The 72089-nt window shown below is 42.8% G+C and overlaps 1 protein-coding gene and 1 long non-coding RNA gene across 2 annotated transcripts in view; both read right to left on the minus strand.

Moving 5' to 3' along the window:
- Positions 1 to 50, minus strand: part of LOC135530627 (uncharacterized) — a 12372-nt gene extending 12322 nt beyond the window's left edge. The window contains exon 1 of the long non-coding RNA XR_010453878.1: positions 1 to 50. This exon is cut by the window's left edge and continues 42 nt beyond it. This is a non-coding gene — a long non-coding RNA (uncharacterized LOC135530627).
- Positions 51 to 9794: 9744 nt separating this feature from the next.
- Positions 9795 to 35004, minus strand: LOC135530625 (CD5 antigen-like). The gene is made up of 8 exons (XM_064958914.1): positions 34682 to 35004; positions 13131 to 13160; positions 12588 to 12899; positions 11854 to 12159; positions 11461 to 11730; positions 10323 to 10421; positions 10131 to 10219; positions 9795 to 10014 (listed from the first exon to the last, which is right to left on the minus strand). Exons 1-8 carry the CDS (start codon positions 34815 to 34817, stop codon positions 9880 to 9882), a joined length of 1377 nt encoding a protein of 458 aa, XP_064814986.1. The 5' UTR covers positions 34818 to 35004; the 3' UTR covers positions 9795 to 9879.
- Positions 35005 to 72089: the final 37085 nt, after the last annotated feature.

Here is a 72089-nt window from a genome sequence, read left to right on the forward strand (position 1 = left end):
TATCTGTCTCTAACTGGGGCTCCACTGAGTGAAACAAGTCTACTGTCATGAAGAGAGGACTGAAGAGTGAGAAATACTGCTAGACTATATGACTTCTATCTCATCTCTTCCTTACTTCTATGACGTGACAAACCTTTAAGCAGATAAGATCAGTGGTTAAACCCACCAACCTACAGGAAACACTGACATTAGAAAAACTCCACAGGAAACTGCTGGCAGAACAGCAAAGTTACACATAGTTGTGCTATAACATCACAAGTTCACAGCTGATTATATACATGTTTTCACTCTCTCGTGGTATGATCACCTATGTCAATGTGTGTGTGTATCAATAAGCTGAGGTTACCTTATAAAGTAACTTGGTACAGTAGCTTCTCTGAATTCATTAGCATTGTCCACTGTCACACAATACCAACATGTCAAAACCAGACAGTGGTTACTTCTCTTTATCTAGTTTCAGTCTAAACCAGACCCAGCCTGCAAGCCCACTCTCACATCCGCCAGGGCCTAACCACAAAGACTAATATAGACTCAGACCCAGCCTGCAAGAACACTCTTACATCAGCCAGGGCCGAACCACAAAGACTAATATAGATGCTTGTACAACGTATAGTGGCAGAGTTTTAGACACATAGAAACAGTATCTATTATAAGGCCTGCAGCAAAACAGATGAATCTTCAAGTCCCCTTAATCACTAATGGGGAGGGTCTTTGGGCCCCACCCTCTACAATGACATTAACACTTGGTAGACTATATAACTTAAACATCCATGGTGGTGATATTAACACTTTGTAGACTATATAACTTAAACATATTGGTTGTTCCTGTTGGGTAGCAACTTCACCAGCTTGTTGTTGTTGTTTTTCTGAAGCATCTTGTGTGATGTTGGTCTTGAGGGGAGAAGGTGAGAGAAGATGGATTCTACTCTAGATACAGTACAGTTACAGTACATTACTATATACAGCACATTACTATATACAGTACAGTTACAGTACATTACTATATACAGTACATTACTATATACAGTACAGTTACAGTACATTACTATATACAGTACAGTTACAGTACATTACTATATACAGTACAGTTACAGTACATTACTATATACAGTACAGGTACAGTACATTACTATATACAGTATAGTACAGCTACAGTACATTACTATATACAGTACAGTTACAGTACATTACTATATACAGTACATTACTATATACAGTACAGTTACAGTACATTACTATATACAGTACAGTTACAGTACATTACTATATACAGTACAGTTACAGTACATTACTATATTCAGTACATTACTATATACAGTAGAGTTACAGTACATTACTATATACAGTATAGTACAGCTACAGTACATTACTATATACAGTATAGTACAGCTACAGTACATTACTATATACAGTATAGTACAGCTACAGTACATTACTATATACAGTATAGTACAGCTACAGTACATTACTATATACAGTATAGTACAGGTACAGTACATTACTATATACAGTATAGTACAGCTACAGTACATTACTATATACAGTACATTACTATATACAGTACAGTTACAGTACATTACTATATACAGTACAGTTACAGTACATTACTATATACAGTACAGTTACAGTACATTACTATATACAGTACAGGTACAGTACATTACTATATACAGTATAGTACAGCTACAGTACATTACTATATACAGTACAGTTACAGTACATTACTATATACAGTACATTACTATATACAGTACAGTTACAGTACATTACTATATACAGTACAGTTACAGTACATTACTATATACAGTACAGTTACAGTACATTACTATATTCAGTACATTACTATATACAGTACAGTTACAGTACATCACTATATACAGTACAGTTACAGTACATTACTATATACAGTACATTACTATATATAGTACAGTTACAGTTCCCAAACAAAGACAAACACTTCCCGTGTTTGAAAGAAAAAAACTTCCTACAAAGACTATTTTCCTGACTGTCTCTACTGATGGCCTCTAACAGCAGAATAAAATAAGTGGGATATTTAAACAGCACTGAAACAAAGTAGGTTGCTAGTTGACGATGTGTTGTAAATTGTTTCAATGCTGCCGTCTACAGATCTTCTAATGTATTGTAATACCACATGTACCAATACAGTAGAATAGACAGGGACACTGTGTCATGGTACAATGACCCTCCATCCAATGTTCTGCTGCTGTTGTGCAACATTGTGACGCCACTGACATGTTTACAGGTTGCCATGCCGACGAAAGAGAAGGTGTTTTCATTCTGTAACAAGGCCTTCACTTCAGTCTGGATGGCTGGTTGACTGCAGACAGGTTACACAGTATCAGTGGAGGTGTTAGGCTGTTTCTGCTCTCCTCCCAACTACTAATGGAATTGTCCTGCCAATGCAACGTATGAAAATGTATCCAGTCACTACTGTAAGTCTCTCTGGATAAGAGCGTCTGCTAAATGAATCACATGTTCAATGTAATGTTCAGTTTGACAATATCAATGGAATAGACCAAAGCAGAGGCATGTATTTAGATATGAACAGATTTCTCGATTGAGGATAATGTCAGTATTTAGCTACGTTATTAGCTGTTTTGCTCACCAAAGGTGAAACAAAGTGAAACTGTTGGCGTCAAAGCCTCAGTTCCGGGAGAGTAGTGGGTGAAACCATTCACATCATGAAAAGGGGTGATATAATTAAAGTTTCCTTTCATTATGTGTTACTGAATTCATGAAAATATTTGCTGCCATTGTAGGAATGTTGGTAATACGAGAGGTCTTCGGACGTACCATTTTTGTATTATTTTCTTTGAAAGAACAACTAGTGTGGTTTGAGTGCTTCTCCCCTATTTGGGAAGTTGGTCTGCCCGCTCCTCAGTCTGACAGATATTCTGAGAGCAGGTTCGAGTCCTCTTCCTCTGTACATAAAAACTGCTTCAAACTGTATAACACAATAGTGGTTTTGGAAAACTGGTTCATATATCCTAAAGTCAATAGCGAATGTGGCTCTGTATATATTTATTTGGCCGTTCATGAATTGAAGACCTATTTCAGCCAGTTAACCAAGTTGTTGCTGTCTTAGCTCGCCGTGTTAATGACGAGCTAACGAGCACCGTTGGTCTCTGCACTACAATGTCACGCCAGTTATTACCAGCAGGTGATTTACTAGCAGGTGACTTATTGAAATATTAAGTGAATGTTTATTTTCTTACTACCGTACATTTTTTATATAAAAGGGTTGTACTTGTGTTCTGTATTTATGGATTAATATCACTTCACATTGAGGGTTTGTATCAATAACGTTACTGTTGTTCCTATCTAACAGATATCTTGTGTCCTACCTAACCATGTGTCACTACTGTTGTTCCTATCTAACAGATATCTTGTGTCCTACCTAACCATGTATCACTACTGTTGTTCCTATCTAACAGATATCTTGTGTCCTACCTAACCATGTGTCACTACTGTTGTTCCTATCTAACAGATATCTTGTGTCCTACCTAACCATGTGTCACTACTGTTGTTCCTATCTAACAGATATCTTGTGTCCTACCTAACCATGTGTCACTACTGTTGTTCCTATCTAACAGATATATTGTGTCCTACCTAACCATGTATCACTACTGTTGTTCCTATCTAACATATATCTTGTGTCCTACCTAACCATGTGTCACTACTGTTGTTCCTATCTAACAGATATCTTGTGTCCTACCTAACCATGTGTCACTACTGTTGTTCCTATCTAACAGATATCTTGTGTCCTACCTAACCATGTGTCACTACTGTTGTTCCTGTCTAACAGATATCTTGTGTCCTACCTAACCATGTGTCACTACTGTTGTTCCTATCTAACAGATATCTTGTGTCCTACCTAACCATGTGTCACTACTGTTGTTCCTGTCTAACAGATATCTTGTGTTACAATAGTGCTGGAAACACTGCTAATCCAACAATAGTGCTCCGTGTCTGTACTATAGAAACACTGCTAATCCAACAATAGTGCTCGGTGTCTGTACTATAGAAACACTGCTAATCCAACAATAGTGCTCCGTGTCTGTACTATAGAAACACTGCTAAAACAACAATAGTGCTCGGTGTCTGTACTATAGAAACACTGCTAATCCAACAATAGTGCTCAGTGTCTGTACTATAGAAACACTGCTAATCCAACAATAGTGTAGGTGTCTGTACTATAGAAACACTGCTAATCCAACAATAGTGCTCAGTGTCTGTACTATAGAAACACTGCTAATCCAACAATAGTGCTTGGTGCCTGTTTCAAAAGTGGTTGCAATACTACAGGTTCACACTTGAATTAAAGGGAAACTACATTTCTAATCTACATTTCTTAGATTTTCCCGAAAACTCAAATGTGGTCTTCTAATGTCCTTAATCATTGTTATATACTTAGTACATTCAATTGTATTGTTTTTCTGTTCAAAGTCTGACTTTGAGAACAAAAACCTGAAATAAAAAGGAGATCAATTCCGAAACCTGTTTCTCTGTTTCAATAATAGTAATACTATTATCCTACTGAACAGTACAGCTTGGGTTGGTCTACTATTATCCTACTGAACAGCACAGCTTGGGTTGGTCTACTATTATCCTACTGAACAGTACAGCTTGGGTTGGTCTACTATTATCCTACTGAACAGTACAGCTTGGGTTGGTCTACTATTATCCTACTGAACAGTACTGCTTGGGTTGGTCAACTATTATCCTACTGACCAGTACAGCTTGGGTTGGTCTACTATTATCCTACTGACCAGTACAGCTTGGGTTGGTCTACTATTATCCTACTGACCAGTACAGCTTGGGTTGGTCTACTATTATCCTACTGACCAGTACAGCTTGGGTTGGTCTACTATTATCCTACTGAACAGTACAGCTTGGGTTGGTCTACTATTATCCTACTGAACAGTACAGCTTGGGTTGGTCTACTATTATCCTACTGACCAGTACAGCTTGGGTTGGTCTACTATTATCCTACTGAACAGTACAGCTTGGGTTGGTCTACTATTATCCTACTGAACAGTACAGCTTGGGTTGGTCTACTATTATCATACTGAACAGTACAGCTTGGGTTGGTCTACTATTATCCTACTGAACAGTACAGCTTGGGTTGGTCTACTATTATCCTACTGAACAGTACAGCTTGGGTTGGTCTACTATTATCCTACTGACCAGTACAGCTTGGGTTGGTCTACTATTATCCTACTGAACAGTACAGCTTGGGTTGGTCTACTATTATCCTACTGAACAGTACAGCTTGGGTTGGTCTACTATTATCCTACTGAATAGTACATCATAGCTTGGGTTGGTCTACTATTATCCTACTGAACAGTACGGCTTGGGTTGGTCTACTATTATCCTACTGAACAGTACGGCTTGGGTTGGTCTACTATTATCCTACTGACCAGTACAGCTTGGGTTGGTCTACTATTATCCTACTGACCAGTACAGCTTGGGTTGGTCTACTATTATCCTACTGACCAGTACAGCTTGTGTTGGTCTGACTGTGAAAGACCAATATGGGGATTTATAGTTTTAGGTCATTCAGTGTATGCCACCGTTTCTCATATAATCTTTCACACAGTGTGCCTTTCCTTCTCTGGGCCGTTTGGAAAATGTTTTACTAAATTAGAGTACTGTATACCCACTTCTCCAGGCACCACTACACCACTGACCTACACAACAGCTTTCAACATACCAGTTCAAAAGAAATGCTGGTATAAATTATACAATATTAAAATATGTCAAATTATCAATTTATTTGTTTCAAAAGTTGTTGCAATGCTGTGAAAAACAGTTGTATTGAACTACAGTGCTAAAATAATCGATATTGTCAAATTTGAGCTTGTCCTTGCAAGGGGACTCTTATTTAGAGTAAAATATATATATATCTATATATATTTTTATTTATTTATTTTTTCTATTTTTATTATTAATATTTTTATTTCGAAAAAAATAATATGCTTTTGTGCTGCCAACATATTATCCTGCTGCTCGCAGAACGGTCATATCGGCGTTGAACTTTGAATATTTGTACGGTGTGCTGCGAGGTACAAAATGCACAGAAATATAGAGAGAAGGATTATATTACGTTCTTTCCACCAGGGGGCGACAAACGACAGTTAATATTCCAGAATAGAGCACCACAGAATGTGTTGGCTCCCTTTGACAAGTGGTCAATTTGGAGATCCTCCGGCCTGGGCCAGGGGTGCGTCCCAAAAGTATTTACTGATTCCTGAAGTGTACACTCATTCACTACTCCCCATAAAGTGTAAAAGCATTGGATTGGTGAAGGCGAAGGTTATGGCATGAGTTTCCATACTAATCTATTCTTGTCAAATCCTGTCCATGAAGGGAGGTGAGCAAGCACACACTTTGGGAGGAAGGAGAGATTATTGGGGCACAGACCAGGTATGCAGACGTTTCGTAGATGTTTCCCCAGCCAGGTACCACTACAACACATACCAGTCAATCAATATATCATCAAATCCTTTATGATGAGCCAATTTTACTTCAGGCGTTTCAGTGGTGGTCTGGAACAAAATCCTGCAAAACCTGTATCTCTCTAGGGTTGGTGGGTGACTGTATCTCTCCAGGGTTGGTGGGTGACTGTATCTCTCCAGGGTTGGTGGGTGACTGTGTCTCTCCAGGGTTGGTGGGTGACTGTATCTCTCCAGGGTTGGTGGTGACTGTGTCTCTCCAGGGTTGGTGGGTGACTGTATCTCTCCAGGGTTGGTGGGTGACTGTATCTCTCCAGGGTTGGTGGGTGACTGTATCTCTCTAGGGTTGGTGGGTGACTGTATCTCTCCAGGGTTGGTGGGTGACTGTATCTCTCCAGGGTTGGTGGTGACTGTGTCTCTCCAGGGTTGGTGGGTGACTGTATCTCTCCAGGGTTGGTGGGTGACTGTATCTCTCCAGGGTTGGTGGGTGACTGTATCTCTCCAGGGTTGGTGGGTGACTGTATCTCTCCAGGGTTGGTGGGTGACTGTATCTCTCCAGGGTTGGTGGGTGACTGTATCTCTCCAGGGTTGGTGGGTGACTGTATCTCTCCAGGGTTGGTGGGTGACTGTATCTCTCCAGGGTTGGTGGGTGACTGTATCTCTCCAGGGTTGGTGGGTGACTGTATCTCTCCAGGGTTGGTGGGTGACTTCTGGACCCTGACCAGACATGTAGTAGTTGGCTCTGCATTTACACTCACCATAGTATGGAGGATAAATAACTACACACCAGGACTACAATACATCATAGTCTATGGAGGATAAATAACTACACACCAGGACAGCAATACATCATAGTCTATGGAGGATAAATAACTACACACCAGGACAACAATACATCATAGTCTATGAGGAGGATAAATAACTACACACCAGGACAACAATACATCATAGTCTATGGAGGATAAATAACTACACACCAGGACAACAATACATCATAGTCTATGAGGAGGATAAATTACTACACACCAGGACAACAATACATCATAGTCTATAGAGGATAAATAACTACACACCAGGCCAACAATACATCATAGTCTATGGAGGATAAATAACTACACACCAGGACAACAATACATCATAGTCTATGTGGAGGATAAATAACTACACACCAGGACAACAATACATCATAGTCTATGAGGAGGATAAATTACTACACACCAGGACAACAATACATCATAGTCTATGAGGAGGATAAATAACTACACACCAGGACAACAATACATCATAGTTTATAGAGGATAAATTACTACACACCAGGACAACAATACATCATAGTCTATGGAGGATAAATAACTACACACCAGGACAACAATACATCATAGTCTATAGAGGATAAATAACTACACACCAGGACAACAATACATCATAGTCTATGGAGGATAAATAACTACACACCAGGACAACAATACATCATAGTCTATAGAGGATACATAAATACACACCAGGACAACAATACATCATAGCCTATAGAGGATACATAACTACATTGATGTCTTCTCTTCTCTCTCTCTGTTTGTTTGTAGTTTCTCACTGTTTGAATTAGCAGGTGTTATTATTATCCCCTCATCTGTATGTGAGAGAGACAGAAAGAGCGAGAGACACAGACAGAGACAGACAGATGAGACCCCTAAGCAAGCTGGACCTGGGGCTCTGTTCACATACACAAACAGACCCCACAGAGCCCCAGGACAGCAAACACATTAGACCCAACCAAATCATGAGAAAACAAAAAGATAATTACTTGACACATTGGAATGAATTAACAAAAAACAGAGCAAACTATGCTATTTGGCCCTAAACAGAGAGAACACAGTGGCAGAATACCTGACCACTGTGACTGACCCCAACTTAAAGAAAGCTTTGACTATGTACAGACTGAGTGAGCATAGCCTTGCTATTGAGAAAGGCCACCGTAGGCAGACCTCAAATCAAATAGTTACGAGTTAAACGATGCAGTTTATAGAAATATGGATAAGAATAAGAAATGAAAGTAACAAGTAATTAAAGAGTAAAAAGTAATTAAAGAGCAACAGTAAAATAACAATAGCAGGACTATATACAGGTCAGTACCTGGCTCTCCAGAGAAGACAGGCTATGTGCCCACAACCCACAAAATGAGGTGGAAACTGACATGCACTTCCTAACCTCCTGCCAAATGTATGACCAGTTAAATCATACTGTCTGTTGTAGTCTGTCCAAGAGGGGAATCACACAGACTGAACTCAGTTAATTCATACTGTATGTTGTCGTCTGTCTAATAATTAAATCACACAAGACTGACAGCCTGTAATTTTATTAAAAGCATTCAGTTGATTTTATTAAAAATCATTCAGTTGATTACATGGCAGTTTAAAGAGCAACATCAAAACAATAATCTACATCATAATCAATATCATAACATTTATAATCAATAACATCATGAGTGGTAAACAACAACAAACCCCTTTATTAAAAAATGTTTCAAAATACAAAGAATGAACAGATGATTATTATAATACCTGGACTAATAATGGAAACACTTCAAGATAAAGAATCTAAGAGACACTAAATAAGATAAAGAATCTAAGAGACACTAAATAAGATAAAGAATCTAAGAGACACTAAATAAGATAAAGAATCTAAGAGACACTAAATAAGATGAAGACAAAAGCAGGAAAGCATTTTAGAACACAAAACAGACGTCATTGAGAAACTCTTAAAAAAATTAAAATCCCATGTTACCCAGAACCCCATGTTACCAAAACCCCATGTTACCAAAACCCCATGTTACCCCAAACCCCATGTTACCCCAAACCCCATGTTACCCCAAACCCATGTTACCCAAACCCCATGTTACCCAAAACCCCATGTTACCCAAAACCCCATGTTACCCAAAACCCCATGTTACCCCAAACCCCATGTTACCCCAAACCCCATGTTACCCAAAACCCCATGTTACCCCAAACCCCATGTTACCCAGAACCCCATGTTACCCCAAACCCCATGTTACCCAGAACCCCATGTTACCCAAAAACCCATGTTACCCAAAAACCCATGTTACCAAACCCCATGTTACCCAAAACCCCATGTTACCCAAAACCCCATGTTACCATAACCCCATGTTACCAAAACCCCATGTTTCTCTGGTGGTAAAAATCAAACTAAATGAATAATGGTGGTTGCAGTCACTCCTTTTAGATTTCTTACAAGGTTCTAGAAAAATAAACTTATTCTCAAATTGTTATTAAAATTAGAAATACTTAAGTTTTGTCACCACATTTTAAACACGAGTCCACTGCTGACCATCGATTTAAAACACAAAACTGACCTAAGATCAGCATGTAGGGTCAGCTTCATTCTACTCCTACTCCGTCCCCTGGGCTGCTCTCTCCTCTCCCGGTCCAGCTTCAGCTCTGGAGCTCAGAGAGACCATCTCCATGGCATTGACATAAAGATCCATGCTGCTCACCCTGTTCACTCTCTTCTGCCTCCTGGTGGGCTAGGGAGACACAGCACCAACAGTCAGACATTTACTCTCTAGTATCTCCATTCTCTCTCCCCTCACCCTCTCCCTCTAGTTTAAATGACTTGTAACGTCTGAGTAAATGTCTTTACCTTGTAGTACAGGTAGGAGGTGGTGATTGTTGTCAGTAGGATCAGCAGCACTACAACGTGTCTGATGATGAAGGCTGGCAGAGGAGAGGCTGCAAACAGAAAGACCTTTGATGAGGGGACTGATCATCATCACATAGATCTGTGGGAAATCTGTCAATGACAAAGTTATAAGTCTGGTTCATGTTCAGTTACCTGTGATGGTGAGGGAGAGGAGCTCACTCTCAGAGGAGAAGTTATGAGAGAAAACATAATTCTCATAAACACATCTGTAGTTCCCTTGGTGGGAGTCATCTGCAGCAGGGAAGAGGAAGGCAGCAGAGTGATTGACAGCTGGCTGGGTCTGGGTTCTGTTGGAGCCGGTGAACGTGAGGAGGAAGGAGCCTCCTGGGTACTGTGGCTGAGTGGAGCAGGTGATGGTGAAGTTGTAGCCCCTGAACATCTCGGGCCCCTGGTGGCCCCTGAGACCCCTCCCATTGGGTCAGTCAGGAAGATATCAGGCTGGACCAGAAGATCTGTAACAATAAAAGAGAACAAGAAAAACCTCTTCAACTAGTTTCCTATAAATATGACAATAACATCAGCATGTAACAGTGCCAGCCACCCTCCCTCACAGGGCAACATGAGTAGTGGGCCTACAGTCACTGAGACAACATATGTTGATATCAGGCTTAAGCAGGACATCTGGAACAAGAGGAGAGAAAAAGAAAACGTAGCTCCTCAACTACTTTCCTCATTTAGATGTGACAATAACATGACATGTGACAGTGGTAGTGGGTAGAGACGTTCACTGAGATGACACTCAAATACAAAAGCATTCTGGGATATTTAAGTTGTATTTGATTCCAACTTGACTGAGTGATCTATTTAGTAAAGCAGACTGACAAGTTAAACAGTCATCATGAGAGGTGCAGAGGAAGTTGTATGAATGAAGGAAATCAGTTGAATGTAATTATAATATGTTGATATTTCCTGAGCAGATCACTGTGAGTCCAGGAAGGAGATATAATACATGGACTAAAGTATGTGGAACTCAGCAGTGAGTTTAACAACAGAGGATTATTTTTACGCTCTACGTGGTTCAGCCCTTGACTGTCTGTTCTGTGAGCTTGTGTTGTCTACCACTTCACTGTTGAGCCATTGTTGCTCCTAGATGTGCCACGTTGAAATTCACCGAGACCTTCAGAAAGGACATTTTACTGGCGATGTTTGTCTATGGAGATTGCATGGCTGTGTGCTCAATTTTATACACCTGTCAGCAACAGGTGGGCTGAAATAGCCGAATCCACGAATGTCCACATTCTTTTGGCCACATAGTGTATCTTGTTATTACCTGAGCAGATCACTGTGAGTCCAGGAGAGAGATTATAACTTCTGGAACACTCCCTCAGTGAAGACTCAGACCCATAACAGGAAAGTCTAAACGCTCTAGTGGTGTCTACAAGTAGTACTGAAACAGTGGAGCCACAACCCAGCTGTCTACACACTACTGCAGCTACATCCCAGTCCTCAGCTCCCACAGTCCTCCACTCTCCCTGGTCGTACCACTCCACTCCACCAGCACAGCGACTGCCTCCTCCTACCAGCCTCACATCATCAGGCTCTGAGAAAAGAAAAGAGAGAGACAGTAATCTTACTATTTTCTCACTAAAACACCTATATTGTCTCTCATATTCTTCACTCCAGATGAGAAACAATGTTGATTGAATGACAAACTGTTTCTTACCTGAGCAGGTGAGTCCAACAGCATTACCAGGTAGGCAGTTGTTGTGTTTTCTGTCTGAGGTGTCACAGTCCAGGAGAAGGGACTCTTTGCCTTTACACTGGAACTCTTTATCCCAGGTCTGACCCTCACCTTCTCCATAGAGCCCCCCCTGTAGAGCTGCAGGAGCCCCACAGCCAAGATCCCTACAGACTACCTCTGCATCCTGCTGGTCAAAGTCAGCTTCACACACTGAGGCCCAGGACTGATTGGACTTCACCTCCACTCTCCCAGAGCAGAGACCAGCTCCATCCACAAGCCGCACAGACTCTGGAGAAAAAGAGTTGGTTGAACATTCAATCAGTTTTGTTGATGACACTGTCAAGGACTAAACACAAATATGTTGGATAAAAGATTGTAGTTTGCTATGTTTGATACTGTAAGAGGTAGAAATGGGTTCTTAGTCACTCAGGATCGGGTTGGGAATAATGCAGGCAGGAGACAGGAATAAGTTCACTTCACTTTATAGAAAATAAACAGCTGGACATCCATCAGGCAGCTTCACTTCAGTACCATCTGAACTACAATGATCTGCCCATGAACATCTCCCATAAACCAATATGACAAACACAAATATAATGTTTAAATACATCTGATATCTCTCCCTCTATTTAAATGAATTAAAAACACATAAAGATGATACATGGTAATATTGTATAATGTACAAAATTAATCTCTCAATATGACCAGTCTCTTACCTGAACAGGTCACATGATGATAAGTTCTACCATTACAGCCACCAGGTCCTCCTCTTACAATGTCACACTGTCTAACAGAAGACTCATTTCCATAGCAACCACCTAGTATGACTCTTCGTTTTCCATCTTCAAGCAGAGGCATTCCAGATTCAGCTACAGGATTCCCACAGTCCAGCTCTCTACACACAACCTTGACCTCTATCATCATTCTCCACCACCCAGAACATAGACCCAACCACTCTCCTTCATTGAAGACTTCCACTGTCCCAGAACAGGAAGTGGTCCCATTCACCAGTCTGACTGAGAGTTCAGCTGTAAACAGCAGAGAGGAAAACACAGTGGTGAGGACAGATGATGACAGTGATTCTGTTATTCTAACAGCAGTAATGCTTTGTGGTTGACAAGTATTAGTAGTTCCATAAAACACTACTTGTTATTGGGGTTTAGAATGGTTTGTATGGACACATGAATTTCTCCATGTGGGATAATAAAGTTGACTAATATTGAACTGCTATAATCACTGTAGATTTATACTCTACCTACCTGGTGGACTGACGCTTTGAGCCTGGAGATCTGAGGAGAAAGAGAGAGACAGAGGAGAAAGAGAGAGAGAGACAGAGAGGAGTCAGAGGAAGAGAGAGACAGAGGTTAAATGAACATCAACATGACCTTTCATGATGTGATGGGGAAGACAGGCTTATCGTTGGTATGGTGCAACAACACCCATGTGTACATACACTATATATACAAAAGTATGTGGACACCCCTTCAAATGAGTGGATTCTATTTCAGCCACACCCCTTCCCCATCCCTTCCACACAGTAATACAGGCAAACATTGGCTGTAGAATGGCCTTACTGAAAAGCTCAGTGACTTTCAACATGGCACCATCATAGGATGCCACCTTTCCAACAAGTCAGTTTGGCCCCGGTCAACTGTAAGTGCTGTTATTGTGAAGTGGAAACGTCTAGGAGCAACAGCTGCTCAACTGTGAATTGGTAGAGCGTACAAATCATCTGTCCTCGGTTGCAACACTAACTGCAGAGTTCCAAACTACCTCGAGAAGCAACGTCAGCAGAATAACTGTTCGTTGGGAGCTTCAGGATGAATTTTCCATGACGGAGCAGCAACACACAAGCCTAAGATCACCATGGTCAATGCCAAGCGTTGGCTGGAGTGGTGTAAAACTCAGATAACATGAGAACACTACCTGCCCTAATGCATAGTGCCAACTGTAACGTTTGGTTGAGGAGGAATAATGGTCTGGGGATGTTTTCATTGTTCGGGTTCGGCCCCTTAGTTCCAGTGAAGGGAAATCTAATCGCATTCTAGACAATTCTGTGCTTCCAACTTTGTGGCAACAGTTTGGGGAAGCCCCTTTCCTGTTTCAGCATGACAATGCCCCTGTACACAAAGCAAGGTCCATACAGAAATAGTTTGTTGAGATCGATGTGGAAGAACTTTACTGGCCTGCACAGAGCCCTGACCTAAACCCCATCCAATACTTTTCTTATGATTTGAAATGCAGACTGCAATCCAGGCCAAATCGCCCAACATCTGTACCTAAGCTCATTAATGCTCTTATGGCTGAATGGAAGCAAGTCCTTGCAGCAAAGTTCCAACATCAATGCCTATCGAATATACAGTGTCTATGGGGTCATATTGCACTTCCTAAGGCTTCCACTAGATGTCAACAGTCTTTAGAACCTTGTTTGAGGTTTCTACTGTGAAGGAGGGGGTGAGAGCTGTTTGAGTAAGGGCTCTGCCAGAGTGGCATGAGCTGATCACACTCGCTCACGTGATAGCGACCTGCGTTCCATTGCAATTCTAAAGACAAAGGAATTCCCCGGTTGGAACATTATTGAAGATTTATGTTAAAAACATCCTAAAGATTGATTCTATACATCGTTTGACATGTTTCTACGAACTGTAATATAACTGTTTGTCTGAACATTCGCCTGGACTTATGAGTTTGGATTTGTTTACCAAACACGCTACCAAAAGGAGGTATTTGGACATAAATGATGGACTTTATCGAACGAAACAAACATTTATTGTGGAACTGGGATTCCTGGGAGTGCATTCTGATGACGATCATCAAAGGTAAGTGAATATAATACTATTTCTGACTTCTGTTGACTCCACAACTCCGCGAGTTCATTAGAACGTGCGTTGAAGATGTCGTTCCCATAGCAACGATTAAAACATTCCCTAACCAGAAACCGTGGATTGATGGCAGCATTCGCGTGAAACTGAAAGCGCAAACCACTGCTTTTAATCAGGGCAAGGTGACTGGTAACATGACCGAATACAAACAGTGCAGCAACTCCCTCCGCAAGGCTATCAAACAAGCTAAGCGTCAGTATAGAGACAAAGTAGAATCTCAATTCAACGGCACAGTCACAAGAGGTATGTGGCAGGGTCTACAGTCAATCACAGACTACAAGAAGAAAACCAGCCCAGTCACGGACCAGGATGTCTTGCTCCCAGGCAGACTAAATCACTTTTTTGCCCGCTTTGAGGACAATACAGTGCCACTGACACGGCCTGCAACGAAAACATGCGGACTCTCCTTCACTGCAGCCGAGGTGAGTAAAACATTTAAACGTGTTAACCCTCGCAAGGCTGCAGGCCCAGACGGCATCCCCAGCCGCGCCCTCAGAGCATGCGCAGACCAGCTGGCTGGTGTGTTTACGGACATATTCAATCAATCCCTATACCAGTGTGCTGTTCCCACATGCTTCAAGTGGGCCACCATTGTTCCTGTTCCCAAGACAGCTAAGGTAACTGAGCTAAACGACTACCGCCCCGTAGCACTCACTTCCGTCATCATGAAGTGCTTTGAGAGACTAGTCAAGGACCATAACACCTCCACCCTACCTGACACCCTAGACCCACTCCAATTTGCTTACCGCCCAAATAGGTCCACAGACGATGCAATCTCAACCACACTGCACACTGCCCTAACCCATCTGGACAAGAGGAATACCTATGTGAGAATGCTGTTCATCGACTACAGCTCGGCATTTAACACCATAGTACCCTCCAAGCTCGTCATCAAGCTCGAGACCCTGGGTCTCGACCCCGCCTTGTGCAACTGGGTACTGGACTTCCTGACGGGCCGCCCCCAGGTGGTGAGGGTAGGCAACAACATCACCACCCCGCTGATCCTCAACACTGGGGCCCCACAAGGGTGCGTTCTGAGCCCTCTCCTGTACTCCCTGTTCACCCACGACTGCGTGGCCACGCACGCCTCCAACTGAATCATCAACTGGCCCATCTACTGTTGCTAGCCCCAATTCTGACTTGTGCTCTTATATCTGCTTCACTGATTTCTGCTCTCGTAAAAGCCTGGGATTTCTGCACGTTAACACTAATAAGAAGCTTATTACCTAAAATGGATCAATTGAAAGTGTGGGTTCATAGCTCCAATCCAGATGTGTTGGTAACCAATAGAGAATCAGAGTCCCAAGTGTGGGAACAAAAGTAGTTATGTACTAGACTGGTGGGGATCAGGGAGAGAGTTGAGTTATGTACTAGAATGGTGGGGATCAGGGAGAGAGTTGAGTTATGTACTAGACTGGTGGGGGTCGGGGAGAGAGTTGAGTTATGTACTAGACTGGTGGGGTCGGGTAGAGAGTTGAGTTATGTACTAGACTGGTGGGGGTCGGGGGTCAGGTAGAGAGTTGAGTTATGTACTAGACTAGTGGGGGTCGGGGGTCGGGTAGAGAGTTGAGTTATGTACTAGACTAGTGGGGGTCGGGGGTCAGGTAGAGAGTTGAGTTATGTACTAGACTGGTGGGGGTCGGGGGTCAGGTAGAGAGTTGAGTTATGTACTAGACTAGTGGGGGTCGGGGGTCAGGTAGAGAGTTGAGTTATGTACTAGACTGGTGGGGGTCAGGGGTCAGGGAGAGAGGACTGAAGAGTGGAAAATGCTTCTAGGCTACATGACTTTAATCTCATTAGTTCTTGACTTCAATGATGTGAGATAAACTTCTCAGCAACTTATCTTTGATCAGTGGTTGAACCAAGCTACCAACAGCATGAGATTAACTCTAATTTAAAAAAAAAAAAAAAAAAATGTCGTCATTTTTTAAATCATTAATTTCAGAGGTCAGGGGTCAAGCTGAGCCGGACCAAGAGTGGAAAAGGTTGCTGGTTATGATGACATCACTGGTGAGAAGTCAGTAAAGACAAGATATTCAGTTGGCTGCATGTTAGTCTGTCAGCCCGATCTCTGTTGACATCTCACTTTCTCTCCACGCCTTCTCTCTCTCTCTCTCTCTCTCTCTCTCTCTTCCTGACAGATAGCATCAGTCCTGTTGCCTTGGTAACAGACTTCTATCATCTACACCCCCCTTCTCCTACTCTAACATCAGACCAATATAATATATAATATGTCAAGTATAAGTAGTTCCATAAAACACTACTTGTTATTGGGTTTTAGAATGGTTTGTATGGACACATGACTTTCTTCATGTGGTATAATAAAGTTGACTGATATTGAACTGCTATAATCACTGTAGATTTATACTCTACCTACCTGGTGGACTGATGCTTTGAACCTGGAGATCTGAGGAGAAAGAGAGAGACAGAGGAGAAAGAGAGAAACAAAGGAGAAAGGGAGGTATCAGAGGAAGAGAGAGACAGAGGTTAAATGAACGTCAACAGGACATTTCATGATGTGATGGGGAAGACAGGCTTATCATTGGTATGGTGCAACACCTATGTGTAAACACATTCCCCCTCTCTCTTCTACCCTTCCCTCCCTCCTACCCTCCTCTCCCCTACCCACCTTTCTCCTTCTCAAATCTCTCTCCACTACCCTCCTCTCTTCACTCTCCCCTTCCCTCCTCTCTCCTCTACCTTCCTCTCTGTCCCCAACCCTCTATCCCCAACCCTCCAATCTCCTCTCTCCTCTACAATTCTCTCTCCTGACCTCCTCGCCCCTACCCTCCTTTCTCCTTCACAAATCGCTCTCTTCCCTACCCTTCACTATCCTCTTCCATCCTCTCTCCTCCTCTACCCTCCTCTCTCCTCCACCCTCCTCTCTCCTCCACCCTTCTCTCTCCTCTACCCTCCTCTCTCCTCCACCCTCCTCTCTCCTCCACCCTTCTCTCTCCTCTACCCTCCACCCTCCCCTACCCTCCTCTCTCCTCCACCCTTCTCTCTCCTCTACCCTCCACCCTCCTCTACCCTCCTCTCTCCTCCACCCTTCTCTCTCATCTACCCTCCACCCTCCCCTACCCTCCTCTCTCCTCCAACCTTCTCTCTCCTCCACCCTTGTCTCTCCTCTACCCTCCACCATCCCCTACCCTCCTCTCTCCTCTACCCTCCACTCTCCCCTACTCTCCTCACTCTCCTCCCCTTCTCTCACCCCTACTGTCTGTGCCCTATATTCCTCTCTCCTCTACCTCTTTTTCTAAAACTCTTCTACTCTCTCCCCGACCCTCCTCTCTCCTCCACATATATCTCACGCTTACCCTCATCTCTCATCTACCCTCCTATTTCCAATACTCTTCTCTCTCCCCTACCAACTTCTCTCCTATAGCCTTCTCTCTCCCTACCCTCCTCTCTCCTCTACCCTCCTCTCTCCTCAAACATTTTCTCTCTCTCCTATCTTGCTCTATGCACTCCACTCCCAACTCCCCTCCCATTCTCTCTCCCCTCCCCTCCCCCCCTCACCTCCCATTCTCTCTCCCCTACCCTCCTCTCTCCCTACCCTCCTCTCTCTCTCCTCCTCCTCAAATCTCTCTCCCCACCCCTCCTCTCTATTCCATCTCTCTCTCATTCTCTCTCACTTCCTGACATATAGTGTTGGACCTGTTGATCTTGACTCAGCTCATAGACCTCTATCATCTACACCCCTCCCTTCTCCTACTCTAACATAACACCAATATAATATATAATTCATATAATATATACTCTCATTCATTTACATAGAGACAGATACAATCAATAATTAACACACTGAATATACAACAGTCAGATGCAGGACACCATCACAACTTAACTGACATTAGTGCCTGTCCCCAGATGGACAGTTAGCCTACAGTAAAGTACATTTACAGGTGATCACATCATTGTCCTGCTTTGAGACACATGTTTACTGTCTGCTTCCAGTTGCATGTTATTTTACTAACCCTGCAAACGGTAAGATATCTTACAATATTAAATCACATCTCAATAACTGTCACAAGTGTATAGCAGTATAACAGCATCCTACCTCTACTCCACAACAGGGTCATCAGTACCACTGCAGGTATCATATCTGTCTCTGACTGGGGCTCCACTGACATACACAAGTCACTGTCATGTAGAGAAGACTGAAGACTGGAACGTGCTGCTCGGCTATATGACTTCTATGTCATTCGTTCGTTGGGTCTTTGATGTGAGATAAACTTCTTAGCAACTTATCTTGGATCAGTGGTTGAACACACTACAGCAAACTGATATGTTAAAAAAACTCCACAGGAAACTGCTGACAGAGCAGCAACATTTCACATAGTGTGTCCTATAATATCACCTCTAACCTTCTTCTGATTGAGTTCACCTCTTATAGAATATTGACTTAACATTCCAGCACCTAAATAGAAACAGTACCAGCACCCAAAATGAGTACTGATGAGGTCTCATGTTAGTGCAGGAGAAGAGGGGATGTGGTGTAGAAGCTAGAGGTCTGTTAACCAAGTCAACTCAACAGGCCTGATGCTATATGTCAGGGTCAGGCTGGGCTGGGCCAAGAGAGGAACAGGTTACTGGTTATGATGGCATCACTGGTGAGAAGACAGTGATAAACATATATTCTCTCTCTCCCCCTCCTCTCTCTCTCTCCCCCTCCTCCCTCTACCCTACTTCCCTTCCCCTCCTCTCTCTCTCTCCCCCTCCTCCCTCTCTACCCTACTTCCCTTCCCCGTTTGGATCTCGTTAGTGAGTGTTGCAACCAAGTACAGACAATTTTTACACGTTACACTCTTCAGCACTCGACGGTCCTGTTCTGTGAACTTGTGTGGCCCACTACTTCTTGGCTGAGCCGTTGTTGGTCCCAGATGTTTCCACTTCACAATAACAGCACTTACAGTCGACAAGGCAGCTCCAGCAGGGCAGGAATTTGACAAACTGACTTGTTGGAAAGGTGCCATCTTATGACGGTGCCACATTGAAAGTTACTGAAAGGTCTTCAGTAAGGCCATTCTACTGTCAATGTTTGTCTATGGAGATTGCATGGCTGTGTGCTTAATTTTAAACACCTGTCAGCAACTGGTGTGGCTGAAATGGCCCAATCTACTAATTTGAAGGGGTGTCCACATACTATTGAATATATAGTGTATTCCCCCAGCTGTCTGGTCCAGGAGAATATCACCTGTGATGCTGTCTGGTCCAGGAGAATATCACCTGTGATGCTGTCTGGTCCAGGAGAATATCACCTCTCACAATATTGGGGCAGCAGGGTAGCCTAGTGGTTAGAATGTTATGTAAGGATCAGACTGTATAGGCTATATTACATGTATTTAGTGTATTATTGGGGCAGCAGGGTAGTGGTTAGAATGTTATGTAAGGATCAGACTGTATAGGCTATATTACATGTATTTAGTGTATTATTGGGGCAGCAGGGTAGTGGTTAGAATGTTATGTAAGGATCAGACTGTATAGGCTATATTACATGTATTTAGTGTATTATTGGGGCAGCAGGGTAGTGGTTAGAATGTTATGTAAGGATCAGACTGTATAGGCTATATTACATGTATTTAGTGTATTATTGGGGCAGCAGGGTAGTGGTTAGAATGTTATGTAAGGATCAGACTGTATAGGCTATATTACATGTATTTAGTGTATTATTGGGGCAGCAGGGTAGTGGTTAGACTGTTATGTAAGGATCAGACTGTATAGGCTATATTACATGTATTTAGTGTATTATTGGGGCAGCAGGGTAGTGGTTAGAATGTTATGTAAGGATCAGACTGTATAGGCTATATTACATGTATTTAGTGTATTATTGGGGCAGCAGGGTAGTGGTTAGAATGTTATGTAAGGATCAGACTGTATAGGCTATATTACATGTATTTAGTGTATTATTGGGGCAGCAGGGTAGCCTAGTGGTTAGAATGTTATGTAAGGATCAGACTGTATAAAAGCCAAGTACTAAGAATGAAGAGTCAGTTCTTCCATGGAATTGTTCGGCTTGTTACTGTTTGTAATAAAGTCTAATTGAATTCACAGGTTCTGGTTTTGGTGAAATAGTTGATTCAATATTTTCCACAACAAAAAATTAAGTTGTTTTCAAGTCATTATTAACAACAACCTGAAAATAAATATTTAAAACCTTCAACTAAAACCAAACGTATATTGGACATTGGGTATAGTCTTCTTTTCAACGTCATTTCAATGACATTTTGCTAGGAGGTACAGCCCAATGTCAAAACACAGCTTTAATGGGTCCAAATGAATAACCAATATGCAGAAACCATTTGTGATATTGAAAACCTAAACATAAAATGTAGTATCTGCACAAACATCTGCAACAACAATCAGATTACTTGTATTTTTTTAAACAAGCACCTTTTAAAATGCACGAGCACCAGAAACACTGTTGTTTTGACAAGAAGCAATAAATCACTGATATCAATTAGGGGGGAAATCAGGTTGTTGGTGCTGTTGAAACTAACACAACTAAAAAAACACATGGAAATAGGAGATATATTTTACCTCCCTGGTTAGAGGACAAAATCCTGCAGAAGACAGTCAGCTACATTTTGGAGAGATGCATTTAAATTTAGAGGTCGTTAAACAAAGGAACGCAACACTTATTTTTCATCACTCATCGATATCATGTTGAAATCATTTGTGTGAAAGGGGAGATGAGTTTGTCCTGTTAAAACTAACAGCTCAAAAACCACATGGAATCTGGGAATAATGTGTACATCAATGGTTGGAGGACAACTTGTAGAAAACATCTAGCTACATTTTGATTCAAGTGGGTCACCAATGCTGTAAGTGTAACACAGCTCTTTTTGTGTTAGTCACTTTCTGTTATATCATATAAATAGCACTCTTTCAATTCAGAGCCTGGATTTTCCCCCTGAGGCTAATATCCATATCATGCAGAAATCAATTGAACAGGGGGCAAACGTTTAGTGTTCTACATTGTGACATCATTAAAATACTGCTACTACAATGTTTAAACATTCTACATTGTGACATCATTAAAATACTGCTACTACAATGTTAAAACATTCTACATTGTGACATCATTAAAATACTGCTACTACAATGTTAAAACATTCTACATTGTGACATCATTAAAATACTCCTACTACAATGTTTAAACATTCTACATTGTGACATTAATTCATTGATATCATGAAACAACTCCTTCATTAATGTATTTTCTGATGTTTGATCAGAGATCTTTTATCAGAGTATCTCTTCCCACATTGTTCACAGTTTTAAGAATTCTCTCTCCTGTGTGTGTTCTCTGGTGTACAATCAGATGGCTGGATGTAGTAAAATTCTTCCCACATTGTTCACATCTATAAGGTTTCTCTCCTGTGTGTGTTCTCTGGTGTACAATCAGATGGCTGGATGTAGTAAAATTCTTCCCACATTGTTCACAACTATAAGGTTTCTCTCCTGTGTGTGTTCTCTGGTGTGATACCAGGTTGCTTGACTGAATAAAACTCTTCCCACATTGATAACAGCTGTAAGGTTTCTCTCCTGTGTGTTTTCTCTGGTGAGATAACAGGCTGCTTGACTGAGTAAAACTCTTCCCACATTAATCACAGCTATAAGATTTGTCTCCTGTGTGTGTTCTCTGGTGTACAATCAGATGGCGAGATGTAGTAAAACTCTTCCCACATTGATCACAGCTATAAGGTTTCTCTCCAGTGTGAATTGTCATGTGTACTTTTAGTGAATTTGATCTTAAGTAACTCTTCCCACAGTTAGAGCAGCAGTGAGATTTCTTCCCTGTTGGTCTCCACGGGTGTTTCTTGAGGTGTTCTGATCGGGAGGGACTCTTCTCTGCCTCGTCAGCTTCATGATGTTGTTGAGGCTCCCCAGAGGATCCACGATAGTCACGTCTCTCTCCTGTGTGAACAACAAAGTCTGACAGATGGTTAAAGGCCCACAACAGCAGAAATCCACTGTAAAAGGTGATGCCAACAGCGTTGCCATGATATTGTACAACAATTGACGTCTGTAATGAATGTTAAAATTATTTGACAATTGTCTTGAGACAGTCAAGTGAGCAACAATAGTCATATTTTGTCTTATTTTCACATTAGTAGTAACATCGATGATTGGAGGCTAGAGATAAGTTATTACAGTTGCTGAACCCCTAAGCAGTGTGCCAGACAACCTTTGGTCACCAATATAGGCCCCTTTCTGTGTTTGCTAAAATAGGCGCACAAGGGCAATTAATTGAATGTGAGAGTGGTTACATTTATCCAGCCCCCATCCCTCAGCTGTTTACCAAACCAAGTCTCAGGGCAGCCATTTTGTTGCTGTTTAAATCCTAGGTTGTCCCTTTAAAAAAGCCAAATCAATCGATCAACCAATCTGCAGTTCAAACAATAACAAAGATGCCATTCCACCACTGTTTTGGTGATAAGATGATGGATGGGTCTGGAGAAATGTAACTACTCTCAAATTCATAGACAGACCTACGGATGCAGGGACTGACCATCCATGAAATCAACATGATAGTTTTAACCATGTTGAGGCTAAACAGTGTTGATTTACATTGTTTGTAAACATTGGCGTAAAAAATCTTATTTGGGGTTCTGATGGGGTACAACAGTTGAACTAAGCTCATGAGGTACAGTGCCTTATTCGGCCCCTTGAACTTTGCGACCTTTTGCCACATTTCAGGCTTCAAACATAAAGATATAAAACTGTATTTTTTTGTGAAGAATCAACAACAAGTGGGACACAATCATGAAGTGGAACGACATTTATTGGATATTTCAAACATTTTTAACAGCAGTTTTCAGTTCTTTCCACACATTCTCGATTGGATTCAGGTCTGGACTTCCCCTTTAACACCACACATCAGTTCAACAACTGCAGAGTTTGTGCCTCTGTTTTTAAGACAGTACTTACTAGTGTTAATCACGGCCCGGTTTCTCAAAACCATCTTACGGCTGAGTTCAACGTTAGAACCACAGGATGCCTTAAGAAGCGTTGGGGAAACCGGGCCCAGATGTCCAGTTTCCTCTTCTTCCTCCTCCTCCTTTACCGATGTGACAGTCATCTCCGCCTCCTCCTCTTTCAATCTGAACGAGTCTTCCTTTTCTTCCACTGAAACGTCTTTCTCTTCTTCTTTCACGGTAACAGCTTCACCCTCTACTTGTTTTTGTATTGAAACATCCTTCTCTTCCTCCTCCTCTTTCGGGAGAACTTCTTTCTCCGTCCAGAAGACCTCCTCTTCTTTAGCAGGAGGAGAGCAGCTTAGTGAACTCATGGTCGGGGATGTTCGCTAGCTAGCATTAGCAACTAGCCTAGTTCTAAGCTAATTTAGCAAACCAGCTAGCTGACAAACAACGTAATTATATAATTAAATGGGTCAACACGTACATAAGACAGAAGTGTGTTTAGTACACAGCGACTAATATACACCAAAACAGTATAAAGAGAGTGAATGTTGTAGCTATGTTTGCTATTAAGCTACCGAGGTGTCTAACTGTTGTTGTTGAAGCAGCGTCCCGTCCACTAGATTATACGTCACACTGGCAGCATCGCCTGAACCTAAAAGACGCACATCGCCATCTGCTGACTGGAGTGGCAACGCAGTTGAGGAACCAAAAGTTTATTTTTTAATTAATTAAAGTTGATTATCATATTAAGTCGTTCATAGAAAAGCATGTGTTGATTGATTCGTTTTTAATAATTTAGAACAAACTTTAGACCCACTACATTGAATTGAACCATAGAACCATAGTTCTGACATGGATCATTTTGACCTGAGGCATATCTTTTATCAGCCTAAATGTGGTTTATTTGTCAATCAACTTGTTCTTAATAAATCTAAATCATGGTTTAGTGTTTCTGTATCAATATGGACTTTTAACAAATTCAAATCCTTTGGAGTCATTTTGACACCAGCCAAAAGCACCTTTGATAAATAGGACATTTATTTCAAATCAGAAACAAATCACATGTTATTGGTCACATACACGTGTTTAGCAAATGTTATTGCAGGTGTAGCAAAATGCTTGTGTTTCTTGCTCCGACAGTGCAGTAATATCTAACAAGTAATATCTAACCAGTTTCACAAATCTAAGTATTTGAATGTAGGTTTCTCTGTAGACATGATCCATCCCACCAGAGGGTGGAGGGGCACCTGTATCAGTGGTTTTGACCAGATAGACACCTGCAGACACACAGTATAGTGCCTCCCATGTTCTCTCCTAAGATTGGACTTTCTATACCACGTATCACCTGACTGTGTACAAAACTGCCAATGATAGAAAGCTCTTCCAGTGGTATACAGTGTATTCATTAAGTATTCAGACCCCTTCACTTATTCCACATTTAGTTACGTTACAGCCTCATTATAAAATTGAATATGTTTTTCCCCTCATCAATCTACACACAAAACCCCATAATGACAAACCAATAACAGATTTGATTTTTTTGCAAATGTATTTACTTAAGTATTCAGACCCTTTGCTATGAGACTCGAAAATGAGCTCAGACATCCTTCTTCCATTGATCATCCTTGAGATGTTTCTACAACTTGATTGGAGTCCACCTGTGGTAAATTCAATAAATTAGACATGGTTTGGAAAGGCACACACCTGTCTATATAAGGTCCCACAGTTTACAGTGCATGTCAGAGCAAAAACCAAGCCATGAGGTCAAAGGAATTGTCCGTAGAGATTTGAGACAGGATTGTGTCGAGGCACAGATCTGTGGAAAGGTACCAAAAATGTCTGTAGCAAACGGTCCCCATGAACACAATGGCCGCCATCATTCTTAAATGGAAGAAGTTTGGAACCACCAATACTCTTTCTAGAGCTGGCCGCCCGGCCAAACTGAGAAATCGGGGGAGAAGGGCCTTGGTAAAGGAGGTGAACAAGAACCCGATGTTCACTCTGACAGAGCTCCAGATTTCTTGGACAATTCTGTGAAATGTGTTGGCTAGAGATGACTTGCAGGAGCTTGCAGGGATTTGTAGTCTTGCATGTTGTCTACTTTGATGCTAATTAGCATATTTGAATCCGAGAGTAGAGAGAGATTTGTATTTATTACGGATCCCCATTAGCTTGCCAAGAAATGTATCTTGCCTGTTATCTATCTTTGATCCTGCCAAGGCATTTTTCCTGGGGTTTAAATGGATCCTCAGAGTTCCTGCCAAGAGAGAGCAAATATCCCCATAGTTCCTGCCAAGGCAGCAGCTACTTTCCTGGGGTTTATTATGGATCCCCATTAGTTCCTGCCAAGGCAGCAGCTACTCTTCCTGGGGTTTATTATGGATCCCCATTAGTTCCTGCCAAGGCAGCAGCTACTCTTCCTGGGGTTTAATATGGATCCCCATTAGTTCCTGCCAAGGCAGCAGCTACTCTTCCTGGGGTTTATTATGGATCCCCATTAGTTCCTGCCAAGGCAGCAGCTACTCTTCCTGGGGTTTAATATGGATCCCCATTAGTTCCTGCCAAGGCAGCAGCTACTCTTCCTTGGGTTTATTATGGATCCCCATTAGTTCCTGCCAAGGCAGCAGCTACTCTTCCTGGGGTCCAGCTAAAATAAAGGCATTTATACCATCTTAAAAACATGACAATAAATTCACAACACACTGTGTCCTCAGTCACCTCGTCCCAGAGAGGTTTCCATGGTTATCAAAACATCACACCAGGTTGAGTCTAAACAAAACAGCCCTGTGGGGAAAATGAATGGAACCATCTCCCTGTTTGACCTCTAGTTGTTATGGATATTATGACTCTACAGAGACACACAGTGGACGTGTCAAAATATGTTCCATTGATAAAGCACACTTTATTTAACCTCAATGTCATCTTGTGTTTACATGGCATTGTAGATTTTAGCTGTATATAGTATGTATTTTGGATGTTTTCAGTGTGTTTTAAACCCTTTCGGACAATGGATAAATCACAATTAAAAATAGTGCACTAACATTATACAAAGTGAACTCAAGTCTGACAGCCCAAACAAACACACACATTCTCAGTCAGAAACACAAGTCAGAACACAGCCTCTCGATTCTCTCATGTGTTTTCAGGTTCTCTGACTGGGAAAATGTCTTTCCACAATGAGAGCAGTGGTATGTCTTCTCCTCCTGTGTATTTGTATGTGTATTCTTTCATGCTCTTTCAGGTACCTTAACCGGGTAAATCTCTCTCCACACTGGGAGCAGCGGTACATCTTCTTACCTGTGTGTGTCCTCTCATGCTTGTTCAGGTTTCCTACCTGGCCAAAACTCTTTCCACAATGGGAACATTGGAAAAGCTTTTCCCCTGTGTGTCCCCTCTCATGCGTTTGCAGGCTCCCTAACTGGGTAAACGACATTCCACATTGGGAACAGTGGTAAGGCTTCTCTCCAGTGTGTATTCTCTTATGTGTTCTCAGGCTCCCTGACTGAGTAAAACTCTTCCCACACTGGGAGCAGTGATGTCGTCCTGCTGGTTTGGACGTCTCGGGGTCTGGTTTCCCTGAAGGACTCTTCCTGCTGTCAGAAGGAGAGTCTGGTCTCTCTCCTGTCAAAGACAAACAGATGATTTAATTAAACAGACCTGAATGAAACCTCCACATGACAAAACTTCCTCTGACGTTTAATCTAGACTAGATCCCTCAATCACCTGAAGTCACTTTTCACAAGTGTTATTAAAGCCACTACAAAATGCAGGTCTCTGTGTGGTTCTTAGTCAGAGAGGCCTATAGAATGTTTTTATTTATTTCACCTTTATTTAACCAGGTCAAGTTGAGAACAAGTTCTCATTTACATTGTGATAAAGTTGACACATACAACGACACAGAGTTACACATGGACAAAACAAACATACAGTCAATAATACAGTATAAACAAGTCTATATACGATGTGAGCAAATGAGGTGAGATAAGGGAGGTAAAGGCAAAAAAAGGCCATGGTGGCAAAGTAAATACAATACAGCAAGTAAAACACTGGAATGGTAGATTTGCAATGGAAGAATGTGCAAAGTAGAAATAAAAATAATGGGGTGCAAAGGAGCAAAATAAATAAATAAAATACAGTAGGGAAAGAGGTAGTTGTTTGGGCTAAATTATAGGTGGGCTATGTACAGGTGCAGTAGTCATTGTATGTTGTAGCGTTTACACCAGTCCAGCAATGATAAAGTACTTTATGATGAGGCGAACATTAAATAAACGATTTAGTATCATTTTTATTATAGAAGATTGAATAAGTGTGCTTCAAACGGTTTGCTTGGAATGATTTGTAGCCATGGTCTCGACTACCTGTGCATGAGAGTCCATTCAACTCATTTTCCCTACCTGAAAAAACGCCATTCCATAAAGTGTATTCGCGCACGCAAATTCAGGAAGAAACCGACGAGCAGATGGCCTGACCGCGTTTTGCGACTGTCGGCTCACTTGACCGCAGTCAACGGTGGGCTGGAAATCGCCTCCAGTTTAGTACAGTGGAACTGCAGTATTGAATGAAGGCAAGTCCATTCCGTGAGACATTTAAGTTGTGATTTTGGGTGCAAATCCATTGTTAACGTTTTGTTGTTGGCCAGCTTCTTGATGGTATTCACATCTTACAGTGTAGCTTTATCAATTCCTACATTAAAAAACGGCATTTAAGATCAGAACTAGAGTAGAATGCCGCTTTAAAACCACGTATCAGTTCAACAACTATTTTCAAGACAGGACTTACTGGTGTTACTCAGATCTTCTGTCTCCTTCTCTTCTTCCCTCTCCTCCTCCTTCAATATGACAGTTATCTCTCCTTCATTCACTCCAAAAAAAGTATAATCGTTTTCTTCCTCTTCTTTCTGTGTAACAGCCTCACCCTCGACTTCTTCGTTTACTGTGACATCCTCCTCTTCATTCTCCTCTTTCACGACAACGTTCAGCCAAATACCTTCTTTCTCCTTCCAGCAGACCTCTTTTTTAGCAGGAGGGCAGCAGCTTGCTGAGCTCATGGTCGGGGATGTTAGCCAGCTAACCTAGCTAGTTAGCGACTAGACTAGTGATAGGCTCATTTATCAAGCCAGCTACCGTTACCTGACGAAACGGAAATATGACATGAAATGGGGAAACTAGTTAAAAGACAGAATTATGTTCCAAATACAGAAGTAAATATAGACCGAAGCAGTCTGAACTGCTTGAACGTTTCCACTAGGAAGCTACCGAGGTGGCTGACGAGATGTTGTTGAAGAAGCGTCCCGTCCACTACATTATACGTCACTCTGATAGCATCGCCTAAAAAACGCATATCGCCATCTGTTGACTGGAGTGGTTAACGCAGATAAATGTTTATTTTTATTTCCAGACAAACAGTGCATTTTTACATTTATTTCATTAAATAATTATATAATAGTCAGAAAACTGCAGATTTGTAATAAGTATGAATTTAAAACCTACTTCCACATTCTACCAACCCAACAGATGTTACTACTACAGGGAATATTAACCAATGAGGAGGGTCTTTCCACATTCTACCAACCCAACAGATGTTTATACAATGAAAACTTTCAGGTTAATTGAAGTTAAATTCCCAAAAAGCCTAAACAGGTTTGGTCATTGATCACTGGATTGATCACTGGAGTCGAAGGAGGAGGTTGATCATCAGGAGTCAATGAAAGGAGGTTGATCATCAGGAGTCAGATGTGAAGGAGGAGGTTGATCATCAGGAGTCAGATGTGAAAGGAGGTTGATCATCAGGAGTCAGATCAAGGAGGAGGTGGATTGATCATCAGGAGTCAGATGTGAAGGAGGAGGTTGATCATCAGGAGTCAGATGTGAAGGAGGAGGTTGATCATCAGGAGTCAGATGTGAAGGAGGAGGTTGATCATCAGGAGTCAGATGTGAAGGAGGAGGTTGATCATCAGGAGTCAGATGTGAAGGAGGAGGTTGATCATCAGGAGTCAGATGTGAAGGAGGAGGTTGATCATCAGGAGTCAGATGTGAAGGAGGAGGTTGATCATCAGGAGTCAGATGTGAAGGAGGAGGTTGATCATCAGGAGTCAGTGAAGGAGGAGGTTGATCATCAGGAGTCAGATGTGAAGGAGGAGGTTGATCACATCAGTGAATTGTACTTTTTGGAGAAATGTCCTCTGGTCTGATGAAACAAATATAGAACTGTTGGGCCATAATGACCATCGTTATGTTTGGAAGAAAAAGGGAGAGGCTTGCAAGCCAAAGAACCCCATCCCAACTGTGAAGCATGGCGGTGGCAGTATCATGTTTGTGGGGGTGTTTTGTTTGTGGGGGTGTTTTGCTGCAGGAGAGACGAGTGAACTTCACAAATTAGATGGCATCATGAGGTGGGGAAATTATGTGGATATATTGAAGCAACATCTCAAGACATGAGTTAAAGCTTGGTCGCAAATGGGTCTTCCAAATGGACAATGACCCCAAGCATGCTTCCAAAGTTGTGGCAAAATGGCTTAAGGACAACAAAGTCAATGTATTGGAGTGGCCATCACAAAGCCATGACCTCAATCGTATAGAAAATGTGTGGGCAGAACTGAGAAGGCGTGTGCGAGCAAGGAGGCCTACAAACCTGACTCAGTTACACCAGCTCTGTCAGGAGGAATGGGCCAAAATGCACCCAACTTATTGTGGGAAGCTTGTGGAAGGCTGCCCGAAACGTTTGACCCAAGTTAAACAATTTAAAGGCAATGCTACCAAATACTAATTGAGTGTATGTAAACTTCTGACCCACTGGGAAATTGATGAAATTAAAGCTGAAATAAATAATTCTCTCTACCATTATTTTGACATTTCACATTCTTAAAATAAAGTGGTGATCCTAACTGACATAGACAGGGAATTTTTACTAGGATTAAATGTCAGGAATTGTGATGAGATTAAATGTATTTGGCTAAGGTGTATGTAAACTTTCAACTTCAACTGTAGGTACGTTGTGGGACTGATGTGTGTGGTGATGTGTGTGGTGTTAAAGGGGAAATCTGAAATTTGTTTCTAAACATTGGAGTAAAAAAATAATGCCAGCTTTGTAATTGTTTCAACTGCAGATTGGTTGTTTGATTGTTGTGTGGCTTTTTTAAAGGGGCAACCTGCGTTTTAAACAGAAACAAAATGTCAGCCCAGAGACCTGAGCTGTGTTGGAATACTCATACTAACTGTACTATTTGTGACTATTTGTAGTTTGCTTATTGGTCGTAGTATGATATAGTTGGTTTAGCCAAAAGTTCCCTGGTATGCAAGCTTTTCTAAACTTTTATTCACTTTTTAGGGATATTGTGATGTCATTATGGGGTATTGTTGAAGATAGATAATTTAAAAAAAATGTCATCCATTTTAGAATAGTTGCCAAAGAACATTTTACTGGTTGAAGTTGTTTTTAAATATAAAGTAGTACATTTTTGACAAAAACATAAACATTATATTAATCAGGACATTCAAATGAACCTTACAATTATAATCCAAAGTTGTGTGAAATGCATTCATAAGCAACCTGGAAATGGAGGCTATATCTGCTGTCAGCCTATGAGAACTCCCCTGAGTTTCCCCCACGGTGGTGAACTAGTGAATAGACACAGAGATTAATGTGAGTTTCCTTGAGTAGCATCCTGATCTTACACTGATAGTGTGTTGTCATATTCAGAATACATTGTGGAAAAACTACAATCTCTGCTCACCTTTTTGCTCCAGGCAGATATACAACATCCATAACTTGTGGTTTCTGCATTAGAAGGGAGGGGTTTCTGCATTAGAAGGGAGGTTTTTCTGCATTAGAAGGGAGGGGTTTCTGCATTAGAAGGGAGGGGTTTCTGCATTAGAAGGGAGGGGTTTCTGCAACCAAATTGCATGTGCATCGCCCTTGTTGCAATTTTAGCAAACACAGAAAAGGGTCTATATAGAAGACCAAAAGTCATCTGGCACACTGCTTAGGATGTCAACAACTTTTACTTTTTCTAGCCTAAAATCTTCAATGTTCCTACTAATGTGAAAACAAGACTAAATATGACTATTGTTGCTCACTTGACTGTCTTAAAACAATTTTCAAGTAATTTTAACATTCATTACAGACGTCAATTGTTGTACAACATCATGGCTACGCTGTTGGCATCACCTTTTACAGTGGATTTCTGTTGTTGTGGGCCTTTAACCATCTGTCTGACTTGTTCTTTACACAGGAGAGAGACGTGACTATCGTGGATCCTCTGGGGAGCCTCAACATCATGATGCTAACAAGGCAGAGAAGAGTCTCTCCAGTTGATATCACCTCAAGAAACACCAGCAGAGACCCACAGGGAAATAATCTCACTGCTTCTCTGACTGTGGGTAAGGTTGCAAATCTTCATCAGAACTTAAAATACACCAGCGAGTACACACAGGAGAGAAATCTCACCACTGTTTTGATTGTGGGAAGAGTTACTTAAGATCAGAATCACTAAAAGTACACATGAGAATTCACACAGGAGAGAAATCTTATAGCTGTGATCAATGCGGGAATAGTTTTACTCACTCAAGCTGTCTGACAGTACATCTGAGAGCACACAAGGAAGAGAAACCTTACCACTGCGGAAAGAGTTTTGTTAGTTCAACAGATTTAAAATCACACCAGAAAATACACACAGTAGAGAAACCTTATAACTGTACTCAATGTGGGAAGAGTTTTGTTACATTTAGCCATCTGACTATACACCAGAGAACACACACAGGAGAGAAATCTCATAGCTGTGATCAATGTCACAAGAGATACTCTGATAAAAGATCTCTGATCAAACATCAGAAAATACATACATGAAGTAGTTGTTTCATGATATCAATGAAATGTCACAATGTAGAATGTTTTAACAATGTAGTGGGAGTATTTTAATGATGTCACAATGTAGAATGTTTTAACATTGTAGTAGGAGTATTTTAATGATGTCACAATGTAGAATGTTTTAACATTGTAGTAGGAGTATTTTTTTATGATGTCACAATGTAGAATGTTTTAACATTGTAGTAGGAGTATTTTAATGATGTCACAATGTAGAATGTTTTAACATTGTAGTAGGAATACAAAGGATTTGAATTTGTTAAAAGTCCATATTGATACAGAAACACTAAACCATGATTTAGATGTATTAAGAACAAGTTGATTGACAAAGTCATGAGAAATTGGAAGAATTGAATAAACCACATTTTGGCTTTGATAAAAGATATGCCTCAGGGGTCAAAATGATCCATGTCAGAACTAAGGTTCAATGTAAATATGTAGTGGATCTAAAGATTGTTTTAAATTATCACTCATTATAAACAAACCAATCAACACATGCTTCTCTTTGAATGACTAATATAATATTACACTGTTGTGAAATAAATTAAAATACACTTTTGGTTCCTCAACTGTGTTGCCCCTCCAGTCAGCAGAAGACGATGTGCGTCTTTTTATATTTTATTTTATTTATATATTTTTTTAAATTCAAAATACAGATCTACAATTTACATTGTTACGTCATACAAACGCAGGTATTAACAAGAAAATACTAAAACATACAAAAAATTAGCTTTTCTATTGTAATAGTAATCACTCTGAAGAAATCTATTCACTAGGGTTAATGATTCAATGTTAATGTTCACTAGGGTTATTATTCACTAGGGTTAATGTTGTTATTCACTAGGGTTAATGTTGTTATTCACTAGGGTTAATGTTGTTATTCACTAGGGTTAATGTTGTTATTCACTAGGGTTAATGTTGTTATTCACTAGGGTTAATGTTGTTATTCACTAGGGTTAATGTTTTAAAAAATCGTTAAATTCAATCAGAAAAAAATGTAATTTTGGTATAGAATTTTGTAATATTTGTTTGTGTATAAAGTATTTGGCAACAAGAATAAAAAATTCACAATCATTTCAATGGTCTTGTTGTCATTGCAATAGTAACATATTATATCCTTCATGTAAAACATGGGCAGTGTTCATAATGGTAAATAAGTATCTTGCAAGGTTTCCCCAAAATTATGACACAAATTTACATTAAAGAACAAGTGGGACAGATTCTCACCTTTTTCACAGAAAACACAGATATCATCAACAGCCACATGTGGACATCATAGAATTACATGGATATATCTGATGTAACATGTTAAAGTGCTCTTCCTTAACGTTGTTTGTTATACAGTATTTGTGAGGCCTGAACCAGGCATGTTTCCAGACAAGGTCAGGAATAATAAGCAGGTTCCACAAACACTTTCCTCTCGGTGGAAGTTGCTTTTGTGAACGGAGAATTGGTCTTATATATTTATTACAACAAGATCTCTCAAGTAAACCCACGCCTTCCAATCTGAGTTCTGGATCAACTTTGTGATCACTACCAAAGATAAGATGAGTTTTCATTAGTGTAGTTAGACCCCTGGGAACGGCTCTGACCACAGAAATAAACTCTCTGAAAGGTATTGGAAACCCTTTCAATGTTATAAATTGTTCATATGTGAAAATATTACCTCTGTTGTCGAAAAACATCAAGAACAAAGTCATTATTCCTCTCATGCCAGCTGGGGTAGAACAAGGACTTATTCCTTACAGTCATATCTGAATTATTCCACAAAAGATCTTTATGTGGGGAAAAAATGTGCAGGAAACATATTTTCCAGGCCATTAAAACCTCTTAAGGATGACGCAGAATAAAGTCCCACTGCAGGAACATCAATCAGCGGAAATTTCAGAGCGCCACCTATAGTTTTCGTTAAAACTCAAACTTTCATTAAAACACACATACAATGTATTGAATTAAAGCTGCACTCGTTGTGAATCTAGGCACCAAGTCAGATTTGTAAAATGCTTTTCGGCGAAAGCATGATAAGCTATTATCTGATAGCATGCACCCCCCAAAATACCAGGACGTCACATAAACAACAGATTTTGCGGTAGCCGGCGCTACACAAAACGCAGAAATAAAATATAAAACATTCATTACCTTTGACGAGCTTCTCTGTTGGCACTCCTATATGTCCCATAAACATCACAATTGGGTCTTTTTCCCGATTAAATCCGTCATTGTATACCCAAAATGTCATTTCATGAAGGCTGGTCTGATCCAGGAAAATTCCCATTTACAAGACGCAAAGTCACGTTTTAAAATTACAAAAGTTGCCTATAAACTTTTACAAATCACTTCAAACTACTTTTCTAAACCAACTTTAGGTATTAATAAACGTTAATAATCTATCAAATTGATCACGGGGCAAACTGTATTCGATAGCAGAAAGTCTTGAAATCATCCTCCATGTTTACACTTTCAAAACATCATGCAGTGCGGTTCAAGTTTGGCATTGCCATTACGTCATCCAACCAAGGATAAAGGACGAATAAAATGCCAGTACAGGCGCCATCGTGTGGAAGCTGTAGGCATTGTAATGGGGTCCTCGTTTTTGTCCTGTCGCCTTAAACAATGCATTGACTGGCGGATGAATATTATCTTTGTGTTTTTGGTGAACAGTTTTCCCTGGAAATTTTACTGCACGTTCTTTATAGCAAACGATTTAACCAGTTTTAGAGATCGGAAATTCGCATCAATTCATTAGCAGGATTGAAATTTGCGCGATTAACCTCCTAAGCTTGTTGGTGAAACCTAGCCAATTTATTTAATACTATTATCCTACTGAACAGTACAGCTTGGGTTGGTCTACTATTATCATACTGAACAGTACAGCTTGGGTTGGTCTACTATTATCCTACTGAACAGTACAGCTTGGGTTGGTCTACTATTATCCTACTGAACAGTACAGCTTGGGTTGGTCTACTATTATCCTACTGAACAGTACAGCTTGGGTTGGTCTACTATTATCCTACTGAACAGTACAGCTTGGGTTGGTCTACTATTATCCTACTGAACAGTACAGCTTGGGTTGGTCTACTATTATCCTACTGAACAGTACAGCTTGGGTTGGTCTACTATTATCCTACTGAACAGTACAGCTTGGGTTGGTCTACTATTATCCTACTGAACAGTACAGCTTGGGTTGGTCTACTATTATCCTACTGAACAGTACAGCTTGGGTTGGTCTACTATTATCCTACTGAACAGTACAGCTTGGGTTGGTCTACTATTATCCTACTGAACAGTACAGCTTGGGTTGGTCTACTATTATCCTACTAACAGTACAGCTTGGGTTGGTCTACTATTATCCTACTGACCAGTACAGCTTGGGTTGGTCTACTATTATCCTACTGAACAGTACAGCTTGGGTTGGTCTACTATTATCCTACTGAACAGTACAGCTTGGGTTGGTCTACTATTATCCTACTGAACAGTACAGCTTGGGTTGGTCTACTATTATCCTACTGAACAGTACAGCTTGGGTTGGTCTACTATTATCCTACTGAACAGTACAGCTTGGGTTGGTCTACTATTATCCTACTGACCAGTACAGCTTGGGTTGGTCTACTATTATCCTACTGAACAGTACCACTTGGGTTGGCCTGTAACAAGTAATTAAAGAGTAAAAAGTAATTAAAGAGCAACAGTAATATAACAATAGCAGGACTATATACAGGTCAGTACCTGGCTCTCCAGAGAAGACAGGCTATGTGCCCACAACCCACAAAATGAGGTGGAAACTGAGATGCACTTCCTAACCTCCTGCCAAATGTATGACTGTTAATTCATACTGTATGTTGTAGTCTGTCTAATAATTAAATCACACAAGACTGACAGCCTGTAATTTTATTAAAAGCATTCAGTTGATTACATGGCAGTTTAGAGAGCAACATCATAACAATAATCTACATCATAATCAATATCATAACATGTATAATCAATAACATTATCTCTATACTACTAACAACATAAAACAATAATCTACATCATAATCAATATCATAACATTTATAATCAATAACATCATGAGAGGTAAACAACAACAAACCCCTTCATTAAAAAATGTTTCAAAATACAAAGAATGAACAGATGATTATAATAATACATGGACTAATAATGGAAACACTTCAAGATAAAGAATATAAGAGACACTAAATAAGATAAAGAATCTAAGAGACACTAAATAAGATAAAGAATCTAAGAGACACTAAATAAGATAAAGAATCTAAGAGACACTAAATAAAATAAAGAATCTAAGAGACACTAAATAAGATAAAGAATCTAAGAGACACTAAATAAGATAAAGAATCTAAGAAGATAAAGAATCTAAGAGACACTAAAGAAGATAAGACCAATACATAATGAAACAGATGAATTGATCTAAAAGACACTAAATAAGATAAAGAATCCCCATGTAATAAAGAATTACACTAAATAAGATAAAGAATCTAAGAGACACTAAATAAGATAAAGAATCTAAGAGACACTAAATAAGATAAAGAATCTAAGAGACACTAAATAAGATAAAGAATCTAAGAGACACTAAATAAGATAAAGAATCTAAGAGACACTAAATAAGATAAAGAATCTAAGAGACACTAAATAAGATAAAGAATCTAAGAGACCATAAGATAAAGAATCTAAGAGACACTAAATAAGACTAAAGAATGATAAAACCCCATGAGACACTAAATAAAATAATGACCAATACATTCTGGAACATGAAACAGACGTAATTGAGCTACTCTCTTAAAATAATGAAAAACCGATTGTTACCAAAATCCCATGTTACCCCAAACCCCATGTTACCCCAAACCCCATGTTACCCAAAACCCCATGTTACCCAAAACCCCATGTTACCAAAACCCCATGTTACCCAAAATGTTACCCAAAACCCCATGTTACCAAAACCCCATGTTACCAAAACCCCATGTTACCAAAACCCCATGTTACCCCCCCATGTTACCAAAACATCATGTTACCCAACCCCATGTTACCCAAAACCCATGTTACCCAAACCCCATGTTACCCCAATGTTACCAAAACACCATGTTACCAAAACCCATGTTACCCCAAAACCCATGTTACCCAAAACCCCATGTTACCCAAAACCCATGTTACCAAAACCCATGTTACCAAACCCCATGTTACCCCCATGTTAAAACCCCATGTTACCAAACCCCATGTTACCCAAACCCCATGTTACCCAAAACCCCATGTTACCCAGAACCCCATGTTACCCAAACCCCATGTTACCCAAACCACCATGTTATCAAAACCCCATGTTACCCAAATCCCATGTTACCAGAACCCCATGTTTCTCTGGTGGTAAAAACAAACTAAATGAATAATGGTGGTTGCAGTCACTCCTTTTAGATTTCTTACAAGGTTCTAGAAAAATAAACTAATTCTCAAATTGTTATTAAAATTAGAAATACTTAAGGTTTGTCACCACATTTTAAACACCAGTCCACTGCTGACCATCGATTTAAAACACAAAACTGACCTAAGATCAGCATGTAGGGTCAGCTTCATTCTACTCCTACTCCGTCCCCTGGGCTGCTCTCTCCTCTCCCGGTCCAGCTTCAGCTCTGGAGCTCAGAGAGACCATCTCCATGGCATTGACATAAAGATCCATGCTGCTCACCCTGTTCACTCTCTTCTGCCTCCTGGTGGGCTAGGGAGACACAGCACCAACAGTCAGACATTTACTCTCTCGTATCTCCATTCTCTCTCCCCCTCACCCTCTCCCTCTAGTTTAAATGACTTGTAACGTCTGAGTAAATGTCTTTACCTTGTAGTACAGGTAGGAGGTGGTGATTGTTGTCAGTAGGATCAGCAGCACTACAACGTGTCTGATGATGAAGGCTGGCAGAGGAGAGGCTGCAAACAGAAAGACCTTTGATGAGGGGACTGATCATCATCACATAGATCTGTGGGAAATCTGTCAATGACAAAGTTATAAGTCTGGTTCATGTTCAGTTACCTGTGATGGTGAGGGAGAGGAGCTCACTCTCAGAGGAGAAGTTATGAGAGAAAACATAATTCTCATAAACACATCTGTAGTTCCCTTGGTGGGAGTCATCTGCAGCAGGGAAGAGGAAGGCAGCAGAGTGATTGACAGCTGGCTGGGTCTGGGTTCTGTTGGAGCCGGTGAACGTGAGGAGGAAGGAGCCTCCTGGGTACTGTGGCTGAGTGGAGCAGGTGATGGTGAAGTTGTAGCCCCTGAACATCTCGGGCCCCTGGTGGCCCCTGGAGACCCCTCCCATTGGGTCAGTCAGGAAGATATCAGGCTGGACCAGGAGATCTGTAACAATAAAAGAGAACAAGAAAAACCTCTTCAACTAGTTTCCTATAAATATGACAATAACATCAGCATGTAACAGTGCCAGCCACCCTCCCTCACAGGGCAACATGAGTAGTGGGCCTACAGTCACTGAGACAACATATGTTGATATCAGGCTGAAGCAGGACATCTGGAACAAGAGGAGAGAAAAAGAAAATGTAGCTCCTCAACTACTTTCCTCATTTAGATGTGACAATAACATGACATGTGACAGTGGTAGTGAGTAGAGACGTTCACTGAGATAACACTCACATACAAAAGCATTCTGGGATATTAAAGTTGTATTTGATTCCTACTTGACTGAGTGATCTATTTAGTAAAGCAGACTGACAAGTTAAACAGTCATCATGAGAGGTGCAGAGGAAGTTGTATGAATGAAGGAAATCAGTTGAATATAATTATAATATGTGTTATTTCCTGAGCAGGTCACTGTGAGTCCAGGAAGGAGATATAATACATGGACTAAAGTATGTGGAACTCAGCAGTGAGTTTTTCAATCATATATTTTTATGCTTTATGCGTCTTCTAAGGTTCATTCTGTGAGTTTTGAAAGTGGTCTTCCAAAGGACATTTTACTATCAATGTTTGTCTGAGCCGCATGTTGTGTGCTCCTAGGTGTGGCTGTGCCACCTAATGTCCACCTACTTTTGGCCATATAGTGTATCTTGTTATTACCTGAGCAGATCACTGTGAGTCCAGGACGGAGATCATAAGTTCTCCAACATTCCCTCAGTGAAGACTCAGACCCAGAACAGGAAACTCTAAACCCTCTAGTGGTGTTTCCAGGTAGTACTGAAACAGTGGAGCCACAACCCAGCTGTCTACACACTACTGCAGCTGCATCCCTCTGGTCCCTGTCTCAGCTCCCACAGTCCTCCACTCTCCCTGGTCGTACCACTCCACTCCACCAGCACAGCGACTGCCTCCTCCCACCAGCCTCACATCATCAGGCTCTGAGAAAAGAAAAGAGAGAGACAGTAATCGTACTATTTTCTCACTAAAACACACCTATATTGTCTCTCATTTTCTTCACTCCAGATGAGAAACAATGTTGACTGAGTGACAAACTGTTTCTTACCTGAGCAGGTGAGTCCAACAGCATTACCAGGTAGGCAGGTGTTGTTCTCTCTGTCTGAGGTGTCACAGTCCAGGAGAAGGGACTCTTTGCCTTTACACTGGAACTCTTTATCCCAGGTCTGACCCTCACCTTCTCCATAGAGCCCCCCCTGTAGAGCTGCAGGAGCCCCACAGCCAACATCCCTACAGACTACCTCTGCATCCTGCTGGTCAAAGTCAGCTTCACACACTGAGGCCCAGGACTGATTGGACTTCACCTCCACTCTCCCAGAGCAGAGACCAGCTCCATCCACAAGCCGCACAGAGTCTGGAGAAAAAGAGTTGGTTGAACATTCAATCAGTTCTGTTGATGACACTGTCGAGGACTGAACACAAATATGTTGGATAAAAGATTGTAGTTTGTTATGTTTGATACTGTAAGAGGTAGAAATGGGTTCTTAGTCACTCAGGATCGGGTTGGGAATAATGCAGGCAGGAGACAGGAATAAGTTCACTTCACTTTATAGAAAATAAACAGCTGGACATCCATCAGGCAGCTTCACTTCAGTACCATCTGAACTACAATGATCTGCCCATGAACATCTCCCATAAACCAATATGACAAACACAAATATAATGTTTAAATACATCTGACGTCTCTCCCTCTATTTAAATGAAATAAAAACACATAAAACATGATACATGGTAATATTGTATAATGTATAAATAAATCTCTCAATGTGACCAGTCTCTTACCTGAACAGGTCACATGATGATAATATCTACCATTACAGACACCAGGTCCTCCTATGATGACACACTGTCTAATAGAAGACTCATCTCTCCTACAACTATATAGTCTGACTCCTCTTCTTCCATCTTCAATCAGAGGTCCTCTAGATTCAGATACAGGATTCCCACAGTCCAGCTGTCTACACACAACCTTAACCTCTCTCATCATTCTCCACCACCCAGAACATAGACCCAACCACTCTCCTCTGTAGAAGACTTCCACTGTCCCAGAACAGGAAGTGGTCCCATCCACCAGTCTGACTGAGTATTCAGCTGTAAACAGCAGAGAGGAAAACACAGTGGTGAGGACAGATGATGACAGTGATTCTGTTATTCTAACAGCAGTGATGCTTTGTGGTTGACAAGTATTAGTAGTGCAATAAAACCCTACTTGTTATTGGGGTTTAGAATGGTTTGTATGGACACATGAATTTCTCCAAGTGGAATAATAAAGTTGACTAATATTGAACTGCTATAATCACTGTAGATTTATACTCTACCTACCTGGTGGACTGACGCTTTGAGCCTGGAGATCTGAGGAGAAAGAGAGAGACAGAGGAGAAAGAGAGAGACAGAGAAAGAGAGAGAAAGAGACAGAGAGAAACAGAGAAGAAAGGGAGGAGTCAGAGGAAGAGAGAGACAGAGGTTAAATGAACATCAACATGACCTTTCATGATGTGATGGGGAAGACAGGCTTATCGTTGGTATGGTGCAACAACACCCATGTGGACATACACCATATATACAAAAGTATGTGGACAGCCCTTCAAATTAGTGGATTCTATTTCAGCCACATCCCTTCCTGACAGATGTATAAAATCAAGCACTCAGCCAGGCAATCTCCATAGACAAACAATGTCAGTAGAATTGAGTTAATGAACTCCCCCTCTCCTCTTCTCCTCTCCTCCCCTCCTCCCTACCCTCCCTCGCCCCCTCCCACCTCTACCCTCTCACTCCTTCACCCCCTCTCTTCACTCTTCTCCTCTTCTCCCCTTCTCCTCCTCCTCCCCTCTCCCACCTCACCCTCCCCACTCTCTTCTCCTCTCCTCTCCCCCTTCTCCCCTCCCCTCTTCCTCCCCTCTCCTCCCACCTCTACTCTTCCCCTCCCTCTTCTCCCCTTCAACCCCCCCTCTTCTCCTCCTTGCTCCCCTCTCTCTTCCCCACCCCCTCTTCTTCCCCCTTCTTCCCCCTCTCCCACCTCCTCTTCTCCTCTTCAACCCCTCTCTTCTCCTCTCTCCCCTCTCCTCTTCACCCACCCCCCCTCTTCTTCCCCCTTCTTCCCCTCTCCTCTTCTCCCCCTCATCTGTTACACCACCTCTCTTCACCCTTCTCTCCTCTTCTCCTCTCTCCCCCTCTACTCTTCTCCTCTTCTTCCCCCTCTACTCTTCTTCCCCTCTTCTCCCCCTCTCTCTTCTACTCTTCTCCCCATCTCTCTCCATCTTCTCTCCCTCTCTTCTCCTCTTCTTCCCCCTTCTCCCCTCCTCTTCTCTCTCTCCTCCTTCTCCTCCCTCTCCCTTCTCTTCTCCTCTTCTCCTCCCTTCTCCACTTCTTCCCCTCCACTCCCACCTCTACTTTTCTCCCCCTCTCCTCTCCACCTCTCCCCTCTCTTCTCCTCCTCTCCTCCCCTCCCTCCTCTCTCTCCCTTCTCCTCCCCTCTCTTCTCCTCTTCTCCCCTCCCTCTTCTCCCCCTTTCCTCTTCTCCCCTCCCCTCACCTCTCCACTTCTTCCCCTCCCACCTCTACTTTTCTCCCCCTCTCCTCTTCTCCTCCTCTTCTCTCTCTTCTCCTCTTCTCCCCCTCTCTTCTCCTTTCTTCCCCCTCCTCCTCCCTCTCCTCCCCCCTCACCTTATCCCCCTCTCTCTTCTCCTCTTCTTCCCCTCCTTTCCTCTTCTTCCCACTCCTCTCCTCTTCTTCCCCTCCTCCTCTTCTTCACCTCCCCTCCTCTCTTCATCTTCTTCCCCCTCCTCCTTTTCATCACCTCTCTTCTCCCCTTCTCTCCCTCTCTTCTCCATATTCTCTCCCTCTCTTATCCTCTCTTCCCCCTCTTCTCCTCCTCCTCTTTTCTCCTCTTCTCCCCAATTCTACCCCTCTTCTCTGCTCTTCTCCCCCTCTCCTCTTCTCCTCTTCCTCCCCTCTCCTCTTCTCATCTTTCCCCCTCTCCTCCCTCCCTTCTCCCCCTCTCTTCTCCTCCCCTCCCTTCTCCTCTTCTTCCCCTCCCCTCTTCTTCCCCTCCCCTCCAACCTCTGATCTTCTATCCCTCTCCTCCCTCCTTTCTCCTCCTCTTTCTCCCTCTCTTCTCCTCTTCTCCCACCTCTCTTCTCCTCCCCCTCTCCTCTTCTCACCTTCTCCTCCTCTCCTCCTCCTCCCCTCTCTTCTCCCTCTCCCCTCTTCTCCCTTCTCCCCTCTCTCTCTCTCCCCCTCTCTTCTCCCCTCTTCACCTCTTCTCCTTCTCCCTCCCCTCTCTTCTCCTCTTCTGACCCTCTATTCTCCTCTACTCATTTACCAGTCTCTCTTCTCCTACCCCTCCCCTATACTCCCCCTCTCCTCTCCTTTTCTCCCAGTATCTCTTCTCCTCTTCTCCCCCTCACTTCTCCCCCTTCTCTACCTTTCCTCTTCTCCCCCTGTCTTCTACTCTTCTCCCCATCTCCTCTCCTCTTCTCCCCCTCTCCTCTTCTGACCCTCTATTCTCCTCTACTCATTTACCAGTCTCTCTTCTCCTCCCCCTCCCCTATACTCCCCCTCTCCCCTCTCCTCTTCTCCCAGTATCTCTTCTCCTCTTCTCCCCCTCACTTCTCCCCCTTCTCTACCTTTCCTCTTCTCCCCTCTCCTCTCCTCTTCTCCCCCTCTCCTCTTCTGACCCTCTATTCTCCTCTACTCATTTACCAGTCTCTCTTCTCCCCCTTCTCCCCCTCTCCTCTTCTCCCCCTCTACTCCTCCTCCCCCTCTCATCTTCTTCCCCTCCCCGCCCCTCCCTCCCCCCTCTCTCTCCTCTTCTCCCCCTTTCCTCTTCCCCCCTTCTCCCCCTCTCTTCTCCTCTTCTGCCCCTCTCATCTACTCTTCTGCCCCTATCCTCCCCCTCATCTCCCCCTCTCCTCATCTCCCCCCCTCTCCTTTCTCCTCCTCTCCCCCTCCCCCTCTCCCTCCTCTCCCTCCCCTCTCTCCTCTCTCCTCCCTTCTCCTCTTCTCCCCCCTCCTCCTCCCCCTCCCCTCCTTCTCCCTTCTCCCCCCTCCTCTCCCCCTCCCTCGCTTCTCCTCTCCTCTCCTCCCCCTTTCCTCTTCTCCTCTCTCTCCCTCTCCTCCCCTCCTCCCTCTCCTTCTCCTCCCCCCTCCTCTTCTCCCCCCTCTCCCCTCCCCCTTCCTCTCCTCTCTCCCTCTTCTCCTCTTCCCCCTCTCCTCTCCCCTCCCCCCTCCCCTCCTCCCTTCTCCTCCTCTTCTCCTCTCTCTCTCCTCTCCTCCCCCTCTGCTCTCCTCCCCCTCCCCTCCCTTCTCCTCTCTTTCTCCTCTCCTCTCCTCCCCCCTTCTCCTCTCCTCCCCTTCTCCTCTCCTCTACTCCCCTCCTCCTCCTCTCCCCTCTTCTCCTCTCCTCTTCTCCCCCTCTCTTCTCCTTTTCTCCCTCTCTCCCTTCTCCTCTTCCCCCTCTCCTCTCCTCTTCTCACCCCTCTCCTTTCTCCCCTCTCCATTTCTCCTCCCTGCTCCCACTCTCTTCTCCTCTTCTCCCCTCTCCTCTTCTCTTCTCCCCCTCTTCTCTCTCTCTTCTCTTCTCCACCTCTCTTCTCCCCTCTTCTCCCCCTCTCCCCTCTCTATCTTCCTCCTCTCCCCCTCCTCCTCTCTCCCCTCTCCTCTCCTCCTCTCCCCCCTCTCTTCCTCCCTCTCCCCTCTCTTCTCCCTCTTCTCCCCTCCCCTCTTCCCCTCCCTCTTCTCCCCCTCTCTCTCCCCTCTCTCTCCTCCCTCCTCTTCTCCCCCTCTTCTCCCCTCTCTCTCCCCCTCTCTTCTCCCCCTCTCTTCTCCTCTCCCAGTCTCCCCTTTCTCCCTTTTCTCTTCCTCTTCTCCCCCTCTCTTCTCGTCTTCTCCCCCTCTCTTCTCCCCCTCTCTCCCCCTCTTCTCCTCTCTCCCCTCTCTTCTCTTCTTTTTCTCCCCTCTCCTCTCCTCTTCTCCTCTCTCCTCTTCTCCCCCTCCCTCTCTCTCTTGTCTTCTCACCTCCCTCTCCTCTCGTCTCTCTCCCTCCCCTCTTCTCCAGCCTCGTCTCCCCCCTCTCTTCTCCTCTTCTGACCCTCTCTTCTCCTCTTCTCCCCCCCCTATCCTCTTCACCCCCTTTCTCCTCTTCCCCTCCCTTCCTCCCCCTCCCCCCCCTCCCCCTTTCCTCTTCTCCTCTCTTTGTCTCCCAGTCTCTATTCTCCTCTTCACCCCCTTTTTGTCCCCCTCTCCTATTCTCCCCCTCCCCTTCTCCCCCTCTCCCTCTCCTCTTCTCCCCCTCTCTTCTCCTCCCCCCTCCTCCCCTCCCCTTTCCTCTTCTCCTCTCTTCTCTCCCTGTCTCTATTCTCCTCTTTCCTCCCCGTCTCCTCTCCTCTAGGACTTCTCATTTAACATTTACATTTAAGTCATTCTCCATCCCCCTCTCCTCTTCTCCCCTCTCCTCTTCTCCCCCTCTCCTCTCCTCCTCCCCCTCTCTTCTCCTTTTCTCCCCCTCTCTTCTCCTCTTCTCCCCCAAGTCTCTTCTTCCCCTCCCTCCTCTCCTCTTCTCCCCCTTTCCCTCTTCTCCTCTTCTCCCCCTCTCTTCTTCTTCTCCTCCTAGTCTCCTCTCCTCTTATTCTCCTCTTCTCCTGTAGTTGTTGACCTCGTCTTCTTTTTCTTCTCCTCTCCTCCCGGTCAGGGATCTCCTCTACTCCCCGTCTCCTATACTCTACTCCCCCTCGCTTCTCCTCTCCTCCTCTTCTACTCCCCCCACTTCTCCTCTCCTCCCCTCCCCCCCCTCCCCTCCTCCCCCCCTCCCCTCCCTCTCCTCTCCATTTCATTCTGTACTCCAACATCTGCCTGGTATTCAAGATAACACACAACATTGCAGCACCAAATTTGTTTTCATCAACCTCAGACTTAAGTATCAGTGTTCCAAGAACCTCCACCAGGGGAACTGTAGACTCCTCAAACGGTCCACCACCTTCTCCCAAACTGACTTCTCATACAAACCAATAAAGACATGGAATGGCCTCACCTCAACATGGATCTAATCCAATCAGACGTGTCTCACCTCAACATGGATCTAGTCCAATCAGATGTGTCTCACCTCAACATGGATCTAGTCCAATCAGACGTGTCTCACCTCAACATGGATCTAGTCCAATTAGACGTGTCTCACCTCAACATGGATCTAGTCCAATAAGACGTGTCTCACCTCAACATGGATCTAGTCCAATTAGACGTGTCTCACCTCAACATGGATCTAGTCCAATTAGACGTGTCTCACCTCAACATGGATCTAGTCCAATTAGACGTGTCTCACCTCAACATGGATCTAGTCCAATCAGACGTGTCTCACCTCAACATGGATCTCGTCCAATTAGACGTGTCTCACCTCACCATGGATCTAGTCCAATTAGACGTGTCTCACCTCAACATGGATCTAGTCCAATCAGATGTCTCTCACCTCAACTTGGATCTAGTCCAATTAGACGTGTCTCACCTCACAATGGATCTAGTCCAATCAGACGTGTCTCACCTCAACATGGATCTAGTCCAAACAGACGTGTCTCACCTCAACATGGATCGAGTCCAATCAGATGTGTTCACACTAATATTGATCTAATAGGCAACAGTGATTTTATTAATGACACAGAATAAACACTAAAAAACACATTACATTTTAATAGTTGTAATAACTTAGCTCTGTACACTATTCTGATTAGATGCTATTTAATGCTGTGTTTGGACACAGTTTTCTATAGGAACACTAAGACACCTGGACCACATATTGAGATGTGCCTTTAGGTAAGTAAATCAGCTGTTACATAAGGTGACAGTTGTAGGTGTCATGACTTCCACTGAAGTCGGTCCCTGTCCTTGTTCTGGCGGTGAAGAAGGATGGCGGTCTGCGCCCGTGCATTGACTATCGAGGTATCAACCAAGTCACTGTGAGGTACAGCTACCTGCTGCCTCTCATATCCAGTGCGATAGAGTCAATGCACAGGGCTTCTTCACAAAATTGGATCTCAGGAGCGCTTACAACCTGGTGCGTATCCGGGAGGGGGACGAGTGGAAGACGTCATTTAGTACCACCTCAGGGCACTATGAGTACCTTGTCATGCCGTACGGGTTGATGTCTTCCAGACCTTTGTAGACAAGATTTTCCGGGACCTGCAGGGGCAGGGTGTAGTAGTGTATATATCGACCACATTCTGATATACTCCGCTACACGCGCCAAGTGTGTGTCCCTGATGCTCAAGGTACTTGGTCGACTGTTGGAGCCTGACCTGTACGTCAAGGCTGAGAAATGTCTGTTCTTCCAACAGTCTGTCTCCTTCCTAGGGTACCGCATTTCAGCTTCAGGGGTGGAGATGGAGAGTGACTGCATTTCAGCTTCAGGGGTGGAGATGGAGAGTGACCGCATTTCAGCTTCAGGGGTGGAGATGGAGAGTGACTGCCTTTCAGCTTCAGTGGTGGAGATGGAGAGTGACTGCATTTCCACTTCAGTGGTGGAGATGGAGAGTGACTGCATTTCAGCTTCAGGGGTGGAGATGGAGAGTGACTGCATTTCCACTTCAGGGGTGGAGATGGAGAGTGACTGCATTTCAGCTTCAGGGGTGGAGATGGAGAGTGACTGCATTTGAGCCGTGTGTAATTGGCCGACTCCCACCACAGTAAAGGAGGTGCAGCGGCTTTGGTCAGGAAGCCAACTACTACCGGAGGTTTATCCAGGGCTTTGGTCAGGTAGCCAACTACTACCGGAGGTTTATCCAGGGCTTTGGTCAGGTAGCGACTCCCAATACCTCACTGCTGAAGGGGGGACCAGTGGACGGCTGAGGCGGACAGGGCTTTTGGTCACCTGAGGGCTCTGTTTACCTCGGCTCCCGTGCTGGGTCATCCGGATCTGGGATAGGAGCCGTGCTCTCTCAGCGCTCGGGTACGCCACTAAAGCTCCGCCCCTTTGCTTTCTTTTCGAAGAAGCTCAGCCCGGCGGAGCGAAACTATGATGTGGGGGATCGGGAGCTGTTGGCTGTTGTCAAGGCTCTGAAGGCGTGGAGACTTTGGCTTGAGGGGGCTAAGCGGCAGGGTAGCCTAGTGGTTAGAGCGTTGGACTAGTAACCGGAAGATTGCGAGTTCAAACCCCCGAGCTGACAAGGTACAAATCTGTCGTTCTGCCCCTGAACAGGCAGTTAACCCACTGTTCCCAGGCCGTCATTGAAAATAAGAATTTGTTCTTAACTGACTTGCCTGGTTAAATAAAGGTAAAATAAAAAAATAAAAATAAAAACACCCTATTCTCATCTGGACTGACCACCGCAATCTGGAGTACATCCGGGCAGCGAGGAGACTGAACCCTCGCCAGGCAAGGTGGAGACTGAACCCTGGAGACGCCAGGCAAGGTGGGCCATGTTTTTTGTACCCGTTTTGTTTTCACTGTCCTACAGACCAGGTTCCCAGAACGCTAAGGCAGACGCACTGTCCTACAGACCAGGTTCCCAGAACGCTAAGGCAGACACACTGTCCTACAGACCAGGTTCCCAGAACGCGAAGGCAGACGCACTGTCCCGGATGTATGACACAGAGGAGCGGTCCATAGATCACACTCCCGAAATTCCGGCCTCTTGCCTGGTGGCACCGGTAGTGTGGGAGCTGGATGCGGACATCGAGCGGCGTTACGTACAGAGCCCACTGACCTCCACCTGCCCAGAGGGACGTTACAGCCCTTACCCATTCCACAATGTCTGTGGTCGCTCCTGTCTGTGGATTTCCTCAAGGATCTTCCTCCCTCACGATCCTGGTCGTTGTGGATCAGTTCTCTAAGTCCTGCCGTCTCCTTCCTTTTCCCAGTCTCCAAACGGCCCTACAGACTGAGGAGGCACTGCTTACACACGTCTTCCGGCACTATGGGGTGCCAGAGGTTATAGTGTCTGATCGAGGTCACCAGTTCACGTCAAGGTTCTGGAGGGCGTTTATGGAACGTCTGGGGTCTCGGTCAGCCTTACCTCTGGTTTTCACCTGCGCCACCGCAGTGAGGCCCTGGTCTGGCTCTCGACCCGAAACCTGCCCCTCCGCCTGCTCTGCCAGAAGCTGGGCCCGCGGTTTGTGGGGCCATTCAAAGTCCTGAGGAGACTGAACGAGGTTTGCTTCAGGTTACAGCTTCCCCTCGATTACCGTATTAACCCCTCGTTCCATGTGTCTCTCCTCAGGCCGGTGGTGGCTGGTCCACTCCATGAGTCTGAGGTGCAGGTGGTTCCTCCACCCCCTCTGGACATCGAGGGGGCCCGGCGTATGCTGTTTGAGCCATAATGGACTCGAGGCATCGGGCGAAAGGCCTTCAGTACCTCGTGGAGTGGGTACGGTCCGGAAGAGAGATGCTGGGTGCCGGAGGAGGACGTTTCGGACCCTTCGTTACTGTGGGAGTTCCACCGTCTCCATCCGGATCGCCCTGCGCGCCAAGGGGGGTTACTGTTACAACTTCCACAGAAGTCAGTCCCGCTCCTAGTTCGGGCAGCGTTCGGCGGTCGACGTCATCGGCCTTCTAGCCATCGCCGATCCACTTTTCATTTTCCATTTGTTTTTGTCTTTGTTTTACACGCCTGGTTCCAATTCCAAATGACAGGTTCATTATTTAACCCTCTGTTTTCCCCATGGTTTTTGTGCGGGATTGTTTTATGTATGTTTGGTCTGTTACTGTGGGCTCTGTATTTACGACACGTTATTGGAATATTTGAGTAAGTTACATGTGTTACTCATCTCTACTGTCCTGACTCCTCTGCACCAGCTACCCAGACCATTACAGTAGGACTGTGAACAAAGTAGCTGAATTGTCAAAGCCTGAGGTCACCCAAAGACAAGTAATCCAGAACTTTCTCTGGTAAAGAATTACAAATCTACCACTTTCATATAAACCCCTCGATACACAGCAGAACATCTACAATGAATCCATCCACCAAACATCCTGATTTGTTTTAATGAACACTTTTTATGAAACTAAAATAACTTCAACTACAGTATATATGAAGGGATTATTGTCATTGTTTTATTATATAGGCTTCAGGAAGTTATATTCTTCCATTGTAAATAACAGGTTCTCCCTCCATCTACAATCATCAGGTCTGCTTGCAGAGGAACAGAATGTCTTGGAAAGCCAGACCTTCCATTACTATTTATCTAGCATACACACTCACACTCTTTCAAACATTATTATTTGGGAAAGTTATCAGGGGTAGTAACTAGCTCAACTTATTTGACTATTTCTTTCACACACACCTCATTGGCTAGGTTAGCTAGCTAGCTAACTAGCTTCATTTAGCACAAGCTCACGACTAAACTGACCTGGCGATCCTACTATCATGGACACTTGTCAGTATAGTTGCCTAGCTGTGTAAAAGGTACCTGCATCAGTATAGTTGTCTAGCTGTGTAAAAGGGACCTGCATCAGTATAGTTGAGAGGGACCTGCATCAGTATAGTTGAAAGGGACCTGCATCAGTATAGTTGAAAGGTACCTGCATCAGTATAGTTGAAAGGGACCTGCATCAGTATAGTTGAAAGGGACCTGCATCAGTATAGTTGTCTAGCTGTGTAAAAGGTACCTACATCAGTATAGTTGTCTAGCTGTGTAAAAGGTACCTGCATCAGTATAGTTGAAAGGGACCTGCATCAGTATAGTTGAAAGGGACCTGCATCAGTATAGTTGAAAGGGACCTGCATCAGTATAGTTGTAAGGGACCTGCATCAGTATAGTTGAAAGGGACCTGCATCAGTATAGTTGAAAGGGACCTGCATCAGTATAGTTGTCTAGCTGTGTAAAAGGTACCTACATCAGTATAGTTGTCTAGCTGTGTAAAAGGTACCTGCATCAGTATAGTTGAAAGGGACCTGCATCAGTATAGTTGAAAGGGACCTGCATCAGTATAGTTGAGAGGGACCTGCATCAGTATAGTTGAAAGGGACCTGCATCAGTATAGTTGAAAGGGACCTGCATCAGTATAGTTGAAAGGGACCTACATCAGTATAGTTGAAAGGGACCTGCATCAGTATAGTTGAAAGGTACCTGCATCAGTATAGTTGAGAGGGACCTGCACCAGTATAGTTGTCTTGCTGTGTAAAAGGTACCTGCATCAGTATAGTTGTCTAGCTGTGTAAAAGGTACCTGCATCAGTATAGTTGAAAGGGACCTGCATCAGTATAGTTGAAAGGGACCTGCATCAGTATAGTTGTAAGGGACCTGCATCAGTATAGTTGTCTAGCTGTGTAAAAGGGACCTGCATCAGTATAGTTGACTAGCTGTGTAAAAGGTACCTGCATCAGTATAGTTGACTAGCTGTGTAAAAGGTACCTGCATCAGTATAGTTGAAAGGGACCTGCATCAGTATAGTTGAGAGGGACCTGCACCAGTATAGTTGTCTAGCTGTGTAAAAGGTACCTGCATCAGTATAGTTGTCTAGCTGTGTAAAAGGTACCTGCATCAGTATAGTTGAAAGGGACCTGCATCAGTATAGTAAAGGGACCTGCATCAGTAAGTTGTAAGGGACCTGCATCAGTATAGTTGTCTAGCTGTGTAAAAGGGACCTGCATCAGTATAGTTGACTAGCTGTGTAAAAGGTACCTGCATCAGTATAGTTGAAAGGGACCTGCATCAGTATAGTTGAAAGGTACCTGCATCAGTATAGTTGTCTAGCTGTGTAAAAGGGACCTGCATCAGTATAGTTGTCTAGCTGTGTAAAAGGTACCTGCATCAGTATAGTTGTCTAGCTGTGTAAAAGGTACCTGCATCAGTATAGTTGAAAGGGACCTGCATCAGTATAGTTGAAAGGGACCTGCATCAGTATAGTTGAAAGGGACCTGCATCAGTATAGTTGTAAGGGACCTACATCAGTATAGTTGAAAGAGACCTGCATCAGTATAGTTGAAAGGTACCTGCATCAGTATAGTTGAAAGGGACCTGCATCAGTATAGTTGTCTAGCTGTGTAAAAGGTACCTGCATCAGTATAGTTGTCTAGCTGTGTAAAAGGGACCTGCATCAGTATAGTTGTCTAGCTGTGTAAAAGGGACCTGCATCAGTATAGTTGAAAGGTACCTGCATCAGTATAGTTGAAAGGGACCTGCATCAGTATAGTTGAAAGGGACCTGCATCAGTATAGTTGTCTAGCTGTGTAAAAGGTACCTGCATCAGTATAGTTGAAAGGGACCTGCATCAGTATAGTTGAAAGGTACCTGCATCAGTATAGTTGTCTAGCTGTGTAAAAGGTACCTGCATCAGTATAGTTGAAAGGGACCTGCATCAGTATAGTTGTCTAGCTGTGTAAAAGGTACCTGCATCAGTATAGTTGTCTAAAAAGGGACCTGCATCAGTATAGTTGAAAGGGACCTGCATCAGTATAGTTGAAACGTACCTGCATCAGTATAGTTGAAAGGGACCTGCATCAGTATAGTTGAAAGGGACCTGCATCAGTATAGTTGAAAGGGACCTGCATCAGTATAGTTGAAAGGTACCTGCATCAGTATAGTTGAAAGGTACCTGCATCAGTATAGTTGAAAGGGACCTGCATCAGTATAGTTGTAAGGGACCTGCATCAGTATAGTTGAAAGGTACCTGCATCAGTATAGTTGTCTAGCTGTATAAAAGGTACCTGCATCAGTATAGCTTGTAAAAGGTACCTGCATCAGCATAGTTGAAAGGGACCTGCATCAGTATAGTTGAAAGGGACCTGCATCAGTTTAGTTTAAAGGTACCTGCATCAGTATAGTTGAAAGGGACCTGCATCAGTATAGTTGAAAGGTACCTGCATCAGTATAGTTGAAATGGACCTTCATCAGTATAGTTGTCTAGCTGTGTAAAAGGTACCTGCATCAGTATAGTTGTAAAAGGTACCTGCATCAGTATAGTTGTCTAGCTGTGTAAAAGGGACCTGCATCAGTATAGTTGAAAGGGACCTGCATCAGTATAGTTGAAAGGGACCTGCATCAGTATAGTTGAAAGGGACCTGCATCAGTATAGTTGAAAGGGACCTGCATCAGTATAGTTGAAAGGGACCTGCATCAGTATAGTTGAAAGGGACCTGCATCAGTATAGTTGAAAGGGACCTGCATCAGTATAGTTGAAAGGTACCTGCATCAGTATAGTTGAAAGGGACCTGCATCAGTATTGTCTAGCTTGAAAAAGGACCTGCATCAGTATAGTTGTCTAGCTGTGTAAAAGGTACCTGCATCAGTATAGTTGACTAGGTGTAAAAGGTACCTGCATCAGTATAGTTGAAAGGGACCTGCATCAGTATAGTTGTCTAGCTGTGTAAAAGGTACCTGCATCAGTATAGTTGAAAGGGACCTGCATCAGTATAGTTGAAAGGGACCTGCATCAGTATAGTTGTCTAGCTGTGTAAAAGGTACCTGCATCAGTATAGTTGAAAGGGACCTGCATCAGTATAGTTGAAAGGTACCTGCATCAGTATAGTTGTCTAGCTGTGTAAAAGGTACCTGCATCAGTATAGTTGAAAGGGACCTGCATCAGTATAGTTGTCTAGCTGTGTAAAAGGGACCTGCATCAGTATAGTTGTCTAGCTGTGTAAAAGGGACCTGCATCAGTATAGTTGAAAGGGACCTGCATCAGTTTAGTTTAAAGGTACCTGCATCAGTATAGTTGAAAGGGACCTGCATCAGTATAGTTGAAAGGGACCTGCATCAGTATAGTTGAAAGGGACCTGCATCAGTATAGTTGAAAGGTACCTGCATCAGTATAGTTGAAAGGTACCTGCATCAGTATAGTTGAAAGGGACCTGCATCAGTATAGTTGTAAGGGACCTGCATCAGTATAGTTGAAAGGTACCTGCATCAGTATAGTTGTCTAGCTGTATAAAAGGTACCTGCATCAGCATAGTTGTCTAGCTGTGTAAAAGGTACCTGCATCAGCATAGTTGAAAGGGACCTGCATCAGTATAGTTGAAAGGGACCTGCATCAGTTTAGTTTAAAGGTACCTGCATCAGTATAGTTGAAAGGGACCTGCATCAGTATAGTTGAAAGGTACCTGCATCAGTATAGTTGAAATGGACCTGCATCAGTATAGTTGTCTAGCTGTGTAAAAGGTACCTGCATCAGTATAGTTGTCTAGCTGTGTAAAAGGTACCTGCATCAGTATAGTTGTCTAGCTGTGTAAAAGGGACCTGCATCAGTATAGTTGAAAGGGACCTGCATCAGTATAGTTGAAAGGGACCTGCATCAGTATAGTTGAAAGGGACCTGCATCAGTATAGTTGAAAGGTACCTGCATCAGTATAGTTGAAAGGGACCTGCATCAGTATAGTTGAAAGGGACCTGCATCAGTATAGTTGAAAGGGACCTGCATCAGTATAGTTGAAAGGTACCTGCATCAGTATAGTTGAAAGGGACCTGCATCAGTATAGTTGTCTAGCTGTGTAAAAGGGACCTGCATCAGTATAGTTGTCTAGCTGTGTAAAAGGTACCTGCATCAGTATAGTTGTCTAGCTGTGTAAAAGGTACCTGCATCAGTATAGTTGTCTAGCTGTGTAAAAGGTACCTGCATCAGTATAGTTGAAAGGTACCTGCATCAGTATAGTTGTCTAGCTGTGTAAAAGGTACCTGCATCAGTATAGTTGTCTAGCTGTGTAAAAGGTACCTGCATCAGTATAGTTGAAAGGGACCTGCATCAGTATAGTTGAAAGGGACCTGCATCAGTATAGTTGAAAGGGACCTGCATCAGTATAGTTGTAAGGGACCTACATCAGTATAGTTGAAAGAGACCTGCATCAGTATAGTTGAAAGGTACCTGCATCAGTATAGTTGAAAGGGACCTGCATCAGTATAGTTGTCTAGCTGTGTAAAAGGTACCTGCATCAGTATAGTTGTCTAGCTGTGTAAAAGGGACCTGCATCAGTATAGTTGTCTAGCTGTGTAAAAGGGACCTGCATCAGTATAGTTGAAAGGTACCTGCATCAGTATAGTTGAAAGGGACCTGCATCAGTATAGTTGTCAGCTGTGTAAAAGGGTACCTGCATCAGTATTGTTGTCTAGCTGTGTAAAAGGTACCTGCATCAGCATAGTTGAAAGGTACCTGCATCAGTTTAGGGTATGATAAACCTAGGGTATGGCTAAATGGGGTGTGTAGAAATACAGATAAACCTAGGGTATGGCTAAATGGGGTGTGTAGAAATACAGATAAACCTAGGGTATGGCTAAATGGGGTGTGTAGAAATACAGATAAACCTAGGGTATGGCTAAATGGGGTGTGTAGAAATACAGATAAACCTAGGGTATGGCTAAATGGGGTGTGTAGAAATACAGATAAACCTAGGGTATGGCTAAATGGGGTGTGTAGAAATACAGATAAACCTAGGGTATGGCTAAATGGGGTGTGTAGAAATACAGATAAACCTAGGGTATGGCTAAATGGGGTGTGTAGAAATACAGATAAACCTAGGGTATGGCTAAATGGGGTGTGTAGAAATACAGATAAACCTAGGGTATGGCTAAATGGGGTGTGTAGAAATACAGATAAACCTAGGGTATGGCTAAATGGGGTGTGTAGAAATACAGATAAACCTAGGGTATGGCTAAATGGGGTGTGTAGAAATACAGATAAACCTAGGGTATGGCAGAATGGGGTGTGTAGAAATACAGATAAACCTAGGGTATAGCTAAATGGGGTGTGTAGAAATACAGATAAACCTAGGGTATGGCAGAATGGGGTGTGTAGAAATACAGATAAACCTAGGGTATGGCTAAATGGGGTGTGTAGAAATACAGATAAACCTAGGGTATGGCTAAATGGGGTGTGTAGAAATACAGATAAACCTAGGGTATGGCTAAATGGGGTGTGTAGAAATACAGATAAGTGTAGTTGAGAGGGACCTGCATCAGTATAGTTGAAAGGGACCTGCATCAGTGTAGTTGTCTAGCTGTGTAAAAGGTACCTGCATCAGTATAGTTGAAAGGTACCTGCATCAGTATAGTTGAAAGGACCTGCATCAGTATAGTTGTCTAGCTGTGTAAAAGGGACCTGCATCAGTATAGTTGAAAGGGACCTGCATCAGTATAGTTGAAAGGGACCTGCATCAGTGTAGTTGAGAGGGACCTGCATCAGTATAGTTGAAAGGGACCTGCATCAGTATAGTTGAAAGGGACCTACATCAGTATAGTTGAAAGGGACCTGCATCAGTGTAGTTGAAATGTACCTACATCAGTATAGTTGAAAGGGACCTGCATCAGTATAGTTGAAAGGGACCTGCATCAGTATAGTTGAAAGGGACCTACATCAGTATAGTTGAAAGGGACCTGCATCAGTGTAGTTGTCTAGCTGTGTAAAAGGTACCTGCATCAGTATAGTTGAAAGGTACCTGCATCAGTATAGTTGAAAGGGACCTGCATCAGTATAGTTGTCTAGCTGTGTAAAAGGTACCTGCATCAGTATAGTTGTAAGGGACCTGCATCAGTATAGTTGAAATGTACCTGCATCAGTATAGTTGAAAGGTACCTGCATCAGTAGAGTTGAAGGGACCTGCATCAGTATAGTTGAAAGGGACCTGCATCAGTATAGTTGAAAGGGACCTGCATCAGTATAGTTGTAAGGGACCTACATCAGTATAGTTGAAAGGGACCTGCATCAGTATAGTTGAAAGGTACCTGCATCAGTATAGTTGAAAGGGACCTGCATCAGTATAGTTGAAAGGGACCTGCATCAGTATAGTTGAAAGGTACCTGCATCAGTATAGTTGAAAGGTACCTGCATCAGTATAGTTGAAAGGGACCTGCATCAGTATAGTTGAAAGGGACCTGCATCAGTATAGTTGAAAGGTACCTGCATCAGTATAGTTGAAAGGTACCTGCATCAGTATAGTTGAAAGGGACCTACATCAGTATAGTTGAAAGGGACCTACATCAGTATAGTTGAAAGGTACCTGCATCAGTATAGTTGAAAGGTACCTGCATCAGTATAGTTGAAAGGTACCTGCATCAGTATAGTTGAAAGGTACCTGCATCAGTATAGTTGAAAGGGACCTGCATCAGTATAGTTGTCTAGCTGTGTAAAAGGGACCTGCGTCAGTATAGTTGCCTAGCTGTGTAAAAGGTACCTGCATCAGTATAGCTGAAAGGTACCTGCATCAGTATAGTTGTAAGGGACCTGCATCAGTATAGTTGAAAGGGACCTGCATCAGTATAGTTGAAAGGTACCTACATCAGTATAGTTGAAAGGTACCTGCATCAGTATAGTTGTCTAGCTGTGTAAAAGGGACCTGCATCAGTATAGTTGTCTAGCTGTGTAAAAGGGACCTGCATCAGTATAGTTGTCTAGCTGTGTAAAAGGGACCTGCATCAGTATAGTTGTCTAGCTGTGTAAAAGGTACCTGCATCAGTATAGTTGTCTAGCTGTGTAAAAGGTACCTGCATCAGTATAGTTGTCTAGCTGTGTAAAAGGGACCTGCATCAGTATAGTTGAAAGGGACCTGCATCAGTATAGTTGAAAGGTACCTGCATCAGTATAGTTGAAAGGGACCTGCATCAGTATAGTTGAAAGGGACCTGCATCAGTATAGTTGAAAGGGACCTGCATCAGTATAGTTGAAAGGGACCTGCATCAGTATAGTTGTAAGGTACCTGCATCAGTATAGTTGAAAGGGACCTGCATCAGTATAGTTGAAAGGTACCTGCATCAGTATAGTTGAAAGGGACCTGCATCAGTATAGTTGAAAGGGACCTGCATCAGTATAGTTGAAGGGTACCTGCATCAGTATAGTTATCTAGCTGTGTAAAAGGGACCTGCATCAGTATAGTTGTCTAGCTGTGTAAAAGGGACCTGCATCAGTATAGTTGAAAGGTACCTGCATCAGTATAGTTGAAAGGGACCTGCATCAGTATAGTTGTCTAGCTGTGTAAAAGGTACCTGCATCAGTATAGTTGTCTAGCTGTATAAAAGGTACCTGCATCAGTATAGTTGAAAGGTACCTGCATCAGTATAGTTGCCTCGCTGTGTAAAATGCTATGCAGCTGTGATGCAGTCGGTGTGTTCGAAGCGTTAGGAAGTAGTTTGGGGCTGTAGAAATACAGATAAACCTAGGGTATGGCTAAATGGGGTGTGTAGAAATACAGATAAACCTAGGGTATGGCTAAATGGGGTGTGTAGAAATACAGATAAACCTAGGGTATGGCTAAATGGGGTGTGTAGAAATACAGATAAACCTAGGGTATGGCTAAATGGGGTGTGTAGAAATACAGATAAACCTAGGGTATGGCTAAATGGGGTGTGTAGAAATACAGATAAACCTAGGGTATGGCTAAATGGGGTGTGTAGAAATACAGATAAACCTAGGGTATGGCTAAATGGGGTGTGTAGAAATACAGATAAACCTAGGGTATGGCTAAATGGGGTGTGTAGAAATACAGATAAACCTAGGGTATGGCTAAATGGGGTGTGTAGAAATACAGATAAACCTAGGGTATGGCAGAATGGGGTGTGTAGAAATACAGATAAACCTAGGGTATAGCTAAATGGGGTGTGTAGAAATACAGATAAACCTAGGGTATGGCAGAATGGGGTGTGTAGAAATACAGATAAACCTAGGGTATGGCTAAATGGGGTGTGTAGAAATACAGATAAACCTAGGGTATGGCTAAATGGGGTGTGTAGAAATACAGATAAACCTAGGGTATGGCTAAATGGGGTGTGTAGAAATACAGATAAGTGTAGTTGAGAGGGACCTGCATCAGTATAGTTGAAAGGGACCTGCATCAGTGTAGTTGTCTAGCTGTGTAAAAGGTACCTGCATCAGTATAGTTGAAAGGTACCTGCATCAGTATAGTTGAAAGGGACCTGCATCAGTATAGTTGTCTAGCTGTGTAAAAGGGACCTGCATCAGTATAGTTGAAAGGGACCTGCATCAGTATAGTTGAAAGGGACCTGCATCAGTGTAGTTGAGAGGGACCTGCATCAGTATAGTTGAAAGGGACCTGCATCAGTATAGTTGAAAGGGACCTACATCAGTATAGTTGAAAGGGACCTGCATCAGTGTAGTTGAAATGTACCTACATCAGTATAGTTGAAAGGGACCTGCATCAGTATAGTTGAAAGGGACCTGCATCAGTATAGTTGAAAGGGACCTACATCAGTATAGTTGAAAGGGACCTGCATCAGTGTAGTTGTCTAGCTGTGTAAAAGGTACCTGCATCAGTATAGTTGAAAGGTACCTGCATCAGTATAGTTGAAAGGGACCTGCATCAGTATAGTTGTCTAGCTGTGTAAAAGGTACCTGCATCAGTATAGTTGTAAGGGACCTGCATCAGTATAGTTGAAATGTACCTGCATCAGTATAGTTGAAAGGTACCTGCATCAGTAGAGTTGAAGGGACCTGCATCAGTATAGTTGAAAGGGACCTGCATCAGTATAGTTGAAAGGGACCTGCATCAGTATAGTTGTAAGGGACCTACATCAGTATAGTTGAAAGGGACCTGCATCAGTATAGTTGAAAGGTACCTGCATCAGTATAGTTGAAAGGGACCTGCATCAGTATAGTTGAAAGGGACCTGCATCAGTATAGTTGAAAGGTACCTGCATCAGTATAGTTGAAAGGTACCTGCATCAGTATAGTTGAAAGGGACCTGCATCAGTATAGTTGAAAGGGACCTGCATCAGTATAGTTGAAAGGTACCTGCATCAGTATAGTTGAAAGGTACCTGCATCAGTATAGTTGAAAGGGACCTACATCAGTATAGTTGAAAGGGACCTACATCAGTATAGTTGAAAGGTACCTGCATCAGTATAGTTGAAAGGTACCTGCATCAGTATAGTTGAAAGGTACCTGCATCAGTATAGTTGAAAGGTACCTGCATCAGTATAGTTGAAAGGGACCTGCATCAGTATAGTTGTCTAGCTGTGTAAAAGGGACCTGCATCAGTATAGTTGTCTAGCTGTGTAAAAGGTACCTGCATCAGTATAGCTGAAAGGTACCTGCATCAGTATAGTTGTAAGGGACCTGCATCAGTATAGTTGAAAGGGACCTGCATCAGTATAGTTGAAAGGTACCTGCATCAGTATAGTTGAAAGGGACCTGCATCAGTATAGTTGTCTAGCTGTGTAAAAGGGACCTGCATCAGTATAGTTGTCTAGCTGTGTAAAAGGGACCTGCATCAGTATAGTTGTCTAGCTGTGTAAAAGGGACCTGCATCAGTATAGTTGTCTCGCTGTGTAAAAGGTACCTGCATCAGTATAGTTGTCTAGCTGTGTAAAAGGTACCTGCATCAGTATAGTTGTCTAGCTGTATAAAAGGGACCTGCATCAGTATAGTTGAAAGGGACCTGCATCAGTATAGTTGAAAGGTACCTGCATCAGTATAGTTGAAAGGGACCTGCATCAGTATAGTTGAAAGGGACCTGCATCAGTATAGTTGAAAGGGACCTGCATCAGTATAGTTGAAAGGGACCTGCATCAGTATAGTTGTAAGGTACCTGCATCAGTATAGTTGAAAGGGACCTGCATCAGTATAGTTGAAAGGTACCTGCATCAGTATAGTTGAAAGGGACCTGCATCAGTATAGTTGAAAGGGACCTGCATCAGTATAGTTGAAGGGTACCTGCATCAGTATAGTTGTCTAGCTGTGTAAAAGGGACCTGCATCAGTATAGTTGTCTAGCTGTGTAAAAGGGACCTGCATCAGTATAGTTGAAAGGTACCTGCATCAGTATAGTTGAAAGGGACCTGCATCAGTATAGTTGTCTAGCTGTGTAAAAGGTACCTGCATCAGTATAGTTGTCTAGCTGTATAAAAGGTACCTGCATCAGTATAGTTGAAAGGTACCTGCATCAGTATAGTTGCCTCGCTGTGTAAAATGCTATGCAGCTGTGATGCAGTCGGTGTGTTCGAAGCGTTAGGAAGTAGTTTGGGGCTGTAGAAATACAGATAAACCTAGGGTATGGCTAAATGGGGTGTGTAGAAATACAGATAAACCTAGGGTATGGCTAAATGGGGTGTGTAGAAATACAGATAAACCTAGGGTATGGCTAAATGGGGTGTGTAGAAATACAGATAAACCTAGGGTATGGCTAAATGGGGTGTGTAGAAATACAGATAAACCTAGGGTACGGCTAAATGGGATGTGTAGAAATACAGATAAACCTAGGGTATGGCTAAATGGGGTGTGTAGAAATACAGATAAACCTAGGGTATGGCTAAATGGGGTGTGTAGAAATACAGATAAACCTAGGGTATGGCTAAATGGGGTGTGTAGAAATACAGATAAACCTAGGGTATAGCTAAATGGGGTGTGTAGAAATACAGATAAACCTAGGGTATGGCAGAATGGGGTGTGTAGAAATACAGATAAACCTAGGGTATGGCTAAATGGGGAGTGTAGAAATACAGATAAACCTAGGGTATGGCTAAATGGGGTGTGTAGAAATACAGATAAACCTAGGGTATGGCTAAATGGGGTGTGTAGAAATACAGATAAACCTAGGGTATGGCTAAATGGGGTGTGTAGAAATACAGATAAACCTAGGGTATGGCTAAATGGGGTGTGTAGAAATACAGATAAACCTAGGGTACGGCTAAATGGGATGTGTAGAAATACAGATAAACCTAGGGTATGGCTAAATGGGGTGTGTAGAAATACAGACAAACCTAGGGAATGGCTAAATGGGGTGTGTAGAAATACAGCTAAACCTAGGTTATGGCTAAATGGGGTGTGTAGAAATACAGTGAAACCTAGGGTATGGCTAAATGGGGTGTGTAGAAATACAGATAAACCTAGGGTATGGCTAAATGGGGTGTGTAGAGTCCCTCAACCAGTTGAAGCTAATTTATTATAAACTCAAAAGTAGTATTTGGAGAACAGCTAAACCCAGTGTGTCCCCAGACATTCACTATTTAACTGTACGAGAATGCTTAAAAGGTCGCAAAATGTTTTATATTGGTTATCGGTATGGTTTCTTTTTGGCAAGGAAAATATTGGATATCGGTATCGGCCAAACATGTACTATCAGTGCATCCCTAATAATAAGGATGTAACAAGATGGAACATCGTTGTGGAAATCTGTTGCAGCTCAAGTTGACTACAACATCCACAATGCAATGCTCTCTATGTGGGCCGGCTGGTTGGCTGGCTAGCTAAATGTATCTACACACAATAATACCAAAGACAATATCAGCATGTGAAGTAGCTAACTAGCTGTTAAATCACCTAAACAACCTGCACTATCAATTTAGGAGTCTACAATCTCACCATATTCAACCTGCAGATCGATGTGTCTCCCAGAGTGGAATCTAACAGAAACACTGTTGAGGAGATGGGAAACGTTGCCCTTGCTACCTCAATAGGCGGTGCTGTGCATTCTGGGTGATTCTGGGACAAGGAGAGCGCTCTTTTAATACCCATGATTTTGGAATGAGATGTTAGATGAGCAGGTGTCCACATACTTTTGGTCATGTAGTGTACATTACCCTTCCATGCAAATGTGTAACTCTCTTTGCAGATGAGATTAAATCTAATTTAAGACATTTGATTTTGTCAGTTTTCTAAATCATTAATTTCAGAGGTCAGGGGTCAAGCTGAGCCGGACCAAGAGTGGAAAAGGTTGCTGGTTATGATGACATCACTGGTGAGAAGTCAGTAAAGACAAGATATTCAGTTGGCTGCATGTTAGTCTGTCAGCACTATCTCTGTTGACATCTCACTTTCTCTCCACGCCTTCTCTCTCTCTCTCTCTCTCTCTCTCTTCCTGACAGATAGCATCAGCCCTGTTGCCTTGGTAACAGACCTCTATCATCTACACCCCCCTTCTCCTTCTCTAACATCAGACCAATATAATATATAATATGTCAAGTATAAGTAGTTCCATAAAACACTACTTGTTATTGGGTTTTAGAATGGTTTGTATGGACACATGACTTTCTTCATGTGGTATAATAAAGTTGACTAATATTGAACTGCTATAATCACTGTAGATTTATACTCTCCCTACCTGGTGGACTGAAGCTTTGAGCCTGGAGATCTGAGGAGAAAGAGAGAGACAGATTGGAAAGAGACAGAGAGAAAGGGAGGAGTCAGAGGAAGAGAGAGACAGAGATAGAGAGAAAGGGAGGAGTCAGAGGAAGAGAGAGGCAGAGGAGAAAGGGAGAGAGAGACAGAGAGATAGAGAGAAAGGGAGGAGTCAGAGGAAGAGAGAGACAGAGGAGAAAGGGAGAGAGAGACAGAGAGAGAGAGAGAAAGGGAGGAGTCAGAGGAAGAGAGAGGCAGAGGTTAAATCAACATAACATGACCTTTCATGAAATGATGGGGATGACAGTGGTGCAACAACACCCATGTGTAAACACATTCGCCATCTCTCCTCCACCCTCTTCTCTCCTCCACCCTCCTCTCTCCCCCTACTCTCTTCTCTCCTCCGCAAATCTCTCTATCCCCTCCCCTCCCATCGTCTCTACTCTACCCTTCTCTCTCCTATCCTCCACTCTCCCCTTCCCTCTGTTCTCCCCTCCCCTTCTCTCTACCCTACCCTCTATCCCTTACCCTCCTCTCTACTCTACCCTCCTCTCTCGCCTATCTTGCTCTATGCCCTCCTTTCCCATCACCCCTCTCTCTCTCTCTCTCCCCCCTCCCTTTCTCTCTCCCCAACCCTCCTCTCTCCCTACCCTCTCTCTCTCCTCCTCCTCAAATCTCTCTCCCCACCCCTCCTCTCTTCTCATCTCTCTCTCTCTCTAGTTCTCTCTCTCTTCGTGACGTATAGTGTTGAACCTGTTGATCTTGACTCAGCTCATAGACCTCTATCAACTACACCCCTCCCTTCTCCTACTCCAATATAATATATAATACATAATATATACTCTCATTCATTTACATATAGACAGATACAATCAATCATTGACACACTGAATATACAACAGTCAGATGCATGACACCATCACAACTTAACTGACATTAGTGCCTGTCCCCAGATGGACAGTTAGACTACAGTAAAGTACATTTACAGTTGATCACATCATTGTCCTGCTTTGTGACACATTTTTACTGTCTGCTTCCAGTTGGATGTTATTTTACTAACCCTGCAAATGGTAAGATATCTTACAATATCAAAACATATCTCAGTAACTGTCACAAGTGTATCAGTATAACAGCATCCTACCTGTGAACCAGAACAGGGTCATCAGTACCACTGCAGGTATCATGTCTGTTTCTAACTGGGGCTCCACAGTCTGCTGTCATAAAGAGTGGACTGAAGAGTGGAAAATACTGCTAGGGTATATGACTTCTCTCTCATTACGTCCTAACTTCAATGATGTGAGATTAACTTCTTAGCAACTTATCTTGGATCAGTGGTTGAACACACTACAGCAAACTGATATGTTAAAAAAAACTCCACAGGAAACTGCTGACAGAGCAGCAACGTTTCACACAGTGTGTCCTATAATATCACCTCTAACTTTCTACTGCTTGAGTTCACCTCTTATAGAATATTGGCTTAACGTTCCAGCACCTAAATAGAAACAGTACCAGCACCCAAAATGAGTACTGATGAGGTCTCATGTTAGAGCAGGAGAAGAGGGGATGTGGTGTAGAAGCTAGAGGTCTGTTACCCAAGTCAACTCAACGGGCCTGATGATATATGTCAGGGTCAGGCTGGGCTGGGCCAAGAGAGGAACAGGTTACTGGTTCTGATGACATCACTGGTGAGAAGTCAGTGATACAAATATATTCAGTTGGTTTATATGTCAGTCTCTCTCTCCCTCCTCCCCTGTCTCCTTCTACCAACTCAGTCTGTCAATAAGTCATATCTCTCTCTCATCTCTCTCTCCCTCCTCCCCTGTCTCCTTCTACCAACCCAGTCTGTCAGTAAGAACTAAACTCAGCAAAAAAAGAAATGTCCTCTCACTGTCAACTGCGTTAATTTTCAGCAAGATTAACATGCGTAAATATTTGTATGAACATAGCAAGATTCAACAACTGAGACATAAATTGAACAAGTTCCACAGACATGTGACTAACAGAAATTTAAAAATGTGTCCCTGAACAAAGGGGGAGGGGGTCAAAATCAAAAGTAACAGTCAGTATCTGGTGTGGCCACCAGCTGCATTAAGTACTGTAGTGCATCTCCTCCTCTTGGACTGCACCATATTTTGCTCGTTCTTGCTGTGAGATGTTACCCCACTCTTCCACCAAGGCACCTGCAAGTTCCCAGACATTTCAGTTCCCAGACATGCCCTAGCCCTCACCCTCTGATCCAACAGGTCCCAGACGTGCTCAATGGTATTGAGATCCGGGCTCTTCGTTGGCCATGGCAGAACACTGATATTCCTGACTTGCAGGAAATCACGCACAGAACGAGCAGTATGGCTGGTGGTATTGTCATGCCGGAGGGTCATGTCAGGACGAGCCTGCAGGAAGGGTACCACATGAGGGAGGAGGATGTCTTCCCTGTAACGCACAGCGTTGAGACAGCCTGCAATGACAACAAGTTCAGTCCGATGATGCTGTGACACACTGCCCCAGACGATGACGGACCCTCCACCTCCAATCGATCCCCCTCCAGAGTACAGGCCTCGGTGTAAACGCTCATTCCTTCCTCACCCCTGGTGAGACAAAACCGCGACTCATCAGTGAAGAGCACTTTTGCCAGTCCTGTCTGGTCCAGCTACGGTGGGTTTGTGTCCATAGGTGATGTTGTTGCCAGTGATGTCTGGTGAGGACCTGCGTTAAAACAGGCCTACAAGCCCTCAGTCCAGCCTCTCTCAGCCTATTGCGGACAGAACGTATGGTGCTAGAATGGAGAGGGGGGGAGGTCAATAAACAGAACGTATGGTGCTAGAATGGAGAGGAGATCAGTAAACAACAGAACGTATGGTGCTAGAATGGAGAGGAGATCAGTAAACAACAGAACGTATGGTGCTAGAATGGAGAGGAGATCAGTTAACAACATATAGATTCTCTTCACAACTAGCCAGTTACAGTACATTTGACCTTAAAGTAAAATCCTAATTGTTTATGTACTTACCTCTATAGACACACTTCCCAGGTTTGACAGAAAAAAAACTTGCTCCAAAGACTATTTTCCCTGACTGTCTTTACTGATGGCCTCTAACAGCAGAATAAAATAAGTGGGATATTTAATGACCCTATGACCCTAGGCCCACAGGACTAAGGCCCAAAGCCTAAATTGGGACAAAAGCCACAGCCCTGGCCTGGTACTTCCATATGCATACAGGGCTATACACATGAGATAGTATGCCTGCAAAGAGGCACTCTGATTGGGATTCAGAGACTGGCTTCCTCCCTTAAACAGTTAGCACTGAAACAGAGTAGGTTGCCAGTTGACGATGTGTTGTAAATTGTTTCAATGCTGCCGTCTACAGATCTTCTAATGTATTGTAATACCACATGTACCAATACAGTAGAATAGACAGGGACACTGTGTCATGATACAATGACCCTCCATCCAATGTTCTGCTGCTGTTGTGCAACATTGTGACGCCACTGACATGTTTACAGGTTGCCATGCCGACGAAAGAGAAGGTGTTTTCATTCTGTAACTAGGCCTTCACTTCAGTCTGGATGGCTGGTTGACTGCAGACAGGTTACACAGTATCAGTGGAGGTGTTAGGCTGTTTCTGCTCTCCTCCCAACTACCAATGGAATTGTCCTGCCAATGCAACGTATGAAAATGTATCCAGTCACTACTGTAAGTCTCTCTGGATAAGAGCGTCTGCTAAATGACTCACATGTTCAATGTAATGTTCAGTTTGACAATATCATTGGAATAGACCAAAGCAGAGCCATGTATTTAGATATGAACAGATATCTCGATTGAGGATAATGTCAGTATTTAGCTACGTTATTAGCTGTTTTAGTCACCAAAGATGGAACAAAGTGAAACTATTGACGTCAAAGCCTCAGTTCCGGGAGAGTAGTGGGTGAAACCATTCACATCAGGAAAAGGGGTGATATAATTAAAGTTTCCTTTCATTATGTGTTACTGAATTCATTAAAATATTTGCTGCCATTGTAGTAATGTTGGTAATACGAGAGATCTTCGGACGTACCATTTTTGTATTATTTTCTTTGAAAGAACAACTAGTGTGGTTTGAGTGCGTCTCCCCTATTTGGGAAGTTGGTCTGCCCGCTCCTCAGTCTGACAGATATTCTGAGAGCAGGTTCGAGTCCTCTTCCTCTGTACATAAAAACTGTTTCAAACTGTATAACACAATAGTGGTTTTGGAAAACTGGTTCATATATCCTAAAGTCAATAGCGAATGCTGCTTTGTATATATTTATTTAGCCGTTCATGAATTGAAGACCTATTTCAGCCAGTTAACCAAGTTGTTGCTGTCTTAGCTAGCCGTGTTAATGACGAGCTAACGAGCACCGTTGGTCTCTGCACTACAATGTCACGCCAGTTATTACCAGCAGGTGATTTACTAGCAGGTGACTTATTGAAATATTAAGTGAATGTTTATTTTCTTACTACCGTAAAAGGTTTATATAAAAGGGTTGTACTTGTGCTCTGTATTTATGGATTAATATCACTTCACATTGAGGGTTTGTATCAATAACGTTACTGTTGTTCCTATCTAACAGATATCTTGTGTTCTACCTAACCATGTATCACTACTGTTGTTCCTATCTAACAGATATCTTGTGTCCTACCTAACCATGTGTCACTACTGTTGTTCCTGTCTAACAGATATCTTGTGTCCTACCTAACCATGTATCACTACTGTTGTTCCTATCTAACAGATATCTTGTGTCCTACCTAACCATGTGTCACTACTGTTGTTCCTATCTAACAGATATCTTGTGTCCTACCTAACCATGTGTCACTACTGTTGTTCCTATCTAACAGATATATTGTTTGCTACCTAATCAGTGAACTTGTGGCTGTGACCGTCCTGCCAGTGCCTGTCATCACAGTTTATCTTTTACTGCAGATAAAAGTCGACCTGAAGTGTGGGTGTCCGTGTGCCTTTCTTCTGGGGGCGATGTGAAGTTGGTTCCACCAGGTGTCTGTACTACAGAAACACTGCTAATCCAACATTAGTGCTTGGTGTCTGTACTATATAAACACTACTAATCCAACAATAGTGTAGGTGTCTGTACTATAGAAACACTGCTAATCCAACAATAGTGTAGGTGTCTGTACTATAGAAACACTGCTAATCCAACAATAGTGCTTGGTGTCTGTACTATATAAACACTGCTAATACAACAATAGTGCTTGGTGTCTGTACTATATAAACACTGCTAATCCAACAATATATAAACTTGGGTTGGTCTACTATTATCCTACTGACCAGTACAGCTTGGGTTGGTCTACTATTATCCTACTGAACAGTACAGCTTGGGTTGGCCTACTATTATCCTACTGAACAGGGTTGGGTTGGTCTACTATTATCCTACTGAACAGTACAGCTTGGGTTGGTCTACTATTATCCTACTGAACAGTACAGCTTGGGTTGGTCTACTATTATCCTACTGAACAGGGTTGGGTTGGTCTACTATTATCCTACTGAACAGTACAGCTTGGGTTGGTCTACTATTATCCTACTGAACAGTACAGCTTGGGTTGGTCTACTATTATCCTACTGAACAGGGTTGGGTTGGTCTACTATTATCCTACTGAACAGTACAGCTTGGGTTGGTCTACTATTATCCTACTGAACAGTACAGCTTGGGTTGGTCTACTATTATCCTACTGAACAGTACAGCTTGGGTTGGTCTACTATTATCCTACTGAACAGTACAGCTTGGGTTGGTCTACTATTATCCTACTGGACAGTACAGCTTGGGTTGGTTTACTATTATCCTACTGAACATTACAGCTTGGGTTGGTCTACTATTATCCTACTGAACAGTACAACTTGGGTTGGTCTACTATTATCCTACTGACCAGTACAGCTTGGGTTGGTCTACTATTATCCTACTGAACAGTACCACTTGGGTTGGCCTGTAACAAGTAATTAAAGAGTAAAAAGTAATTAAAGAGCAACAGTAAAATAACAATAGCAGGACTATATACAGGTCAGTACCTGGCTCTCCAGAGAAGACAGGCTATGTGCCCACAACCCACAAAATGAGGTGGAAACTGAGATGCACTTCCTAACCTCCTGCCAAATGTATGACCAGTTAATTCATACTGTATGTTGTAGTCTGTCCAAGAGGGGAATCACACAGACTGAACTCAGTTAATTCATACTGTCTGTTGTAGTCTGTCTAATAATTAAATCACACAAGACTGACAGCCTGTAATTTTATTAAAAGCATTCAGTTGATTACATGGCAGTTTAAAGAGCAACATCAAAACAATAATCTACTTCATAATCAATATCATAACATTTATAATCAATAACATCATTATCTCTATACTACTAACAACATATCACTAATCTATATCATAATCAATAACATAACATTTATAATCAATAACATCATGAGAGGTAAACAACAACAAACCCCTTCATTAAATGTTTCAAAATACAAAGAATGAACAGATGATTATAATAATACATGGACTAATAATGGAAACACTTCAAGATAAAGAATATAAGAGACTAAATAAGATAAAGAATATAAGACACTAAATAAGATAAAGAATCGAAGAGACACTAAATAAGATAAAGAATCTAAGAGACACTAAATAAAATAATCTAAGAGACACTAAATAAAATAAAGAATCTAAGAGACACTAAATAAAATAAAGAATCTAAGAGACACTAAATAAGATAACGAATCTAAGAGACACTAAAGAAGATAAAGAATCGAAGAGACACTAAATAAGATAAAGAATCTAAGAGACACTAAATAAAATAAAGAATCTAAGAGACACTAAATAAAATAAAGAATCTAAGAGACACTAAATAAGATAACGAATCTAAGAGACACTAAAGAAGATAAAGAATCGAAGAGACACTAAATAAGATAAAGAATCTAAGAGACACTAAATAAAATAAAGAATCTAAGAGACACTAAATAAAATAAAGAATCTAAGAGACACTAAATAAGATAAAGAATCTAAGAGACACTAAAGAAGATAAAGAATCTAAGAGACACTAAATAAAATAAAGAATCTAAGAGACACTAAATAAGATAACGAATCTAAGAGACACTAAAGAAGATAAAGAATCGAAGAGACACTAAATAAGATAAAGAATCTAAGAGACACTAAATAAAATAAAGAATCGAAGAGACACTAAATAAGATAAAGAATCTAAGAGACACTAAATAAGATAAAGAATCTAAGAGACACTAAATAAAATAAAGAATCTAAGAGACACTAAAGAAGATAAGACCAATACATTCTGGAACATGAAACAGACGTAATTGAGCTACTCTCTTAAAATAATGAAAAACCGATTGTTACCAAAATCCCATTTTTCCCCAAACCCCATGTTCCCAAAACCCCATGTTACCCCAAACCCCTTGTTACCCAAAACCCCATGTTACCCAGAACCCCATGTTACCCAAAACCCCATGTTACCCAAAACCCCATGTTACCCAAACCCCATGTTACCAAAACACCATGTTACTGAAAAAAACATGTTACCAAAACCCCATGTTACCCCCATGTTACCAAAACACCAGGTTACCCAACCCCATGTTAACCCCATGTTACCCACACCCCATGTTACCCCAATGTTACCAAAACACCATGTTACTGAAAACCCATGTTACCCCAAAACCCATGTTACCTCAAAACCACATGTTACCCCAAACCCCATGTTACCCAAACCCTATGTTTCCAAAACTCCATGTTACCCAAAACCCCATGTTACCCAAACCCCATGTTACCTCAAAACCACATGTTACCTCAAAACCCCATGTTACCCAAAACCCCATGTTACCCAAAACCCCATGTTACCCAAACCCCATGTTACCCAAAACCCCATGTTACCCAAAACCCCATGTTACCCAAAACCCCATGTTACCCAAAACCCCATGTTACCCAAACCCCATGTTACCCAAAACCCCATGTTACCCAAACCCCATGTTACCTCAAAACCACATGTTACCTCAAAACCACATGTTACCCCAAACCCCATGTTACCCAAAACCCCATGTTACCCAAACCCCATGTTACCCAAAACCCCATGTTACCCAGAACCCCATGTTACCTAGAACCCCATGTTACCAAAACCCCATGTTACCCAAAAAGCCATGTTACCCAAACCCCATGTTACCCAAAACCCCATGTTACCCAAAACCCCATGTTACCCAAACCCCATGTTACCCAGAACCCCATGTTACCTAGAACCCCATGTTACCCAAAACCCCATGTTACCCAAATCCCATGTTACCAAAACCCCATGTTTCTCTGGTTGTAAAAACAAACTAAATGAATAATTGTGGTTGCAGTCACTCCTTTTAGATTTCTTACAAGGTTCTAGAAAAATAAACTTATTCTCAAATTGTTATTAAAATTAGAAATACTTAAGGTTTGTCACCACATTTTAAACACCAGTCCACTGCTGACCATCGATTTAAAACACAAAACTGACCTAAGATCAGCATGTAGGGTCAGCTTCATTCTACTCCTACTCCGTCCCCTGGGCTGCTCTCTCCTCTCCCGGTCCAGCTTCAGCTCTGGAGCCCAGAGAGACCATCTCCATGGCATTGACATAAAGATCCATGCTGCTCACCCTGTTCACTCTCTTCTGCCTCCTGGTGGGCTAGGGAGACACAGCACCAACAGTCAGACATTTACTCTCTCGTATCTCCCTCCCTCTCCCCTCACCCTCTCCCTCTAGTTTAAATGACTTGTAACGTCTGAGTAAATGTCTTTACCTTGTAGTACAGGTAGGAGGTGGTGATTGTTGTCAGTAGGATCAGCAGCACTACAACGTGTCTGATGATGAAGGCTGGCAGAGGAGAGGCTGCAAACAGAAACACCTTTGATGAGGGGACTGATCATCATCACATAGATCTGTGGGAAATCTGTCAATGACAAAGTTATAAGTCTGGTTCATGTTCAGTTACCTGTGATGGCGAGGGAGAGGAGCTCACTCTCAGAGGAGAAGTTATGAGAGAAAACATAATTCTCATAAACACATCTGTAGGTCCCTTGGTGGGAGTCATCTGCAGCAGGGAAGAGGAAGGCAGCAGAGTGATTGACAGCTGGCTGGGTCTGGGCTCTGTTGGAGCCGGTGAACGTG

This window comes from Oncorhynchus masou, unplaced genomic scaffold (assembly GCF_036934945.1).
Source record: "Oncorhynchus masou masou isolate Uvic2021 unplaced genomic scaffold, UVic_Omas_1.1 unplaced_scaffold_1398, whole genome shotgun sequence".
Taxonomy (NCBI): domain Eukaryota; kingdom Metazoa; phylum Chordata; class Actinopteri; order Salmoniformes; family Salmonidae; genus Oncorhynchus; species Oncorhynchus masou.

Excerpts from the sequence above, each read along its gene's own strand:
- LOC135530625 (XM_064958914.1), bottom strand. The coding sequence starts at position 34,817 with ATGGGAATTTTCCTGGATCAGACCAGCCTTCATGAAATGACATTTTGG. Across the intron at positions 11,731-11,853 it reads TGTTGGACTCACCTGCTCAG|AGCCTGATGATGTGAGGCTG; the intron begins GTAAGAAACAGT and ends TTCTTTTCTCAG. Across the intron at positions 10,220-10,322 it reads CCTCTCCCTCACCATCACAG|CCTCTCCTCTGCCAGCCTTC; the intron begins GTAACTGAACAT and ends TTCTGTTTGCAG.